A 72089-nucleotide genomic window follows, 5' to 3' on the forward strand; every position below is an offset into this window, starting at 1 on the left:
TGAATCCTTAACGAATTGGACACGGAGGATTTCCAATTCGCTAAGGTTAACGAATGGCCAGTAAAGGCTTACTCTTTGACTGTCATGGTCAAAGTCAAAATTAACAAGAACACAGTCGGTCAAAGTTGCAAATCGGAGATTAATTACTCCATAATAGACGATGAGTAGTCGAACAAATGACTTTACTCATTGTGAAGCCAATAATAACGTTTATGAGGTTCTAAACCAACAGATAAGTTAGGTTATGAAGGGTGTGTACAGTGTATAAACACCTGAAACAACAATCAAATAATAAAACCCGGCATTCAATAATCAAAATCTGATTAAGGATCACCAAGGGTGTAGGAACTTCATTCCGATCAAAATGATATCAAACTTAAGTATATTAACAGAGTATTAATCCAAGTAAATAAGGTTTCAATAACCTTAAAAACCCTGATATCAAAAGCATATAATTACCCCATTAAAACTATACCATTTTTGATGAAAATCACAAAGAAATGATCATCTATACCTTACGAACACAATGGTATACTCAAAAGTCCGAATTTCGAAGGTCGGAAAAATTGGAAAAAAATTTGAACAGGGTAACTTTAGGTGTAAGGAAGATGAAGGAATAGTGTAGGACGAATCGTTTCACGCCGTCCTATATACACTGTCCTAACACGCTTCCTAATGTACGAATCAAACTAATTCGTTTGAAATTTGAAATAATGAATCAGCTGATTCGTTATTCGAACTGAACACGTGGTATAACGAATTAGGTTTGATTCGTGTCTTGATTCGTTAAATATGCATAACGAACTAGGTGTGTTTCGTTTCAGATAACGGAAGCGAATTAGGGAACGAACTAGGATGTAATTCGTTAAGACAACCTAATTCGTTATCCATAGATAACAAATTATGCTTAATTAAATGTTAACTTTAATTAAAATAAATAAATCAAATAAATAAATGAATTAAATAAATAATAAATTAAATTGATTATTTAAATAACTTAAATGAATTACCGAGAACCTTAATCTTGATAATCGAATAACTTAACACATTTCACATTTTTGAAACATAATTTAAAGTACAATTTAAATAATATGTAAAATAAAAAGATAAATTATTTTTGGTATTTTGTAAAAATTAAAGAATGTATTTACACAAATATCTGAACTAAGAAATAGCAATTCTTTTGTGTTTTTCTATGATTTTCAAAAGCAGTACATATTTTAGTGTTTTTGTTGAGTTTGAGCAGAGAATCATATTGACCAAAATGCCCTTCCATCACAGTTTTGTATTTCAGCGATATTATGACTGGCGTTAAGTCAGTCATTGATATTGTTGTCCACTTAAATCTTATAACAAGCTGTCAAGAATTTTTGTGATATGATTTAGGGTTCAATTAGCACACAGAATATCAGAGACTATCAGCCCCTAATCTCGGTTCAAGCTTATTTTGATTTCTGCCAAATCACCCCAACTTGACTTAAACCATTATAGTGTTGATCAAACTTTTGAAGATTTAAGAATATTTGAGCAATGCATCAAGTTTCCTTTACTGTGAGTGAGTACGCACGAGTCCATCTGTCGGCTTACATACATTGTATCCCCTGGGGTCCGTTTCTTATTGGTATTGAGACGCACACAAGGGAGGAACAATTGTATGACTAGCAGCGGATTTTGATCAAGTCAGTAATTTGGATTGTACGAAGTACAACAGTGATCAAGTTTAGTGACTTTGGGTTTGCTCTAAAAGCGAATGAAATATTCATGTTTATGAATACCCAGATGATTAAGCTGCATAAAGACTCACAGAGTCCAGAATCCTAACGCTTTTTATTTGCTTTATTATATTTTTGGGAGATCAACAACTATAAGGCTTGAGTATGACTGGTTATTACATTTCTGTCATCCTCACCGAGACTTTTGCTAGAGACTAACACCTCTTTCAATTTGGCTTTTCTTTAGTTTTATATCACATACTTTACTCTAACAGCTTGTTTAAGACCTATCAATGCACCAATGATTAAGCACTCAGTCTTTTAAGCTTATTTCTTTCTGGATTTGGGGTCAAATAATCAATGTACTATCATTTTCTCTTTTTGCTTCAAAAAACTCAAAATTTTGAGAAGCATAAACAAAATAAATTTAATCGCCCCAGTTAATTTAAGTTCATAAATTAATGGCTATCATATCCATCTACAAGTAGATAACTGGACCAATACATGCAAGCATGCTTCACAAATTTAAATAACTGACATAATTTTCAGCTAAAAATAAAGTAAAAAACTTAACGAACACCCCAAATATTTTCCATTATCAGGTAAATAGCTATCCCGAATATTTACAAGAAATTATCAGGGCCAAACATATACAAGTATATGTCTTTCAAATAGAAGTAAATGACATAATTTTCAGCGAACGTAAGCAACAATCTTTTTGGTTTTTCTCTTTACATACTAAAAACACAATCTTTTTGTCTTTCGGATTTTTCTTTATAAACAGGAAATTCACAATCTTTTTGACTTTTTCACAATTTCCTGTATAAAAACTGAAAACACAATCTTTTTTATTTTTAAAATTTTCTAATGCTTTTGGGTTTTATCTATACAAACGAAACGCACAATATTTTGTATTTTCTAAGTTTCACCCCCTAAAACCTAAAAACAAAATAAAATGTTAAACCAAAATTAACAGAAAAGACAAATAATCATCCTTGTTTCAGGATATCAGCGAGGGTCTTCAATCCATTTAAACCACGCAAAAATTGAAAACGCGTTTTATCAAAGGCTTTGGTAAATAGATCGGCTTTCTAAAAATCAGTATGTACTTTCTCAAGGTCAATTAAATTCTTTTCATAACAATCCCGTTTTATCAAAGGCTTTGGTAAATAGATCTCCTTACATGTCACACCCCCGTCTAGGGCCTAGGAGCGTGACCCAATATTCGGTATCGTATTTGTAAATAAATCAGAGTTGCGTTAATTTGCGGAAGAATTATAAAACTTTAAGGAACGAAAGTGTAATTTATATATATATTCAAAAGACGGGAATATAAAATACCCGCTTAAGTTGTTAACAAAAGATGTTACTTGTTTATGTTTTACAAACCACCATATATATTAAGTTTACAAATTAAATCCGAGCTATCGGATATCATAGTACTTCGTCATTCCAAGCTCTAACTTTGTTCACCTGCAAAATGTAAGAAAAAACGTCAGCAACGAATGTTGGTGAACACGCTGACGCAAAATAACTTTTTTTACTCTATTACCTCTCGGGACTACGCCTGCCTCGGCCCAACGTGGCTTAGGAATAACAAAGTCAAATAACACATTATAAACTAGAGCCTCTACACTAGGTCACCTCAGCAAACACCGCAGCGTTCGAATTAGTTAAGTACCCGTAAATATACACATAAGGTCGTACTCCCTGCAGGAGAGCGTCCTACGACCAAGGGTGGTGAGATCATGCCCATACATCGCATAGTACCACCAATGTAAGGATCCATACATACGTATACCACAGCCTGAGGGCTAGGTTTATACTCATAGTTATAACGGTTTTAGGAACACATAGTTCCTTGTAAACAATTTCACTTAACAAGTTTGACTCATTTTGAAAACAAGTTTAAAAGTTTGGGGGCGTATTCACCTTATCTCTTTAGGATCGGCTTCACTCACCGTCTAAGGGTCTTTCCCTTTCTTTATCTCGAACCTATAGTTACGAGTATAAATATTTGTTAGTCGGATACACGATCCGGCTTAAGACCTTTAGTCTTATATCTCAATCCTCGATTGAAAATTTAGTTCAATTCTTATTTACTTGAAAACCACTTGTTTAAAAGTAAATTATAAACCTTTAGTTTATATGAAAACCTGACGTTTCTTCTTCTCCAAGAAACGTAATCATTTTCTATTATTATTTAAAAATACTCATTATTCATTAAATAACATTTTCATAACAAAGAATATATACATATATATACTTACACACATATATGTGTAATCACAATACTCAATATCAAACTTTCATTCGTTTCTTTGTTATGATTTCTTTTCTTTTTTTTTATCGAGGTATCGAGTACATCCTCGACTTAAGGCTTAAGCCTTGAATATAATATTAAATTATAATGAATTCGATATTACGCCTAACCTTAGTTGCGTACCGAAATCCTAGGGACTTGAGCAGCACTCCGACGCCGCTTTACTTCTCGATCGTCAAACGATTACACCAAACTTCAATACTCGTTGACATGCTTATCGAGATTCATTGCCATTTCAACAACACCTTCTTGGTATGTTGATGGAGGGTGGCACAATTTCTTAAGGAAACGTTGGTACACAATTGAAGGTTCGGGACACGTTTTACAAGGAAACAAGGCACGTTTATCTCCAGTTTCAGACCAACACACAGGCGTTCTACACTTACGACCATTTAACGCCTCAAATGGTGCGGATTTAATACTTGTGTGATAACTATTATTGTACGAGAATTCCATTAGGGGTAAGTGGTCATCCCAACTTCCACCTAAATCGATCACACAAGCTCGGAGAATATCTTCCAACATTTGAATCGTTCTTTCACTTTGCCCATTGGTTTGTGGATGATAGGCAGTGCTTAGGTTTAACTTTGTACTAAGAGCTTGTTGGAAGCTTTTACAGAAATGAGACGTAAAACGACTGTCTCGATCAGATATTATAGACAGCGGTACTCTATGCAAAGCAACGATGTTGTTTACATAAATATATGCTAATCTATCCATTGAATACGACTCGTTGATGGGTATGAAGTGTGCAGACTTCGTTAAACGATCCACAATTACCCATATTGCATTGTGTTGCCAAGTCGTTTTCGGGAGAGAGGTAATAAAATCCATAGTGATTAACTCCCACTTCCAAACGGGAAGTTCGGGTTGCTAAAGCAATCCCGAAGGCTTTTGGTGTTCATCCTTGACTTGCAAGCAAGTTAAACATTTCGCAACATGCGAAGCGACATCCCTTTTCATCCCGTTCCACCAATAATTCGCCTTTAGATTGTGGTACATCTTATCACTTCCGGGATGCATCATGTATTTTAATTTATGAGCTTCGTTCAAAATTTTCTCACGGAATCCTCCAATGATTGGTACCCAAATCCGGTTTCCCATTCTAAGGATACCATCATTACCTTTGACTAATGAGTCAATGGTGCCATTACGTTTTTCGTCGGAGATTTGGTTTTCTTTGATTGCTTGAGTTTGAGTGGATTTGATTTGCTCAATGACATCTATTTGGAGTTCTAGGCGCAACGCTCGGACTCTTTTGGGTTTCTCGTGTTCTTTACGGCTTAAGGCATCAGCCACGACGTTGGCTTTGCCTTCATGATAAACAATCTCACAATCGTAGTCATTGAGCATTTCCATCCATCACCATTGGCGCATATTGAGCTCTTTTTGATCAAAGATGTGTTTCAAGCTCTTATGATCAGTGTACACGATGAATCTTACTCCATAGAGATAGTGCCTCCATATCTTAAGTGCAAAGATTATGGCGCCTAACTTTAGATCGTGAGTCGTGTAATTCTTTTCGTGTACTTTGAGTTGACGAGAGGCGTAAGCGATTACTTTCTTGCGTTGCATTAGTACGCATCCCAAACCCGAGTGAGACGCGTCACTAAATACCACAAAATCCACAGTACCATCTGGCAAAGCCAAAATAGGTGCTTGGGTGAGTTTTTGTTTAAGTATATCAAACGCCTCTTGTTGCTTCGTTCCCCATTCATACTTGATATTCTTACGAGTCAAGGAAGTTAAGGGAACGGCAATTCGAGAAAAGTTCTCGATGAATCTACGGTAATAGCCAGCCAAACCTAAAAATCTTCAGATCTCGGTTGGCGACTTCGGGACCTACCACTTAGAGATAGCTTCAATATTAGCAGGGTCCACTTAAATACCGTTAACGTTAATGACGTGACCAAGAAATTGCACCTCGTGCAACCAGAACTCGCATTTTGAGAACTTAGCGTACAACTTCTCGGTTCTAAGAATTTCAAGTAACGTTTGAAGCTTAATTTCATGATCAGCCTTAGACTTAGAATAAATAAGTATGTCGTCAATGAATACGATAACAAATTTATCCAAGTACGGCTTGCAAATACGGTTCATCATATCCATGAACGCAGCTGGGGCATTAGTGAGTCCAAATGGCATAACCGTGATCTCATAATGTCCATACCTTGTTCGAAACGCGGTTTTCAGAATATCTTCGGATTGGACTTTGAGTTGGGGATATCCGGAACGAAGATCGATTTTAGAAAAATAGCTAGCACCTTGAAGTTGTTCAAAAAGGTCATCGATACGAGGGAGTGGATATCGGTTTTTAATTGTGACTTTGTTCATGCACGATAGTCGATACACATCCTCATGGAACCATCCTTCTTCTTGACGAATATAATTGGCGCTCCCCAAGGCGACGAACTCGGTCGAATGAAACCTTTCTCCAATAATTCATCGAGTTGTTTCTTTAGCTCCTTCGTTTCGATCGGCGCTAAACGATACGGAGCTTTGGCGATCGGAGCAGTACCAGGAATAAGATCAATCCTAAACTCTACTTCACGATCAGGAGGGATTCCAGGAAGTTCATCAGGAAAGACGTCAGAAAAGTTAGAAACGATCGGAACGTCTTTGATTTCTTTTGGCTTAGATTCTTCAGTGACGTAGGCCATCAATGCGAGGCATCCTTGATTTAAACATTTGTTAGCCCTAATCATGGAGATTATGCTAACTTGGCCAGCGTCTTTGTCCCCTTCAATTCGAATCGTTCGTTTATCAGGGGCTTGAAGTTCAACAGTTTTGCTATTGCAGATGATACGAGCATGGTTATCGGATAACCAATCCATACCAAGTACAATATCAAAACCAGCCAGACTCATAGGCAACAAACATATAGGCAGAATATAACTAGCTAAGAGAATTTTTCCGTTTTCAAGGGCTTCGGAGATCTTAACGATTTCGCCACTAGCAGTCTCGACACTTAGAGTTTTATCTAATTTTGTTAATGGTTCGTTTAATAGACTACAGAAACTATAATCTATAAAACTTAAATTGGCACCCGAATCAAATAAAACTCTAGCATAGGTGTCGCTGACTAGAAACGTACCGGTTATGATTTCTGGCATGTCAGCGGCCTTTTTTGTGTTGAGTACGAAGACTCGAGCGTTTCCTTTCTTGTTTTGGCCACTTCCACCCGCACCACCAGCAGCAGGTTTGTTCTTTGGGCACTCAAAACTCAGATGGCCCATCTCCTTGCAATTAAAGCAAGTCATCTTTTTCTTCCAACAGTTGGCAGCATCATGTCCCGTACGATTACAGGACTCACAGACTTTAGGAAACGGGGCGAAATTGCATCGGCCCTTATGGTATCTCCTACAAGTATTGCATGGCGTTGAGTTGTTTCAGATTACGCTCTTGCCTCTAAAGTTGGAACTTCCTCCAGTCTTTCCTTGAGCAACCATTGGTGTCACCTTCTTGTCCTCTTCCCTATTGCGGACCATGCCGCCCATCAAATAACCAGCTAACTCCATAGCAGAGTCAGCGGTTTGAGGTAGGTGAAACCTCACCCTGTCGCGGATTTCCCGCGGTAGTCCCCAAATATATCTAGTTACTTTGCTGGACTCAGGGTTAACCAGCTGGGGAACAAGACGACAGTACTCAAGAAACTTGGTATTGTACTCTCGAAGGTTTGTCCCTACGACCTTATGGTTAAGGAACTTTGTTTGGATCTGATCAGTCTTATGCATGGGACAAAACTTCCCCATCACCATGGCTTTAAACTCATCCCTTGTCAAACTATACATCTTGTCTCTTCCCTTACTCATCAACAGCGCACTCCACCACTCGTGCGCTTCACCTTTGAACATGAGAGCGGAGTACTGAATTTTCTCCTCCTCAGAACACTTGCTTGTGATAACAAGAGTTTCCATCTCCTCGAGCCACCTCACAGTTGTGATGGCTCCCTTGTCACCATGGAACTCTTTCGGTTCATAGTACTTAAAATCTTTGAATCTACAACAACTCATTTTTAACTTCTTAAACTTTTGCCTAACGCCTTCTTCGGCATTAGACCCATGATCGCTTTCTTCATCACGGAAAGGTTTAGGACGAGATTTAACGGATTTTGATGGATTAACAGAAGGGCTAACAGTTCGGGAATGTCTAGATTGTCGAGATTGAGATCTAAACACAGATTCTTCCCTAACAGCATCGTTAATAATCTTTTGAATTTTATTCATATATTTCTCGGGAATTTCTTCTCGCTCGTTCTCGGGGCCTTTCCCTTTATCTCTCATTTCTTTTTCTTTTCGAGCGTTATCATTGTTGTTACTTTGTTCAGACATATTTTTCTTTTTCTTTTCAATTTAAGACTGAAATTTTAACAACATTTCTTTATTAAACACACGTTTATTTATTATACATCGATATATATATCCCAAGGATATATATATTTTACAATACATACATATATATATATATATATATATATATATCGTTTCTACGATATATATATATATATATATAGTTGGTCCTATCATTACATAAGAACGTTTTCAGACGTTCTTTAATTCATACGCATATCATACAAGACTATTTTACACACATAGCTTTCCATCATCTTCAGTTCTTCAAAAACTTCTTCACAACCTTCGATATTTTGTTGCACTTTCGAAGGAGTGTTTCCCCAACTTTCTTCTTTTTCTTCTCTTCCTCGTCTACCTTCTTCCTCCAATCGTCGGTTTCGTGCAATGCACGATCCAGATGTTCTTCGTATGATTGTGGAACTATATTGGGGTATCCATACTACGGAGGTGGGTCACGGTAACCCAGAGTCACCATCTCGTAATGATTCCTCGGCTCTGGATACGGAACATAGTCCATGTCGGATGACAGGTAGAGGTAGGTCTTGGCAGCTTGATTCTGCTCTCGGATCTCGCCGGCTTGCTCTTGAATTGAGGGAATTTCCCCTTGAAATGTTAGGAAGCTTGATGAAGTCCCAATCCTAAGTTTCTCAAGGTATTGGACATAGGGATCCACAGAACCATAGCTTGGGTTTTGGAAAGTGAGTAATCCATTCATTGAGCTTGGCATCTCATTTGGATTCTCAGGATGCTCTTCTTCCGGTTCCTCTTCAGACTCTTCCTCGGGTTCCTCTTCTTCTTCAGGATCTTCCTCCTCTTCTGGTTCTTCTTCTTTTTTCGGTTCCTCCTCTTCTGGTTCATCTTCCTCCATAGGTTGTGTGGTTTCATTGTTTATTGGGATCATCTGGAAAGTCTCAGAAGGCATCATAACTCTCATCTTGGGTCTACGAGACGGTCCTTCTCCGTTGTTTGGTTGGGAACTAACTTCCTTGAAGGTGGGGCTTCCGGCATGCCACCCTTGTTGTTCTGTGAGATATTTCATCCATTCGGAGGATGGTTGAGAGTTTGGTAGGTATCCGGCTGGATAGTATTGTGGTATCTCCGAGGGTTGGTAAGTTGGGATTTTTGTTGGATGGTACATCGGTATTTCGGAGGGATTATACATCGGTATTGCTGATGGATGATAGCTTGAGTGTCTTGGTGGCTCAATTCCTTATTTTGGTGGACTATCGGGAACATCTATTGGGTAGTGTCGACTTCCAGGATAGTACACGGGTTTGGACAAGTCATGTTCCACGTCTTGGTTGAAATATGCTTCATAGTATCCGGCGCTCATGTTGTCTTCAGGGTAGGGTTCGGCTATTCCGGCCTCCTTTTCCTTGCGTACAAATTCTTCGATATGAGGTTTGAACGACATCTAATATTATAGGTTTTTTAGAATGTAGAGTGGGAAATAAAGGTTACTAGCCTATCTTATCCCTAAAACACAAAAACAATTATTTCCTATACTTGGATCGAAGCTTGGGTATTGTTTTATGATACCCAATTCGCTAAGATTGATGGCTCTGATACCAACCTGTCACACCCCCGTCTAGGGCCTAGGAGCGTGACCCAATAGTTGGTATCGTATTTGTAAATAAATCAGAGTTGCGTTAATTTGAGGAAGACTTATAAAACTTTAAGGATCGAAAGTGTAATTTATATATATATTCAAAAGACGGGAATATAAAATACCCGCTTAAGTTGTTAACAAAAGATGTTACTTGTTTATGTTTTACAAACCACCATATATATTAAATCCGAGCCATTGGATATCATATTACTTCTTCATTCCAAGCTCTAACTTTGTTCACCTGCAAAATGTAAGAAAATACGTCAGCAACGAATGTTGGTGAATACGCTGACGCAAAATAACTTCTTTCACTCTATTACCTCTCGAGACTACGCCTGCCTCGGCCCAACGTGACTTAGGAATAACAAAGTCAAATAACACATTATAAACTAGAGCCTCTACACTAGGTCACCTCAGCAAACACCGCAGCGTTCGACTTAGTTAAGTATCCGTAAATATACACATAAGGTCGTACTCCCTGCAGGAGAGCGTCCTACGACCAAGGGTGGTGCGATCATGCCCATACATCGCATAGTACCACCTATGTAAGGATCCAGACATACGTATACCACAGCCTGAGGGTTAGGTTTATACCCATAGTTATAACGGTTTTAGGAACACATAGTTCCTTTTAAACAATTTCACATAACAAGTTTGACTCATTTTGAAAACAAGTTTAAAAGTTTGGGGGCGTATTCACCTTATCTCTTTAGGATCGGCTTCACTCACCGTCCAAGGGTCTTTCCTTTTCTTTATCTCGAACCTATAGTTACGAGTATAAATATTTGTTAGTCGGATACACGATCCGGCTTAAGACCTTTAGTCTTATATCTCAATCCTCGATTGAAACTTTAGTTCAATTCTTATTTACTTGAAAACCTCTTGTTTAAAAGTAAATTATAAACCTTTAGTTTATATAAAAACCCGACGTTTCTTCTTCTCCAAGTAACGTAATCATTTTCTTTTATTATTTAAGAATACTCATTATTCATTAAATAACATTTTCATAACAAAGAATATATACATATATACTTACACACATATATATGTAATCACAATACTCAATATCAAACTTTCATTCGTTTCTTTGCTATGTTTTCTTTTCTTTTCTTTTTTCGAGGTATCGAGTACATCCTCGACTTAAGGCTTAAGCCTTGAATATAATATTAAATTATATTGAATTCGATATTACGCCTAACCTTAGTGGCGTACCGAAATCCTAGGGACTTGAGCAGCACTCCGACGCCGCTTTATTTCTCGATCGTCAAACGATTACACCAAACTTCAATACTCGTTGACATGCTTATTGAGATTCATTGCCATTTCAACAACACCTTCTTGGTATGTGGATGGAGGGTGGCACAATTTCTTAAGGAAACGTTGGAACACAATTGAAGGTTCAGGACACGTTTTATGAGGAAACAAGGCACGTTTATAGAGGCAAATCGAGTATACGATTGTGGTATTTTAGAGAGATGTTAGAGAGAGAAAGGAGAGCAGGTTTTGGTGTGCTAAGAGTGAGATCCCGACCTTGCTATTTATAGGCAAAATCTGGTGTCCCATCGCGGTACGCGATGGGCTCCTGGGCACCCGTCGCGTACCGCGACGTAGCCCAGGTGAGTCACAACGTATGTGTGCTATGTGTCGCCACGTGGCAGACGTTGTGCCACGTGTTAACATGTGGAGGACGTTGTGCCACATGTCGAGGCACGTGGCGACCGATGTGCCACGTGTGGACACGTGGCATACCACGTGTCTCGTTGTCAGACGCCCCATCGCGGTACGCGATGTGTCTCTCTGATGACCTATTGCGTAGCACGATGGGTAGGAAAATCAGAATTTTCATTTTTAACCCTCAAGTTTAGAATTTGGCAATTTTAGTCCCTTCGCTTTGGAAAGTTGATACTTTTGAACTCGAAATTTTCACGTTGTTACATTACACAACGTGTCGTTTGTTGACCCAAAGATTATGTCATCGACATAAATCTGGACGAGGAGAAGATCATCACCGATATTATTATAAAACAAAGTGCAGTCAACAGTTCCACATTTGAAACCACTATCCATCAGATGGTCGGCGAGCGTGCCATACCAAGCTCTCGGGGCTTGATGTAGACCATACAATGCCTTGTTTAAACGGTAAATACGGTCAGGATAATCAGGATCTTCAAAACCTGGAGGCTGTAAAACAAACACTTCCTCATGAAGTTCACCATTGAGAAAAGCACTTTTGACATCCATTTGGTATACTTTAATGTTCTTATAAGCAGCATACGCCAGAAAGATTCGAATCGACTCTAATCTTGCAACTGGAGCATATACTTCAGTGTAATCAATACCCTCTTACTGATGAAAACCTTGCACCACTAAACGTGCCTTGTTTCTCAAAATTACCACACGATCGTATTTCTTACACTTATATACCCACTTAGTCGGAATTGCCTTCTTGACTCTAGCAGGTTTGTCGATAAAATCCCAAACACCCAAACGTGCAAATTGTTGTAATTCTTCTTGCATGGCTTCTACCCAAGAAGGATCTTGAAGTGCCATACGAGGAGTCATTGGCTCAACTTGAGATAGAAAGCAAGTAAATTTAGAAAGATTTACAATCCCAGACGAGTGTAAGTTAGCATAAGCACACAATACATTATTCTCACTTGATGAAGCAACTTGATGTCGTGTTTGAACTCCCACATCAAGTTCTCCAATAATGTTTTCTTTCGGATGATAATTATGAATCCTAAGAGTAGGTTCTCAGGAACATCAACAATTTCAAATAAATTAGTGTAGTGTTCACCCAGATCGTGAGATGTAACATCACTATCAAGTTCAATAACTTGATCAACAACTTGAGTGTCATCAGATGAAGTAGATGCGTTGTCGAAGAGAACTTGAAACTCATTATCAGGTTCATCTGTTAGAGCTACGATTGGAACTTCAACATCATTAGAACTTGCAAATCTTGGAATTACCAATTTTTCTTCAAAATAAGCACGGACTAAATCTTCATCTGGTTGATCAGTTGTTGGAGTAAACGAATTAAATAAACCATTATAGTCAAACATCCAGTCGGGACCTTTCCCTTGAGAAGGAGTAGTGTACTTTTGACAGACCACATGGTACCATTCTTCAACACAACCAGACGTGAAATTAAATACCCGTTTCTTAGGAGAAGCATAACCCAAGAAATATCCTTCAATGGCTTTTTCATCGAACTTTCCTACATCCTTTTTCAACATTGTACAAGGACACCCAAATGGTTCCAAGTACTTTAAATTAGGTTTACGATTATTCAACAGCTCATAGCTTGTCTTTTGGAGTCATTTAACAGTTAGAACTCGATAGAGTGTATAACAAGCAGTATTCACCGCCTCATTCCAAAACTGGATAGGAAGCTTTGAATCAGCAAGCATAGTTCTAGCAGTTTCAATCAACGTTCTATTCTTTCTTTCAGCGACACCGTTCTGTTGTGGTACATATGGAGCACTGTATTCTCGATGAATTCCCTTTTGTAAACAAAATAAATCCAATACAGTATTTTTAAATTCGGTACCATTGTCACTTCGAATTCTCCTCACTTTCTGTCTGTATAGTGATTCGATCTTAGTGATTAAATTTTGAACAAGAACCGGTGTTTGATCTTTAGAACTCATGAACAAGACCCATGAGTATCATGAATAATCATCAATAACTACCAGGCAATACCAATCTCCAGAAATACTTGCACGATTCACTGGACCGAATAAATCCATATGAAATCGCTCAAGTGGAGTATCAATAGAATTTAATAACTTAGAGGGATGTGACTTTTTCTTCTGTTTGCCCTTTTTGCAAGCAACACAGTGATCGGATAACTTAAAATTCTTCAAAGACACACCTTCAACTAGGTCATTTGCCATGAGATAGTTCATCTTACGAACATGAATGTGACCCATTCTACGATGCCATATAATAGAATCTTTCTCGGTTGCTTTCGAGATAAAACATGTTTCGATCGATGTTGATACTTTAGAACTCATATTCAAGACATAAATATCATTTGAACGAGGTGATCGCATAACAACCATGTCCTCGGGAATCACATAACCCGGTTTTAAATTAGACACTCTTTATCTTTAAATACTGTAGTGTATTGCTTGTCACAGATTTACGACACACTTAATAAATTATGGTCCACTTTATCACAATAGTTAACCTTCTCAAAAGTAATATGCCCATTCGAAACATCACCTTCTTGTGTAATCATACCCCCTGAATTCCCAGCAAACGCCACATAACCCCCTTGAATATTTCTTACATTTGTTAAGAGGTCGAGATTTCCAGTAATATGACGAGAACATCCACAATCCATGATCCAGTTTTCACCAGAAATGGTCTTGGATGTACCCTACACACAAACAAAAATGATTAGTTCAAAAAGGCAGCCCAGGCCTCAGTCTTGGGCACCTTTTGGTTTTCTTGAGAAATGGTAAACTTAGTTGCATTAAATTGTTGTTCAGCAACTTGAGAATAAGTTACAGGTTTCTTGGACTTTTGTCTTAGATACGCAGCTTGAACTACATTTGAATTAACATTTTTGCATAGTGGTTAGGTTGGAATAAACTTTGGTTTAACAGAACCATGAGTTTCATTCACATGAACAACTTTTCGAGGATTCACGTTAGAGAACATAATATGAGTATCATCAGCATACGACACAGGTCGTTTCAGAATCTCCTTTACCAAAGGAATCGGTTTGGAATGGTCCTTGATAAAAGGATGAAGATTCTGATAGCACTTCTGGCCACAATTTCTTACTACATGACCTTGTTGACCGCAAAGGAAACAGCTTCGCGTGTCAACATGATGATGTTGAGAAAGGGTCTGAACATATGACCCAGAAGATAAATGATGACTCACATTTTTGGTCATGCTCTTAGCAAAATCATCAGATAACTCAGATTTCTTTTTCAAGTAGAAATCTAAATTAGAACAGTTTGAAAAAATTTTCAACGTATCTGTTCTAGTTGACTTCACAAATTGAACTTTGTTAGCTTGTTTTAAAACTTGCTTTGCTTTAGTCAATGGATCAGATGGAGCCAATGTTTTAGCTTGAGCATACCGACGTTCAATATCTTGAATCTTGGAAGTTTCATTGTGAAATACACTCTCAATAAGTTCGGGTTTAATGATACTTATTGGAATGTCTTTCTCAGTGAACATCGTGTCTATCCCCTTTAACTTAAATACTCTACCAGTAGATGGCTTGGAAACAGTTGGATTTATAAAACGCAACAAATCCTCATCAGAAATTTTGGGTTTTTCTGGTTTCTTGGCCCTTACTGGTTTGACATTAACATGAGAATCTCGTTTCACCATGGTTGTGTGCGAACCATACACAGCTTCCTCAAATTCATGAGGTTCACAAAGCATGTGATTAGAACTTGGAATGTTCTTGTTCTTGTGTTTGTTTTCAGGTTCGAACACATCCTCAATGATAACTTTGTCAACATTTTCAACAAAGACTTTGTTGCTTTGAACATGAGGTTTCTGAGTTGAAGGTTGGGCTTTAACACTTTCAGGTTTAACTGGTTTTGTCTTTTCAGGAATCACAGATTCTTTAACAATCACATCCTCTTCTTGTCTAGTAAATGGATTTGGTTTGTAATCATTATGAAAAGGTGGTGGAATCTCAACAAAACCTATTCCTTTCTTTGAATCTTTATGCTTACCAGATACTTCAATTATTTCATTTAGCAAAAAGGAAGAGTTTTTGAATTTGCCCAATTTGTTCTTTAGATCAAGAACCTCATTTTCAAGCTCGGTTATCTTTGATCTATGTTTCAAGATTTCTTGAAATTTTTTCATTAATGTTCATTTTCACCGACACTCAGCCTCAAGATCATGATTACTTATAGTTAAAGCCTCAATTTTCTCTCTTGAACTCATTTGAGAGGTCAAGGATTTCCTATAAGTATCTTTTAACGACACAATCTCTTTTAACAAAATATCATTTTGACGTTTCAATGCATCTATCACAATCAACACATGATAAGTTAGAAGTAGAATTACTAACCTCATTTTTCTTAGCCATGCAAGCAGACGTGGTTGAATCACTGATCTTTGCCATGCAAGCGAAAGTAGTTGGAAGCTTTTCACTTGAATCATCAGACTCAGACTCAGTATCAGCATCAGAAGAAATTTCACTTCCACTTACATCTTGAAAGTATTCTAGAAATCCGAACATTGCATGATTTGCTTGATTGTTACCACATAATAACCTTTGTGACCAATCATCTCCATCTACGTTAGATAACATTACTTGAGATCCAGAAGACGAAGGTTTACTTCCAGAAGACTTTCCAGCATCATTACCACTCTTTCCCGATGAGTTTTAATCTTGTTTTCTGGGACCGGTATACTCCATTTTAGCTTATCACATTCTTTGGCAAAGTGACCAAACTCTTGACAGTTGTAACACTTGACCTTTAATTTATCAAACCCCAATTTCTTATTTAAAGACGGAAGATCTTTACCCGTTCTTTGCATGAACTTTTTCACTTTCCTGACTATCATAGCCATGTTCCACTTTAAATCCATTAGTTCTAAATCATCAGGATCAATCTGATCGTAATCTTCATCGGTCAAATCACTTGTGGCAATTTTACTACTAACCAAATTCTCATATGAAGTCATGAAAGCAGATAAGAAAGCAAAATTTTGTTTAGCTTCTCCCATGTTTATATTTGGTTGTGATGAAAATTGATTTGATGATGAAGAACTCCCAGATCCTCCAGATGAATTAGTATTTCCAGCTGTGTAGAAACAAGCACGTGGATCACTATAAATAGTTGTTGCATTTTCACTTGCAGTTTTTGTAAGAAAAGCAGTGATAGGTGAAATGGTTGAACTTAATGGCATGCTACCACCATAAAATGCAGGATCTTGATTATCTTTTGAAGACTTTTGACATTTAAGATCATATTCTCGAGCCTTGATCTTTTGCAGAAATCCAGATGCAGTCAAATCCTCATTACTAAAATAGTTATTCTCCTTCAACACCATAAGGAAAGTTGAATAAGAACTGGTAAAGCACTTTTAATAGTATCAATCTTGTCAAATTCAGATATATCCAATTTCATCTTGTCCATTTCGGCTATCAAATGATTAAAACGTGTTGTCATCTCTTCAACAGTTTTACCCTTCAGTAGGTTAAAGTTTCTATATTGAAACTTGAGCATAACCTTTTTGCTTTCAGCGGTGTTTCCCTTACTTCTCATACGAATATGTTGAAATAAAGAAGCACAAATCTTTATACTTCCTACTTGGTGAAAGATGTTTTCAGGTAAAGCCATAGTAAGAGTAGAATAAGCTTTTGTCTCAATTTCTAATGCTTTCTTCTCTTCAACCGAGTATTGAGAGATAGCTTTAGTTGTAAAACCAATAGTCTCATCCAATCATTGGAATGGTGTAGACCTCATCCAAATAATATGAACAAACAGGGTGAACTGACCCTAGATAAGCACGGAAACGGGGTTCCCATTTAGCAAAATCGCTAAATTTAATCAAACGTGGACACTTTAAATGTGAACCGATCTCGGTATCCAGTTGTAACATTGTTGCATCAACATGTTTTGAGAAGCTAATGCATACATACCAGCCATCTTTGACAAGTTTTGAACTTTAAGGGTTAATTTTTGTGACAATCGTCAATTCCAGGTTAACTCCGTTAACTCAACTCCGTCAATTCAAACTTAAGATCACTGAATCTATAACGCACACCTCATTACATTTAAACTAGGGTTTAAATGACGCTTAACACTTACTACATGTGTAGTCTTTCGGGAGTTGCACCGAAACGCAAACGAGTTGACGCAAACGATTGATGAATAAACGAAAAACGTCAAAACAGTAATTATGTGATAATTATATGTTAGACTTATGTGTTATGTGATAACATGGTTATAAACGTTAACTCAAGATGTAAACAAGTTAGTTAAGCTAGGAAAAATAATACTTAGAAGTGGAGGGGCTAAAGTGTAACATAGTATTCTATAAATACTATGTTATAATAAACCCTAACTCTTATTTTCTTTCTTCAATAATCCCGATCGGAACCCCCCTTGGTCTCTCCTTGGCTGCCGTCGACTATACACACACATACAACCATCAAATCAAGCCCTTGATTGAAGAATTAGGTGCTAGGAAGGTATAATTGATTATCCTATACATCCTTATTACTTGATTTTGATGTTTAATGGGTTAATTGAAAACCCTAATGAGCCGATTTTGTGTGTGTATAGTTAATATGATTGTTGTTGATTGGGTAATGATTTGATAACTAGTCTTGATATTGTTACACGTTAATTGTTGTGTCTTTGATTTGAGTTCAAACAAAAACCCTAATCATGTATGTAATGTGTAATTGATGTGCATGGATGGTGTTTATGGAGTCTAGAGTGTTATATGAATGCATGATAGTTCATAGATTGTTAATATGTTGAGTTTGGATGCAAACAGTTTCTGGACAGAATGTGTATTTGATGTTTAAGTGACTGTAACAAAGTGTAAATGTGAAAATTGTTTGAGATTATTGATACTACAGTAAACTAGGTTGAGTCTAGTTTCTAAAGAATATAAATTTGCAATTTTTGGACGTGTAGAAGTTAACTTTTATGATTTTACAAAAACGTTGTGCAAAGCTGAGCTGTTAGACCTGCTGTTAGGTTGTTTTGTAAATGTTATATCTCATGAACTACGAGACCAATTGGGTTGGTTCCACTTCTGGAAGTTGACTTATTAAGTTAGGAACCTAACCCAAGTGATCTTGCATTTATTGGATTTTTCGTTTAACGGTAATTGCAAATAACATTCTGTTGCGCATGAATTTGATTGTTATGAGTTTGCTGTAATGATTTGATGATTGTGAGAAAACTATGAGGAATAAAAATATAATAAAATATGTTCTGGAAACCTAAGATATATATTCTTCTGTGATGATTTTTGGTAAATTAATTGAGATGCTATGATCGGTGAAATAGTACAATCTTTCAAGTAGAATTTCTGTCTCGGTGAAACTAGCTGCTGAGTTTTTGTGAAAATGCATGAAACATGATACTTGCTAATTTATTATCGTGTTTTGACCAAATTGCCCTTGAGGGGAATGATTGCAAGTTAATTATCGTGTTTTGACCAAATTGCCCTTGAGGGGAATGATTGCAAGTTAATTGTCGTGTTTTGACAAAAATGCCCTTGCGGGGAATAATAGCTAATTGATTGTAATGATTTGACCAAATTGCCCTCGTGGGGAATAGTTGCTAGTTAATTGTTATGTGTTGACCAGATTGCCCTTACGGGGAGTAATTGCTAGTGATGTACTTTATGAATACGTGAGACGTAAATAATTGCTTACACATGTAACGTATCAGAAATACACTTGTTAAAAGACAGGCCTAGCGAATTAGATAACGAACAAGCTACAGTTGATAGCGAATCAACTTATAGCGAATCAGGTTGTTACAACGGTTTGTAACAAACTCTGACAACAAATGCCACGTGGCAAAAGTTGTTATAAAGCAGTTTCCGAGGTATGACATGTGTCAAACGAATGATTTATCCACTAGGTCAGTCTGGTTGGTTCTTTGCGCCTAGTTTTGGTGTAGCAGCTATATTTCTAGTTGGCACGAATCAGAGAGTATAACGAGTTGGTTAACGAATCAACCAAAACTCATAGCGAATTAGCTTAAAACTTTTAACGAATCAGGTAACGAATTTGATGAACAGTGTTAACGAATTAACCAAAAGATCAACGAATCTTCAAATTTGTTTGAAGATCTTCAAATCTTCAAACATGATTTCCAGAAATCTGGAAATCATATGAACACAAAACCCAGAACCAAATCCGTAATACAACCTTAATTTTCACCCAAATCGCACAAATAAACTACCAAAATACTCGTAAACCACACAGTAAACCAATCGTGTCAATCTCGTACCACAATTACTCATAAAACATACTCAATCTGACCAACAACCAATCCCATGTTTCACGGCCAAACTAAAAAAATACAAATTACCTCAAACTCAATCCAAAACTCAATTCCTTCTGACCGAACCTCACCAATACCTTAACAACCTCAGATTCAATCCACTTAATCCATAACCAATCCAAATCAATCTCAAATTGAATCAAATTCAAACCGTAATCAAACTTATACCAAATTTAATACTAAAACAGTTCCAATTACAATTAAATACACAAATTAAGAGCAATCGAACGACCGAAAGCTTTGATACCACTTGTGAACGCCAAAATCGACCTCGGATCTAAGATAACCTTAATCGATTATACGGATCTAGTTCATGATGCTATTGATTATGTGTTGTATATTAGTATAAGTGTTAGTTGTATATATGTGTATGTATAATATTAAGATTGAATACGTTAATGAAGATTGACAATAGATCTGGACAGAGGTTCGATAATATAATTCTCAAAACTTAACTTAATTGTGAACAGTGTTCACATATAAATAGAAGATGGACCTAGTTCATTAACATCCCCTAACGAACTAGAGTCCATTTCGTTACTTACATTAAAACGAAATAACACTTAACGAATCACCCCCTGATTCGTTAAACATCCTTAACGAATCAGGAGGGATAATAACTTAGGTCTTAGTTCGCTAAACATCCTTAGCGAACTAGACATTACATTTGACGACCTACTTAAAGTCTTAATTTATTACATAAATTAAACGACAAATACATTAACGTTAAATACAAAGACTCGAGACGCAAAACCATGTACTAACAAAATTTCCTTTATTAACGTTACATAAATAAGGATGTTACACATTACCATTAAGAAATGGACCACAAGGGACACGCAACATGTAAAACCTACAGATGAATTCGTGCATACTCACCTATGTTGAAGGGTTCAGGGTATTGCTTGATAACTAAGGTATGTCATGTTGTGGGGAACACTTGCTAATTAATTAACTATTCATTAATCATATCTAATAGCTGCTTTGGAAAACTTTTATGCTTAAATTTAGGTGGATGAACAATACACTTGATCATCTTAACTATTCATGCAATAGCAACAAAATTTTAAATCTGCTAATTTTGAGGTTTAAGTCAAGTTGGGATGGTCTGTTCCGGTAAACTCTGAAAATAACTGTGGAAACCACTGAGTTATATAAATAAATAAATTGTTAGATCTTACTTGTTCTGGTAAATATCAAGGCATGGGTTTAAGTGGAAAACAATATCGGGTTAAATAATCTATATGTTTTTAAGACTATATTTTCCGATTTTGATTCCATTGTATTAGACTTTTTCAGTGACGAAAAAAGAGTAAGTGTGGTGATATTTGATATTTTGATATTTATTTATATTTCCCTTGTATATTTTATATAATATTTTATTAGTTCTTGCTCGTTTTAAGTTAAAATTTGTATACTACTAATATATTTGTGTTTTTTAGGTTCCGGATTTGAACGGAGTTTAAAAGGGCGAAAAACAAGTCAAAATAAGCTTAAACGAGAAGTCAGAACGAATCAGGAAGGAACCAGAAGGATATCCGGTTGAACCGGCCGAAGCCGGCCTAGTGAGACACGCCGCGCCGAGCGGCCCACTCTTGCCTTCAGGTCGCGTGGCGCCTAGACCTCCGATTTCCCAAATTTTCCACGTTTTATCAGGTTTTGGGCCCAGTTTTACTATATAAACACCCTTAACTTGAAACATACCCTACTAATACCAGCCGAATTTGGAGTTTCTTGGATCTTAGAATTGAGTTATTTGGCGGTTTTGAAGGCAAGGAATCATTTGGTGAAGAGCTTTACGATCGAGATTGAAGACTACGGGTTTTATCACCTTTAATATTTCGTTTACATTACTTTCACCATGTTTACTTTCAGTAATATTTTGTTTGAATTTACGATGCTAGGCTAAATATTATAGACTGCCTAGGCTATCGATGAACCTTCGTTGATGTTTGATTTTAGTTGGATTATTATTTTTCGTTATGGTTTTATGAATCAGTAAATTATTTGGTTTATTTAATTGATGTATATGTGTACTTGGTTTTGATTGATCTAATTTTTTTATTCCACATTATCCTTGTTGATTGTTTCATATGATAGGATTTTTTTACATTATCTACTATGTGTTTTTTACTAGTTTTTTATTGAATTCGAATAAGATCATATGAATATTATTATTAGTCAAACAAATAAAAGTGTGATGCTAACCTAAATACTTGTAAGGTGATAGGTTATTTGTTAGATCTTTTTTTATTAAGATTGCTAGATTTAGTTCTTCGTAAGGAGTTCGTCTAGATTTAATTGGTTAACATTGTCTAACGAGTCAATTGACTTTATTAAATTACCTTTGATTTCAGCGATGTAAAGTAGGATTTCATTATAAAGGTACTCGTTCATAATTATTTAAAAAACCATAAGGGGGTTTAATTTATAAAACGGGTGTGTCTTAAAACTTATTAGAAACCCATAGGTGTCTTCTTGAGAATGGCCAGGGGTCCTGTTCGGGTTTTCTTTTAAGTGTCTTCTTTATGATCTCAGCTCCATAACAAGTATTTTCCAACTATTTGATAACTGAAACTTTGGGGATTCCAGCCTAGGTGGTGTTTTCATCATCATCTGAGTCAGTCAAATTAAGTTGTCTTGTGCTTTATTTACTTGTCTTTCTTAATTAGTTATTTTATTAGTTTAATATTAATTAATTTAAAACTCCCCCTTTTTAATCATTATAAAATAAATATTAGTGTCAGTTTGTCGAGTCTAATTAGTTAATTTACGTAATTAAAATAGTCTCATGGGTTCAACATCCAGACTTACTTAGCTTTACTAGAGTCGGTCGGTTCACTTGTCGGTCATTAGTTTAGTCGAGTTATAAAGAGTCTAGAGTATTACTTAGTTTCTAGTTTAGCATAGTTTAGTTAATTATTTGACTACTTTAGCACATCAATACTTCAACATATGAAATCAACATTTAGATTTGAAATAATAACTTTCAGTCAAAAGAAAACGTTATTATATGTTAAATGTATGCAATTCAAATTAACTATATAAAATTCTTTATTATAATTTGTTAAAAGTTTTGCTCAGCGGTTTCAAGATTAGTATAATACTCTATATTAGCTCGTTGTCTCAAGTTTAGTAAAAGTACACAATTTTAACTAATTATCTCTTAGAACCTTAAAAAACCACATATGAGCCAACTAAGAATAATATTTATTAAAAATATAGCTCAAAATATTTAAAAGCGTATGAAATATTCATATAGATAATGTATAATTTAGACCACATCATTGATATCAATACACCCCATGTTAGAAGTACAAATGGAAAAGACAAAATAGAATATTATGAAGCTCAACATGACCCATGTTGTAACATTTCGTTTCCCAGTTTCGGTTAATAAAATGATATTTATTATTATGAGTTGGGCTTATGTTGGGTTAAGTAATTAAATGAAAAAGAAAGACGGGCTTGGATGAATAAGGAAGAAAGAAAGACTATGGGCTTAGACCCATGACCCATGATTTAATATATAAACCATAATTCCCCATTTATCTCATTCATTCACTCATTTTACACCACTAATCACACACTTAAGCTCTCTCTCTCTCTCTCTCTCCCTCTCTCTCTCTTTCTCTAGCCGAACCCAAGAAGGAAACTGAGCATTGATCCAAGGTAATGATAGTATGATCTTATATGGATCCAAACACGCTAGATCTAGTCACGAAACGATGAACCGACACCCTCAACCGTTAAAGTCACGAGGTCCGAATGGAATCGGGTATAAACCGATAGAAAAACGAGCTTAGGGGTCACCCTAGCTCGGATCTGGATCATACGGGACGAAAAAGGTGAAGAAAGGTGGAAAAACACGTCAGATCTCGCTTTTCCAGCGAGATCCCGGTTTTCTGATGATGACGCCGCCGGCGAAAGGGGAATGTCAGGGAATGTTCTTCCATTCTCTGACCTAACCCTAGGCGCGTGTAACGAATGAAATGACATTGGCTATGCCCATTCTCTAAGGAAGAATAACGAACGAATTACATTCGTCAAGCCATTCGCTATGCCCATTCATTAAGGAAGAACAACGAATGAACTGCCATTCGTTGTGTAGAACTAACGAATGAACCCCCATTCGTTGGAACGTCCATTCGTTAGCCAGATCAAACGAACTAGTCCATTCGTTATGAAAGACCTATTTGTTATAAAGTAACGGATGAGTAGCCCATTCGCTATAGAACCCTCATTCGTCCAGAGGTCATTCATTAGACCTGACTAACGAATGAGCTCACATTCGTTAGATGCTCATCCGTTAGTCCAGCCAACGAATGAGCCCCCATTCGTTAAGGGTTAAAAGACGAATGAAGTTTGATAAAATGACAAAAAGATACCTGGACTTTGAATAAAATGGCTTAGTTACCTAGAAGCCAGTTCAAGATAGCCACGTGTCACTCAAGCAAGCTCAGTAATGGTAAAATGTATGATTAATTTCATGTATAATGTTAGAAAGTGTAAGGAAGCTAGCTTAGTTGCTAGGGATAGGGTGTGTGATTATATGAACTGTTTGATTATCTAACTGTTAAAAGTAGAACCAACACAAATAGGCACATAAGAGGAAGTGTATAGGACACGGAAAGTAACGTGATCGGCTAATCACAGTTGGTCACTATTATTAACTGTTTGCATTACTATCCTTGTACTAAATAGTTCCTTGAGTGATGAGAAGTTCCTATCGAAATTCACTATGAATCTTTGGGGACCTATTATGAGATTTATGGACACTAGTAGTCAAGTCGAGAAAGAGATGGTTGAATCAAAATAATTTTGTTTAAAGACGTTTGTGTATCCTTATTTGAATAAGAATGGCGGGAGATAGGAAAGTTGTTGGACAAGGAGGTCGCATTTGACGTCGTGGTAGGCCACATATTGTTCAGGAACCTTCTGTAGATCCAGTTACTAACACCAGAGAGGAAGTGAGCGCAGCTGGGCGAAATCCAAGAAATGAGGGGTATCAACTTGATCTTGTGGTTCAGGCCGCCATTGCTCAAGCTGTAGTTGTTGCTGTGAAGAACCTGCAACCTGAAAAGTCTGCTAGAAGCAATGTGAGGACTGCTCAGGGCAGGAGATGATGGTAAGAAAGAGGATGATGGGGAAGGTGATTCGAGTGAGGTTCGATTTGTGTAAGTCGTTTAGAGAAAGAGAGGCGATTGGGTGTAACTATAACTCGGTCAAAGGTTGCGACCCGCCGAAGCTGACTGGTTGGGGGACGTAATCGCTATTATCCAATGGATAACAGCCATGGACAAGGTTATTCGAATTAGTGAGTGTCGTCCTGACCAAGCGGTGGGTTAAGCCACTCAGTCATTTGGAGATGAAGCTATGTACTGGTGGGAAGACGTGGAGCAAAGAAAGACTCGAGAAGAGATTAAGGCTATGAGATGTGATGATTTTATGGAAATGGTTATGAAGCAATATTATGCTGATGCGGAGGTTGAGAGGGTTGAGATGAAGTTTTTTAATTTGAAGGCGGGGAAAATGACAGACCGCGAGTACACTACTGATTTCAACCGCAAGTCAAGGTTGGTGCCTGACATGGTGCATACTGAAGCTAAACAAATCAAGTGCTACATAAGAGGGCTGCCACAGAACGTCTGCACCTTAGTCAGGGCAAGTAAACCTGCCATTTTTGACTCTGTTGTCGAGCTCGAAGAGATGGTTTATGATGACCTGGCGGAGGACGAAGTGGCGATAGAAGAGAAGAAATGCGTTGTTCATGCTAAACGACCCGATACTTAGTTATGGAACCCTAACGATAAGAAGCAGAGAGTGTGGGAGAAGAGGTCGTATAAGACTTGTTGAGACCCGTATCAATAACAATCAACAGATCTTAGATCCGAATCTATACTATCAATACGTTTATAGATCTAGCTCATAATTAACCTTGATTTAATGTTATGTATGTGTAATAACGTTAATGTGAAGCTTGAGAGAGAGAGTAAAATACTTTAAAACTTTTCTGAATAATGTTATATCTCTCTCAAAACTCCTCATTTTACAAGTGAACAGTTGTTCACTATATATAGAAGGCGACCTGGTTCGCTAACATCCCCTAGCGAACCAGCTTCCACTTCGTTACATAATTTAACATAACGAACCGCCCCCTGATTCGTTAACATTCCCTAACGAATCAGGAAGGAATACATTATACTGTCTTAGTTCGCTAACATTCCTATCGAACTAGACTTAACTTAACGAACTAGTCTTAGTTCGCTAACATCCCTAGCGAACTAGACTTAAACTTAACAAACTAGTTCAAAATAAACATTAAATATTACATTAATCATCAAAGAAACATTAACGATAAATACAAAGACTCTAGACGCAAAACCGTGCACTAACAGACACCCCCTCGTCTTGAGCTCTTTGTCTTTAACTTATTTGAAGCGCTTGGACTGCCAGTCTCTGCAACTATGAATTCCATGTTCGTGACACACACGAACGACTCGTTGGAATTGCATAGCCAGGTCGTAATCTTCTTGGCGTTCAAACAAAATCTGCTTCCTGTATAGCACGTCGTTGTCTGTCTCTGATAAATTAACCAACCACATCGGGTCGATTATCTTGATGAGCTCGGTCTGCAGTCCTCGACCACGAACAATAACGGCCTCGCCAGTACGATTGTCATAGTACCAACGGTTGAAAGACAGATAAATATCTTGAGGCATTGTCTTCACAGGAACCTTTTTCATTGTCTTTGGCGGCTTCACTTTCAAGACAAGTTTCTTCCAGCCGGTCCTTGGATCAATCTCGTCAATGCGCTTACGTCTTGGGACCTGGGGCTTGAAGAATTTGAAGCCATGATTGACCTCGAACAGTAAGTGTTGATGAAACCACTCAGCCGTTCGGTGATTCCCACGATTGATATATGGACGTCTCGCGAGGGTACGTACATCCCAACGCGGTAGAGTTAAAACATCCATTATCCTCTCGTAATACTGGACACCCTTTTCCCACTTGACTATACATACCTTAAGGTCTGAATCATAGAGCCAGGAGACAATATCACCATGCACCTTAGAAACAGTCTTGAAGGTAGTCACCTGATTCGCATCAATCCAAGCAGCAGCGGTATCTTTTCTTTCTTGATCTACATATCGATAAGCACTTATAATCTTACCCACTTTCTGACGTTTGAACCATCTTTCAATGTCATTATCAGTAACTTCTTTGAGTGAAGGAACTGTTCGTTGTACAACCTTCTCTAGTTCTTCCACAGTCTCTTTAATTTCATCTTTATGAAATACTGGAGCACCTTGATCAACGTTTGCGTGTTGATACAAGTCCGGGTACTCTTCAGCTGTCACATCCTCCATCTCAATCTCCTCATTCTCATAAATAAAATTCGTATCCATAAATACCGGATCAACTTCCATTTCTTCTTCATTGATCACTTCGACATCGGGCTCAGTCTCTAAAGCAGTCAGCTGATCATCATTCAGCCCAAGCAGAATTGAAATCTGCTCCCGTGTCAAAGATCTAACCACAAACTCACCGACCTCTATCTCATCTCTGTTCACCACACTTCTAACCACCCCTGATCCATCAATAAATATCACCGTGTTAGCCTCAATCATTTCAATTGGCTTGGCAGCTGTTGGATCTTGATAAATAATTATCTGCTTGTTCGAATCATCAGCGCCACTAACACCTGCACCAGAGGATGAACCATGCGATTGTTTAGGCTCACCTCCTGCATCAGATTCGTCAGGATCATCATCGTCATTTTTGAGTTTCTTGAGGGCATCTTCTTTACAAGTTAATTGTAAAATTAACTCTTCTTGTTCTTTTAATTTCACCCCCTGAGACTCAACAATCGTACGCAACGATTTAGTCTCCTTCTGACAGAAAGAAATATAACTCATCATTTTTCGTTGATTCTCCATAAATCGTTCTTGAGTTTGGCGATCAGCTGCCATTTGATTTTCATATAAATGTAACAGATTTAGCAGCATTTCAGTTTGACGACCTGGTGGCAAGTTGTATACGGATGGATGAACAGGTTGAACAGGTCCTTGAGGTCAAGTAATCCTCATAAAAGATACATCACTAGGCGGAGGTGGAGGAAGAGTAGTTGTTAGCAGATGAGGAGGTCTCATTGATGTGGTGGAAGATACTGTAGAGAGCACAGCAGGAGGCCTCGGTATCTCGGTCAACGCCATTTGAGGAATAAGACCAAGCCTCTCATGTGACACCATCGTCGTTGTCAAGGTGAGCATCGGAGTGCTAGTAGTTAGCGGCACCGCCGAGCTTTGAGTAGTTGATTGACGTGGTGGTGGAGTTCCAATAATTACCCCAGCCCCAGCAGACACACGGGGCTTCTTTGATGGTTCACCAGTAGCTACAGCTTTCCCCTTTCATTTTATTTCTAGCTGAGCTTTCATGGTGGCAGCTAGAGCAGCATCGACTGCATCTTGTTGATCTTTAAGAGCTCGTTCACCAGCTCCACCATCACCATCATTATCATCATTGTCACCATCATCATCCCCACCATCATTTTTCCCACCTTCTCCCCCTTCACGCTCGGAGTCCGAATCATCATGGATCCAGCGCTCATTAGGAGGACATACATAATCTGGATTGATTATATGACCAATCATCCGTTTATCCTGTGGCTTGTCTTTTCGATAGATTAACATACGATGCACTGTTTCAGCTTTCATATGTTCCATATCAATCACTAAATTAGGAATCAAATCCTGAATAATTAGCTGTAAAAAGCGAGGATACATCAAGAACTTCTTCGACGGTAGAGTTTGCTGAACTTGCTCTTTCAGATGATCAAAGATAAGTTCTGAGTAGTTGAATGGCTTGCTCAGGATTAGTGCAACAAACGCCGATTGTAAACTTAGTCTACATTAATCAAAACCACCGCGACGTCTACTCATACAATGTAGTAAAACATGTAGCAGATACTTGTACGGTGGACACAACCCATTCTTGTTCAACATAGACCTACGAATATCACCCCCATAATTTAATCGTGTGAATAAACCCCGAACCAATGTCCTGTCAAATTCACTCGGGTAATCATCATTATCGTTAAATTGAAGTACCCGACGAATGACCTCAACATCAATTGTAATAGGGAGCTGATTAATTGTAGCTCGAACCCAATTATTTTCTTCAACAAATGCTGTCGTGTTCCAAAACTGTCTGATTATACTAAGATACACTTTAGCTTTAGCAGTGATTGCATAGTGTATCTTTGAACGGCGTAAGAAAGTCAACATAGCTCCGAACATTCTCAAATCAGTCACGTCTTGATCAACATAAGCACAGATGTTGTGCTTCTTATCAAACAGTAATAAAATCATTTCAGCTTGTTGATCTTGTTGTTGTGGTTGTCCTTGAGGAGGTTGTTCCTGTGGCGGTTGAGTTTGTTGTTCTTGATCAGCCATGTTTTACTGTATAAATAAAACCGAATATGAGAATAGATATTAGGATATATATAATCAAAAATATATGGAATTAAGTTATTTACATAAAATAGACGATTTAAATCCTATATATATATTATAAAAAAATTATTTTTAAATTATTTTTTTTTAAATGTCATTCGTTAAGAATCACACTGATTCGTTATACCAAGATAACGAATCAGGCGATTCGTTATCAAGTAAATATCTTAACGAACTAAACCTACCGAATCACTAATTAATTTTAACGAACTAAACTCTAGTTCGTTATATTTTAAGCGAATCAAACTCTGATTCATGTAACATCTTATTCGCTTAGCTAGTTCGTGTAAAATCTTAACGAATTGGATACGAAACAGTTCCGATTCGCTAAGACTAACGAATGGTCATAAATAAGACTTATTCTTTGACTTCACAAGGTCAAAGTAAAAATTAGAATGAACAACAATAGTTAACATGGTAAACCCAGATACAATTGGACCATAACTATCATTGAAACATCAGGATAATCAGCTCGTTGAGCTCGGAATCACACTAGTAAGCTTAGGTGGATGAGATTGAGACTCAATACCTAGATGTACGAAGGATTAAACGAACCAACAGTAAACACCAATAACACGAAACAATAATTAACCCGGCAAACATCAAATTAAGATTTAAGTCCACCAAGGGTATCGGGAAGTGATTCCGATCATAATGACATCAAAATCATACAATTATGAACATAAATTATACACAAATGAGTTTCAAAAGTTCAAAACCCTTAAACCCCTAAAATTTCATAATTCAGCAGTCAACACATGGCCAAATGATATCGCCAAGAACAGTTATACCTTAGAAACTCAAATAGATCTTTGAAGTATCCAAACGAAAAGGTTGAAATTTCAGAGAGAATTTGAATCGGTTTCTTAAAGATGAAGAAAGAAGGCGAACAGTGGAATACTATTTTTTTTCTTGTCTTATATATCAGTGCACAAAACCCTAGGTACACTTGTACGAATCAGACGATTCGTGTAATTTAAAGTTAACGAATTAGCCCATTCGCTAACTCATTCGTTACCTTATGTTGGCGAATCGCTACGTGATTCGTTAGATTAAAGGTAGCGAATCAAGACATGATTCGTGTCATGATTCGTTAAATATGTATAACGAAGGGATGATTCGTTACAGAGTGCGGAAGCGAATTAGGTTAGCGAACCAGAAGCAAGTTCGCTATGAATCACCTAGTTCGTTATCCATACATAACGAATGGGATTTTAGCGAATTAAACTCTTTTATTTTAATTTTAAACTCTTTTATTTAATTTTAAATTAAATAATAAATCGAATAACTTAATGAATTAAATAAAGAAATAAATAAATTAAATTATCGAGAAATCCTTTTTTTTTCGACAACCACATACATTAAAAAAAATGTTTCAGATTTCCGAAACATAACTTAAAAATTTATTTCAGTATTTTGTATAAAGAAGACGAAAATATTTTTGGTATTTTATAAAAATTTAAAGAATTAAAGAATGTATTTACAGAAGAATATCCAAACTTTTAAAATAGACTATTTTTTTTCAATGATTTTATCAAAAGCAGTACATATTTTTGTATTTTTGTTGAGTTTGAGCAGAGAATCATATTGACCAAATTGTCCTTCCATCACAGTTTTATATTTCAGCGATATTATGACTGGCGATAAGTCGGTCATTGGTATTGTTGTCCACATAAATCTAATAACACACATTCAAGTATTTTTGTGATATGATTAAAATTGTTCAATTAAAGCACAGAATATCAGAAACTATCAGCCTCTAATCACGGTTCAAGCTTAATTTGATTTTTGCCAAATCACCCCAACTTGACTTAAACCATTATATTGTTGATCAAAATTTTGATACCAATTGTAGAAATTTTGAGCAATGCATCAAGTTTCCTTTACTGTGAGTGAGTATGCACGAGTCCATCTGTCGGCTTACATACATTGTATCCCCTGGGGTCCGTTTCTTAATGGTATTAAGACGCACGCAAGGGAGGAACAATTGTATGACTAACAGCGGATTTTGATCAAGTCAGTAATTTAAATTGTACGAAGTACAGCGGTGATCAAGTTTAATGACTTTGGGTTTGCTCTAGAAGGCGAGTGAAATATTCATGCTTATGAATACCCGGATGGTTAAGCCGCATAAAGACTCACAGTGTCCAGAATCTTAACGCTTGTTATTTGCTTTATTTTGTTTTTGGGTGATCAACAAATATAAGGCTTGAGTATGACTGGTAATTACATTTCTGCCATCCTCACCAAGACTTTTGCTAGAGACTAACACCCCTTTCAATTTGGCGTTTCTTTATATTTATATCACATATTTTCCTCTACTGGGTTGTTTTAACACCTACCAATGCACCAATGCAATTAAACACACAGTCTTTTAAGCTTACTTTTTGCTGAATTTGGGATCAAGATAATCAATGTACTATCATGGTTCTCTTTTTGCTTCAAAAACTCAAAATTTTGAGGAGCAAAAAATAAAGAAAAGATAAATTTAATTGCCCCAGTTAACTTAAGTTAATAAATAAATGGCTAACCATCAATTCACGAGTGAATCATAGGACCAAGACATGCAAGCATGCTTCACAAACTTAAATAACCGACGTAAATTTTCAGTAAGAAAATAATCTAAAAACGTCTGCAAAAATCCTTCTGGTTTTTCTCTGTACAAACTTTAAAAACACAATATTTTTGTCTTTTTCAATTTTCTTATAAACAAAATAAACTTTACAATCTTTTTGGATTTTCGGATTTTCTGTACAAAACATAAATCACATTCTTTTTGGTTTTTCAAAAAAAAAAATTTTAAATGTTTTTGGGTTTTTTTTTTAAATATTTAAAGGAAAAACATTAAAGAACAGAAATCACAATATTTTTGAATTTTGAAATTTTTAATGTTTTTGGATTTTATCTATACAAACGAAAACACACTCTTTTTGTATTTTCTAGATTTTCACCCCCTAAAACCAAAATAAGTTTTAAAAGAAAGATATGACAGAAAATAAAGATAGTCATCCTTGTTTAAGGATATCAGCGAGAGTCTTCAATCCATTTAAACCAAGAAAAAAATTAAAACGTGTTTTATCAAACGCTTTGGTAAATAGATCGGCTTTTTGAAAATCAGTATGTACTTTCTCAAGATTGATTAATTTCTTTTCATAGCAATCCCGTATAAAATGATATCGTATTTCGATATGTTTTGTTTTAGAATGTTGTACGGGATTCTTGGTGATACTAATAGCAGCAGAATTATCAATCAAAATAGGAGTAGTAAGAAATTTCAAACCATAGTCGCGAAGATGTTGTTGTATCCACAAAACCTGGGAACAGCAACTCGAGGCTGCTACATATTTAGCTTCGGCGGTTGAAGTGGAGACCGTTGTCTGCTTCTTACACTGCCAGGAAACAAGCCGGTTTCCTAAAAATTGACATCCTGCAGTCGTTGATTTGAAATTGATCTTGCATCCTCCATAGTCTGAGTCTGAGTAGGCAGTAAGAACGAAAGTATTATCCTTGGGGTACCACAACCCGATGTCTGGATTTCCCCTTAAATACTGAAGAATTCTCTTGACTGCAGCTAGGTGAGTCACTCGTGGACTTGCTTGATACCTAGCACAAAGACAAACAGCAAACATAATATCAGGGCGAGAAGCCGTTAAATACATTAAAGAACAGATCATGGCAGGAAATAGGGTAGGATCAACGGAATTCTCCAATTCATCCGGTGATAAATTGTGCCCTACTGGAAGAGGAGTAGAAGGGATTTTTCCGGCAGAAATCTTGAATCGGCTCAAGACGTCATTCACATACTTAGTCTGGCGAATAAAAATTCCGTGAGCAGACTGGTGAACCTGCAACCCTAAAAAGAAATTCATCTCTCCCATCGAGCTCATCTCGAACTTTGTTTGCATGGACTTCTCGAACTCCTTACACAATGTGTCGTTTGTAGACCCAAAAATAATATCGTCAACATAAATCTGGACTAGAAGAAGATCGTCACCAACAGTTTTATGAAATAAAGTGCAGTCAACAGTTCCTCGTTTGAAGCCATTATCAGTCAGATGGTCGGCGAGCGTTCCATACCAAGCTCTCGGGGCTTGATGTAGACCATACAGGGGATTTGTTTAATCGGTAAACACGGTCTGGATAATCAGGATCTTCAAAACTAGGTGGTTGTTGGACAAACACTTCCTCGTGTAATTCACCATTGAGAAAAGCACTTTTAACATCCATTTGATAGACCTTGATATTCTTATAAGGTGCATAAGCCAGGAAGATTCGAATCGATTCTAATCTTGCAACTGGAGCATATACCTCTGTGTAATCAATACCCTCTTCCTGATGAAAACCCTGCACCACTAGACGTGCTTTGTTTCTGACAATCACCCCTCGATCGTCCTTCTTACACTTAAATACCCACTTAGTCAGAATAGCTTTCTTGACTCTAGCAGGTTTGTCTACTAAATCCCAAACACCCAAACGTACGAATTGCTGTAATTCCTCTTGCATAGCTTCTACCCAAGAAGGATCTTCAAGTGCCTTACGAGCTGTAGTTGGCTCAACTTGAGATAGAAAGCAATTCAATTTAGCAACATGCACGATTCCCGAAGAATGTAAATTAGTGTAAGCACATAATATGTTATTGTCATTTGACTAAGCAACTTGATGACGTGTACGAACGCCCACATCAAGTTCTCCAATGATATTTTCCTGTGGATGATATCCATGAATCCGAAGAGTGGGATTCTCAGGAACAACAACAGTATCAAATAAGTTAGTGTAATGTTCAACCAACTCGGGAGATGAAACATTATCACTGTCAAGATCAATAACTTGAGTTTCAACTTAATCATCATCAGAAAAAGTAGAAACATTATCAATAGCAACTGGAGAAATAACTTGAGATTCTTCAGTTGGAGCATCTGGTTGAGCTTCAACTTCATTAGAACTTGAAAATCTTGGAATTGCCAAATGATCTTCAAAGTATGCTCGAACCAGATCTTCATCGATGTGTTCAGTCGAAGGAGTAAAAGAATTAAATAAACTATCATAGTCAAACATCCAGTCTGGACCTTTCCCTTGAAGAGGAGTTGTGTACTTTTGACAGTCCACATGGTACCATTCTTCAACGCAACCAGATGTGAAGTTAAAAACCCTTTTCTTTGGAGATGCATATCCCAAGAAATACCCTTCGATAGCTTTTTCTTCAAATTTACCCGAATCCTTCTTCAACATTGTACACGGACACCCAAATGGTTCCAGGTACTTTAAATTAGGTTTTCTATTATTTAAGATCTCGTAGCTTGTCTTCTTGAGTTGTTTCACTGTTAGAACTCGATTAAGCGTATAACAAGCTGTATTCACTGCCTCATTCCAAAATTGAACAGGAAGCTTTGAATCAGCGAGCATTGTACGTGCAGCTTCAATCAAGTTCTATTTTTCCTTTCAGCAACACCATTTTGTTGAGGTACATAAGGTGCACTATATTCTCGGTGAATTCCCTTTTGAATACACAAGAAATCCAATATAGTGTTTTTGAATTCAGTACCATTATCACTTCGGATTCTCCTCACCTTTTGTTTGTACAGTGATTCGATCTTAGTAATAAGGTTTTGTACCAAAACTGGTGTTTGATCTTTTGAACTCATAAATAACACCCATGAATATCTTGAATAATCATTTGTCACTACAAGACAATACAAGTCTCCAGAAATACTCGCACGATTCACTGGACCAAACAAATCCATATGAAGTCGTTCAAGAGGAGTATCAATGGAATTCAATAACTTAGAGGGAAGTGTCTTCTTCTTCTGCTTGCCCTTTTTGCATACAACGCAGTGATCAGATAACTTAAAATTCTTTAACGAGACACCCTTAACTAAGTCATTTGCCATTAAATAATTCATCTTTCTAACATGTATGTGACCCATTCTACGATGCCATAGAATCGAGTCTTTCTCGGTTGCTTTAGAGACAAAACATGTTTCGATCGATGTTGATATCTTAGAATTCATATTTAAGACATAAATATCATTTGATCGTGGTGATCGCATGACAACCATGTCCTCGGGAATAACATAACCTGGTTTCAAGATAAGACACTCTTTGTCAGTAAATATCGTAGTGTACTTTTTATCACAAATCTGCGATACACTTAATAAGATATGATCAACCTTGTCGCAATAATTCACTTTCTCAATCGTAATATGACCATTTGAAACTTCACCCTCGTGTGTGATCATGCCCCCAGAATTCCCAGCAAACGCTACATAACCCCCTTGAATATTTCTTACGTTGGTTAATAGGTTGAGATTTCCAGTGATATGACGAGAACATCCGCTATCCATGATCCAGTTTTCACCAGAAATGGTCTTGGATGAACCCTACACACAAACAAAAGTGATTAGTTCAAAAAGGCAGCCCAGGCCTCAGTCTTGGGCACCTTTTGGTTTTCTCTTTGATCATTAATTTTAATAGATTTCAATTGTTGTTCAGCCACTTGTGAATAAGTTACCGGCTTCCTAGACTTTCGTCTTAAGTAAGCTGCCTGAACAATGTTTGAATTCTTGTTTTGACATATAGGTTCAGTTGGAATGAATTTTGATTTCACTTGACCGTGTGTCTCATTGATATGAAGAACCTTCCGAGGATTCACATCAGAGAAAAAAATATGAGTATCATCAGCATACGACGCAGGTCGTTTCAGAATCTCCTTGACCAATGGAATTGTCTTAGATTTGTCCTTGATAAAAGGATGAAGATTCTGATAGTGTGTTGACTACAATTCCTCACAACATGACCTTGTTGACCGCATAAAAAACAAGTTCGCATGTCTACACGATGATGTTAGAAGTAATTGGAATAAATGATGCCGATAATTGATGATGACTCACATTTTTAGTCATGCTCTTAGAAAACTCATCAGATAAGTCAGATTTCTTCTTTAAATAAAAATCTAAATTAGAACAGTTCGAAAAGCTTTTTAGTGTATCTGTTCCAGTTGACTTCACAAAATTAATCTTCTTAGCTTGTTTTAAAAATTGTTTTGCCTTAGTCAATGGATCAGATTGAACTGAAGTTTTTGTTTGAGCATACACACGTTCAAGTTCTTGAATTTTTGAAGTTTCATTGACAAAAACTCTCTCAATTAGTTCAGGTTTAATGATACTGATTGGAATGTCTTTTTCAGTGAAAATTGTGTCCATTCTTTTTAACTTAAAAACTCTAGCCGAAGAAGACTTAGAACTCGGAGGATTAATGAAACGCATTAAGTCCTCGTCAGAAATCTTTGGTTTAACTGACTTCTTTGTCCTCACTGGTTTAGTTTTCACAGTTTCTTCCTTGTTCATTTGAGGCTTGAATGAACCATACACAGCTTCCTCAAACTCTTGAGGTTCGCAAAGAATATGATTAGAACTAGGAATGTTCTTATTCTTATGTATTATCTCAGGTTCAAACACATCTTCAATAATCACTTTATCAACGTTTTCAACAAAGACCTTTTTACTTTCCACATGAGGTTTTTGAGGAACAACTTGGGATTTGACAATTTCAGGTTTAACCAATTTAGGTTTTTCAGAAATCACCGATTCTTTTTGAATCAAATCCTCTTCTTTTCTTGCAAAAGGATTAATTTTATAATCATTATGAAAAGGTGGTGGAATTTCAACAAAACCAATACCTTTCTTAGAATCTTTTTGTTTTCCAGATACTTCAATAATTTCATTCAACAGAAAAGATGAATTTCTAAATTTCCCCAATTTGTTTTTCAATTCAAGAACCTCATTTTCAAGCTCAGCTATCTTAGAACGATGTTTCAAAATTTTTTGAAACTTTTGTTCATTAATGGTCATTTCCACAGATAACTCGGCTTTGAGATCATGGTTACTTGTCGACAACGTTTCAATCTTTTCTCGAGATCTCCTTTGAGATTCAAGAGATTGTCGATAAGTATCCTTAAGAGAAGCAATTTCTCTTATAAGATTATCATTTTGATTTTTCAATGCTTCTAACTTAGATTTGTTAGATTCACATTCAACACATGATACTTTAACACATGAAGTAGTAGAAATAGAATTACTAACCTCATTGATCTTGGCCATGCAAGCAAACATTGATTCAGAAGGCTTGTCGCAAGAGTAGTCAGAATCAGATCCAGTATCATTATCGGAAGACATCTCACTACCTGTAGCATCTTGACAATCTTCATGTAACCCAAACATAGCCAAATTTGCTTGAACATCATTGCATAGTAGCCGTTGTGACCAATCAGTTCCGTCTGCTAACATTGCTTGTGTTGTAGAAGAAGATGGTTTCTTTTCAGCATCACTTCCTCGTGGTGAAGAAGCATTTTTAACTTTGACCACGAGGTCCAGTGTATTCTTTCCTTGGTTTGTCACATTCCTTCGCGAAATGCCCAAATTCTTGACAATTATAACACTTTACTTTTAATTTGTCAAAACCCAACTTCTTGTTTAAAGCTGGAAGATCTTTTCCAGTTCTCTGCATGAATCTTTTAACTTTACGAACGATCATAGCCATATTCCATTTCAAATCCATGATTTCTAGATCATCTGGATCTATCTGATCATAGTCCTCATCTGTTAAATCACTTGTGGCAATTTTACTACTCACTAAGTTTTCATATGAAGACATAAAAGCCGTCAGAAAAGCAAAGTTTTACTCAGCTTCCTTCATATTAACACTAGGTGGTGTAGCAAATGGATTTGTATTAGTTGAACTTCCAGAACCATCCGAATTACCAGCAGAGTAGAAAAACAAACTTTTGGATCATTAAACATTGTTGATTCTTTTTCACTTGCTGCATGAGTAAGAAAAGCGGTGATTGGAGATATTGTTGAACTAAGAGGCATACTTCCACCATAGAAAGCAGGATCCTGATTTTCTTTGGAGGATTTTTGACACTTAAGATCATATTCTCTAGCATCGATCTTTTGTAGGAATTCAAGTGCTGTCAAGTCTTCATTCAGAAAATAATCATTCTCTTTCAAAACCATTAGAAATGTTGAGTACGAACTTGGAAGCACACTTTTAATAGTGTCAATTTTATCTCTTTCAGAAATTTCCATTTTCATCTTGTCCATTTCAGCAATTAAATGACTAAATCTTGTAGTCATCTCTTCAACTGTTTCTCCTTTTAATAAATTAAAGTTTCGAAATTGAAACTTGAGCATCACTTTCTTACTTTCAGCAGTGTTTCCCATGCTTCTCATACGCAGATGTTGAAATAAAGATGCACATCTCTTGATACTACCAACTTGATGAAAGATATTTTCTGGTAATGCCATAGTCAAAGTAGAATATGCTTTTATCTCGATTTCTAAAGCTTTCTTCTCTTCTTGTGAGTATTGAGAAACAGCTTTAGGAGTATATCCAATAGTATCATCACCAATCATTGGTGCAACATAAACTTCATCAAGACAATATGAGCAGTCAGGATGAACAGATCCCAAATGTGCACGAAACCGAGGTTCCCACTTGGCAAAGTCACTGAACTTCATCAATCTTGGACATTTAGAATGTGAACCTATCTCGGTATCAAGTTGCAACATCTGTTGCATCAACATGTTTTGAGACGCTAATGCATACATACCAGCCATCTTTGAAAATTGAATCAAATAATGAAATATCTTAACGAATTAGTGAACAGCTATAGCGAACTGTGAACCGTTGTAGCGAACTGTGAACAGTTGTAGCGAATCAATCCTTAATAAAATTAAGACTGATCAGTAACGAAGTATCTTAACGAATCAAAAGTCAACCGAACGAGTCAACTTAACGAATTACAAATAAGGTTAACGAATCACTCAAATGGCGAAACAGATAACGAATGAGATGAAGGTTTAACGAATCACAAGTCAACTTAGGGAATTGACCAAACGAATTGACCAAGTCAACTTAACGAAATGACCAAACGAATTGACCAAGACAACTTAACGAATTGACCAAAAGAATTGACCAAGTCAACTTAACGAATTGACCAAAATTAGTTTAGCGAATCAGATGATAATCAATAACGAATCGCCAACATAAACTTAGCGAATCACTAAGAAATGCTTAACGAATCAGCTACAGTGGATTAACGAATCACACTATAGCGAATCAGGTTGTTACAACCGCTTGTAACAAACTCTGACACCTTATGCCACGTGGCAAAGGTTGTTATGACACAAATCCCAAGAAGAACACGTGTCACACGAATCGGTTAATCTAGTTAACGAACTAGATAACACGAATCAATAACTCACACGAATTGGCTAACGAATAAGATAACGAATTAGCACTGTTGATAACGAATCACAGTGAAACATATAGCGAATCACCATAAAGAAGATAACGAATCACATTCATCTTCAAATCTTCAAATCTTCAAACTCATTTCCAGAAATTATGAAGATTAAACCCAGAAATCCAACAATACCAAATCTATAATACTACTTCGTTTCTCAACCAAATTGCACAAATAAACTACCAAAATACTTGTAAACCAAATCCGAATCCAATACACATTACCTCGTAATCGATTAACACCAATAACCAAACCAATTTGATCAAAAACAAATCCCTGTTTTTGGAATTAAACCAAAACCAAAACCAAAACACACAAATCCAATACAAATCTCAATTCGTCCAATCCAAACCTCGACAATACCTTAATCAACACGAATTCAATCTAATTCGTCCATAATTCATCCAAATCAAATACAAATTGATTCAAAAACCAAACAAAACCGAAAACTAACAAAACGAAATAATTAACACACCAAATCAAGTGTACTGAGCACCAACAGCTCTGATACCACTTGTTGAGACCCGTATCAATAACAACCAACAGATCTTAGATCTGAATCTATACTATCAATACGTTTATAGATCTAGCTCATAATTAACCTTGATTTAATGTTATGTATGTGAAATAATGTTAATGTGAAGCTTGAGAGAGAGAGTAAAATACTTTAAAACTTTTCTGAATAATGTTATATCTCTCTCAAAACTCCTCATTTTACAAGTGAACAGTTGTTCACTATATATAGAAGGCGACCTGGTTCGATAACATCCCCTAGCGAACCAGCTTCCCCTTCATTACATAATTTAACATAACGAACCGCCCCCTGATTCGTTAAAATCCCCTAACGAATCAGGAGGGAATACATTATACTGTCTTAGTTCGCTAACATTCCTAGCGAACTAGACTTAACTTAACGAACTAGTCTTAGTTCGCTAACATCCCTAGCGAACTAGACTTAAACTTAACGAACTAGTTCAAAATAAACATTAAATATTACATTAATCATCAAATAAACATTAACGATAAATACAAAGACTCCAGACGCAAAACCGTGCACTAACAAGACTTGTGGAAAGATGCATGGTGGTGAGTCTAAATGGAGTAAGGGTGCAGATTTATGTCACAAGTGTGGTAAAGCTCATGGTGGAGAGTGCAGGCTTGGGTCTAATGCCTGTTACGAGTGTGGGAAGGTGGGGCATTATGCTCCAGATTGCACTGCCAAGCCCGCATGTTACAAGTGTGGTAAGATGGGTCAATATGGCTAGGGAGTGCACTGATGAAGCGGGAGGAAGTGGAAGGAAAGATGTTGAGCAAGCTAGGCCAAGGACTAGGGCCTACATGCTGACTCAGGAGCAGGCCAAGCAAATCCCAGATGTCGTGACAGGTACGTTTCTAGTAAAGGTATTTCTGCTTCAGTATTGTTTGATTCGGGTGCGAACAGAAGTTTCGTAGCTACACCATTTAGTAAGTTAGCAAAAATGAAATGTTGTCGTGTGCCTGAAACCTTTACAGTAGAAACCGCTAGTGAAACTTCGGTTAGGATAATGAGAATAGTTAAGGATTGTAACATAGAGTTAGAGGAACGTGAGTTCCCTGTTACCTTGTATCTCATGACCTTAGGAGGATTCGATGTGGTTTTGGGAATGGATTGGATATCTGAGTTTGAGGCTCAGATACTGTGTAAGAGTAGATTAATATGGTTAAAATACTCAGATGGTGGTACCAGGACGGTTTATGGTGACATAGAAAGTTCAGGGCTTAATGTCATGACGATGATAAAAGCCAAAGGTTTGTTAATGCGAGGGTGCGGTGCCTACCTGGCGTATGTTGTTGAATCTACGGCCGAGACGAAATAAGTAAAAGATGTTCATGTTGTGAGCGACTACCTAGAAGTGTTCCCTGAAGACCTTCTAGGGTTGCCATCGCAGCGAGAGATAAAATTTCAAATAGACTTAATACCAAGAGCACAACCCGTCGCTAAAGCACCTTACCACCTAGCGCCATCTGAGATGAAAGAATTGATGTCCCAACTACAAGAACTCCTCGGTAAAGATTTTATAAGACCGAGTGTTTCCCCGTGGGGCGCACCGGTGCTGTTTGTCAAGAAGAAGGATGGAAGTAAGAGAATGTGTATAGACTATCGTGAGTTGAACAAGCTTATGGTGAAGAACAGATATCTGTTGCCATGGATTTATGATTTGTTTGATCAACTACAAGGTTCAAGTTGGTTCTCACGAATAGAACTTAGATCACGCTATCAGCAGCTAAAGGTGAAAGAGGCAGACATCCGAAGACAGCATTTCAGACGCGGTATGGACACTACGAGTTCCTCGTGATGTCATTCGGTCTAATGAATGCTCCCGCAACATATATGGATATGATGAATAGGGTATGCTGGCCAATGTTAGATAAGTCGGTCATCGACGATATATTGATTTATTCTAAGAGCGAGTCTAATCATGTTGAGCATCTAAGAGAATTACTAGAGAAGCTGAAGAAAGAAAAACTTTACGCTAAGTTCTCAAAGTGCGCATTCTGGTTGTGTGAGGTACAGTTCCTAGGTCACGTAATCAATCCCTGAAGGGATGACTGTGGACCCAGCCAAGATTGAGGCGATAATGAATTAGAATGCTCCGCAGAACCCGACTGATATATGAAGCTTCTTAGTTTCGCTGGCTATTATAGGGGATTCATCGAAGGCTTCTCCTAGATAGCCGCACCATTGACCGGTATGACTCGAAAGTCTGTAGTATTCAGTTGGGGTAAGTTTCAGGATGAAGCTTCTAAATAATTGAAGAAAAGACTAACACAAGCTCCAATCATTGCTCTACCCGATGGTGACAAGGATTTGGTTGTTTGTACTGATGCTCGCATCGGGGGTTAGATTGTGTGTTAATGCTGTCACACCCCAACCTACGGTGGAAATGTCGGGGCATGAACTGATTGTCACAGCTCTCAAGGTTACTATCATGCACAATATAAGTCTCAATATCTATTTAATAATTTCAAATAAAACAAATACTCATTACAATATCCCAAAAACAAATAAGACATCAAATAAATATATAATTTTAATTAATATTATCTCGTTAATATTTTTCTTCTAGCATACATCCTTAAGTGATCTTCTAATTACTTCACATCACATGATTACCTGCATATGCATTGAAAATAAAATAGTTTTGTCAACACAAGGTTGAGTGACCAACACACCAGTTTAAATGTACATATAGTATATATAAAAATAAGTAATTGAAACAAGACATATGAGAATAACAAATTAACCAAATGAGCAAGTATAACTGAGATGTCGAGAAGCACAAAGGCTATAACGACTAGCGTGTGATCATACTATTCTGCAATTATGTTGGACCTCTCCGAATGCGGAAGCATATAAAGCAAATAAACACATAAACAAGTAAGGTATAAGTTGTTAACACATAAGACATTAGTTGCAGTTTTGAGTATAAGTATACATGAGATATATAATTTACGTGTATGTCCCCAAAACGTGGAAAACAAGTAAAATAGGGGAATGTGGTACTCACCTGATCGAATAAGCAAACAAGATTAAGTACAGTAAGACGGTGAGGATAACGTCACGCTCAGGGTGTATCAATGAACGAATCCTAAGTAACAATAATTACGAAAACAAACATAAGGATTTGACGAGAACAATAGAGCTTGAGAGTTTGAGGATCGATTATAATTTTGTTAAATATACATTTAAACTTATTGTTTTATAAATCTTTTAATAAACCTTTGAATATATTATAAATATACAAAATATTATAAATTATTATATATAAGAAAATAAGCGCTTATAATATATGTATAAAAGTTAATTAAATCAAATAAGATATACGACATACTTATAATGATAATACTTAAATGAATATTTATAAAACTTTGGGTTGGTTATATAAAGAGATCGACTTAAAATATTTAATTTAAACTAAAATACCTTTAATGTGTTTATATATATTTTCACTATTTAGTAAAGATTTTTTTATAAATAATTATCGTAAATAGTAAAGGATAAGTAATAAATAACAACATTTATATAAAATATGATCTTTTATAAAATTCTTAAACTAGTTTTTAATACATTAATTAACAAGATTAAAATCAACTTTATTCATAATACATAATCATATATATATATACAAATACATACATTTATATATGGTTTTTAACAAGGATTGGGAAAAGATGATTGATTAATGTGTCGGTTAAATAAAATAGTATTTATTATATATTTAATATTAATTATGATGGTTTCTAATTGTTTAAACCTTTAAAACAATAATAACAAAAAAAAAAGAAAAAGAAGCAAAACTGGGTTGCCGAGGTTCGAACCTGCGACGACAGCCGGTTCACAAATATACATGTGCCCACAACCAACCTATTGAACTGGGCGTTCAGATGGTTATAACCCGAATCCGAAATAATAAAAACAAACAGCTTGTGAACCATCCTAGAACATAAACCCTAAATGGTTAAATCGATTAAACTGTTATGCTTTGGATTAATTAGCGTTAGAGCTTTAGAACTAGGATCAGAGACGACCAGAATGGGCATAATAATTACCTCCATGAAGATCCGATGATGGTTTAAATAGACTGAGATAGCGGCGGCTAGAACAGGGATCAAAATCCGATTCGCAAACAAGGATAATAAAATTCAATATGTGGGAATCATTAAAAATGATTATGAGGTAGTGCAGTCCAATTTAATTGAAATATAGAGATCGATTTGGTGTGTAATCAAGAAAGAGTTAAAATGGGTTCGTTAAATAGTAAATACTTATCACAAAGATTGTTAATTCCCAATTAAAAGTGTCGACAGATCGATTAAGGAAGGTGTAACATATCTATTGATTTAATTTCTATATTGGTGGCGAGAGTTTAGGTCCAAGCTAGAAGATTGGGTATACGGGTTTGCTAAATGGGTCATGGGCATGGGTTTTGGATACGGGTTAAAGGGTTAAATGGTTATAAAGACTCAGGTTTTGGAAATTGATCCTTGATGTTTAGAGATGGAAACATTTTAAGGCAATAGTTTTAGTTTGGGTTAAAAATGCTATATTGTGAAAGTTATAAATATATAATATATAAATAATTAAACAAAAAAATAAAATTTTATTTAATCAATACTTTTATTTGCTAAAATAGCCCGAACGTAAAAGTGGGTCGGGTAACGGTTATGAAACATTAGTTCGAAAACCCGAGTTGTTACAAATTCAATGAGGAAAAGTGATAGCTTATGTGTCTAGACAGTTAAAGGTTCATGAGAGTATCTACCCAATGCATGATTTAGAGCTAGCAGCAGTAGTGCATGCTCTCAAGATACGGAGACATTATATGTATGGTACAAAGTGTACCATTTATACGGATCATAAGAGTTTAAAGTATTTCTTCGAGCAGAAGAGTTGAGCATGATACAGAGAAGATGGCTAGATTTGATAAAGGACTACGACTGTGATATCAAATACTAACCCGGTAAGGCTAATGGGGTTGCTGACGAGCTAAGCCGTAAGAATGAGGAAGTTATCGCAACAGTAAAGTCCTATAAGTTAATTATCAACTCAGATCTTTTTGGAGAAATCATCAAGGTGCAGTCTGAGGTACTTGTAAATGAAGGGCTAATAAAGAAAGAAAGAATTTCCAAATAGCAATATGAGCTAATAGATAACACTCATAGTGTAAAGACTAGGTTTGACCAAATGTGGATTCCGCGCCATGGAAATCTTAGAGGTCAAATCCTAGATGAAGCTCACAAGTCAAGATACTCGATTCATCCGGGATCCAGCAAGATGTATCAGGATCTTAAGAGACTACTGGTGGACGGGTATGAAGAATGATGTAGTAGATTATGTCAGTAAGTGCTTAACTTGCTTCCAAGTCAAAGTAGAGCACGAGAAACCCTATGGGAAGATACGGCCATTAGAGATACCTTAATGGAAATGGGAACACATCACCATGGATTTCATTACTAAGATACCCTGTACAACTAAACATCATGATACCATTTGGGTGATAGCGGACCGTTTAACGAAGAGTGCTCACTTTATGCCTATACGTGAGGCCATATCATCCGAAACGTTAGCAAATGTGTTCATAAAAGAGGTTGTAGCTAAACACGGAGTGCCGTTATCGATTATGTCTGATAGAGATACTCGCTTTACCTCAAGATTCTGGAAGAAGTTCCATGAAGCCATGGGGACAAGATTGAACATCAATACGGTGTATCATACTCAAACAGATAGGAAGTCTGAAAGGACTATCCAAACCCTTGAGGATATGCTACGTGCTTGTGTTTTAGACTTTGGAGGAAGTTGGAGTGATCATCTGCACCTGGCAGAGTTCTCTTATAACAACAGCTACCACTCAAGTATTGGTATGCCACCGTTTGAGATGCTTTATGGTAGACGTTGTAGAACCCATGTATGTTGGGGAGAGATTGGTCAGAAAGAGATTGAAAGTTTGGAACTTGTGCAAGAAACCTTGTCAAGGTTCGATCAGATCAAGGCAAGAATGAAAGCTGCTCAAGACCGACAGAAGTCATATGCTGATAAGCGCGACGACCGATCAAGTTTAACGTTGTTGACAATGTGATGCTCAAGGTCTCGCCTTGGAAAGGAGTTATTCGTTTTAGGAAAAGAGGAGATTTAAGTCCTAGGTACATTGGACCATTTAAGATCGTAGATCATGTGGGTGAAGTGGCTTACAACCTAGATTTACCCGAGAAGTTATAAGGAATTCACTCTACCTTTCATGTTTCTCATCTGGGAAGATGTCTAGCTGATGACACGTCACATGTGCCATTAGTAGACATTAAGGTTGATGAAAAGTTAAACTACATTGAACAGCCTGTAGAGATCGTTGACCACAAGGAAAAGCAGCTTCTTTATAAAGTTATCCCTTTGGTGAAAGTGATATGGGATGCCATTGGGAAGCTGAGGAAGAGATGCGCAGTTTTTATCCAAATTTGTTTACGTAATAGTTAGGTTTTGGGGACGAAACCTCTTATAAGGAGGGTAGACTTGAAACATTTTGTTTTCCAGTTTCGGTTAATAAAATGATATTTATTATTATGAGTTGGGCTTATGTTGGGTTAAGTAATTAAATGAATAAGAAAGATGGGCTTGGATGAATAAGGAAGAAAGAAAGACTATGGGCTTAGACCCATGACCCATGATTTAATATATAAACCATAATTCCCCATTTATCTCATTCATTCACTCATTTTACACCACCAAAACACGCACTTAAGCTCTCTCTCTCTTTCTCTAGCCGAACCCAAGAAGGAAACCGAGCATTGATCTGAGGGATGATAGTATGATCTTATGTGGATCCAAACCCGCTAGATCTAGTCGCGAAACGATGAACCGACAACCTCAACCTTTAAAGTCACGTCCGGATGGAATATGGTATAAACCGACAGAATAACAAGCTTAGGGGTCACCCTAGCTCGGATCTGGATCAAACGGGACGAAAACGGTGAAGAATGGTGGAAAAACACATCATATCTCACTTTTTTGGCGAGATCCCGGTTTTTCGGTGATGACGGCGCCGGCGATAGGGGAATGTTTAGGGAATGTCAGGGAATGTCCTGACCTTATCTCACCTAACCTTAGGTGCGTGTAACGAATGAAATGCCATTCGCTATGCCCATTCGCTAAGGAAGAATAACGAATGAGTTACATTCGTCAAGCCATTTGTTATGCCCATTCGTTGTGGAGAACTAACGAATGAACCCCCATTCGTTGGAAGGTCCATTCGTTAGCCAGATCAAACGAACGAGTCCATTCGTTATGAAAGACCTATTCGCTATGAAGTAACGGATGAGTAGCCCATTTGTTATAGAACCCTCATTCGTTGAGAGGTCATTCGTTAGACCAAACTAACGAATGAGCTCACATTCGTTAGATGTTCATCTGTTAGTCCAGTCAACGAATGAGCCCCCATTCGTTAAGGGTCAAAGGACGAATGAAGTTTGATAAAATGACATAAAGGTCCCTGGACTTAGAATAAAATGGCTTAATTACCTAGAAGCCCTTGGACTTTGTTAATTAATGAAAAATACCTTAAAGGGTCATTGATAATGAATGAGTTAGTAAATAAAATATTATTAAAGAATCCTTGGACCCTACTAGGGACTGCCGCCCCTAGAACCCCGCTGCCAGGGGCGTTACGCCCGGACCTCGTTCGTTGAGGGTTATATAAAACTAGAAACACGATATGGGTAGAGATAGTTAATTAATACGTGTAATTATTATACAGTTAGTCGTGCCCAGTTAAAGAATGGAGTTACCATTAAATCTGTGTGGAACCGAGTTCAGGTGAGTTTCTAGCCCCAATTCCTTGTTATGTTTTCGGGGTTGTGTGCATACACAATGTGAATCGTTAATACACTTACCCTAACTGGTAAGTGTATGCTTTATATGAGTTATATGATAGTGATTGAGAATGTGAATGAATGTTTGTCGATACGTGAACAATCTTCGGATATTGCACGTATCGCCAGGGACGGTAAGCTTTATATATGATGCATGAAAGATACATGAATGATTAAGAGTATGTATGGAAGTATGTAGTTAAATGTATGTGAGAAGAAGTGAATGTATGGTTGTACGGAATAAAGGGACCAGACCCTACGAATATATGAGATAGAAGGGAAAGAAAGATTAAAGAATCAAACAAGAACTTTAAAAGATGGAAGATTAAGTTCTTGGTTTACCTTGATCAGGATTTGATTAACACTTGGCATGCATGATTGCTTAAAGAACACCTGAAATCGGTTTGGGAGACCATCAGGATATCGAGCAGGGGCTGGAGCAAAGATATTAAAGCTGGAAGTTACTGATAATTGATGAGGGGAGAAAGTTCAGATGAAATCTTCAACTGGGATTTTGGGGTTGATGTATGAACTGTATTTATGGAGAGAAAGGGGGATCGATGTAGTCTGCAATTTTTGATCTCCAAAATCTTTTCATGGAAACAATAAAGATTGCCCTTAGATTTTGGAAAGATATGGGTTTGAAATATTATGGATTTGGTTGGGATTTGCAAGCAAGAGATTAACTAGATATTCATAGATATGGTTGTTTAGAATAAAAATAATTGGTAGAGGAGGAGAGGGTGGACGACACCAAGAGAGAGGGTAGGAGATATTTGCAAATCTTTCAAGTTTTTATAAAATTATAATTTTTAAGAAGTGATTGAATTAATTATATTCATAGGTAAAGGATGTATTAAAAATATACCATTACCAGGTGTGTGTATATGCATATTATACCAAAACATCTTATGATAATATGTAAATATGTTTTCTTATGCTAAATGATAAGTTTGCATGTATACGGATTATTATTATTATTATTATTATTATTATTATTATTATTATTATTATTATTGCCATTTAACTAATTTGTAAGACTAGGTTATGTTTCATATCATATTATGTGTATTTTATTTAAAATGAGGGGCTTCGTAAAAGCAAAAGGAAGGAAAAGAAACATAAGATCTTTATTATCTATTACTATTTCCTCCATTATGATTTTCATAAATTTAATTGGTAACTTATCCTTGGATTTTGTTGTGATTTCTAAAAGTAATCAGCTATGTATGATATACAAGTTTATACACCTTTAAGTTATGTAATAATGTGTTAGTTGAAATTATTATGTATAGAAGATTGACGGATCAAGGTTAAATAATTTACGTTTGAACACATTGGGTCTAATTCTTTAGTTAAAGTGTGAAAACGTATTTGAATTTGAAGTTTGGGTCGGTCAATAGTAACAAAAGTAATTAAAAAAAATTATTAGGCCCTAAAATATGGGTTGTTATGTCACACCCGGCCCTGAGCGGCGGAAACAGCCGGGCGCGCACGAGTGGGGATTGATAATTAAGCACGGGCCATTGCAAAACATTCAAAGATTTTTATTGCGCATGAGAAGTTTATTACAAACACATTACATTGTTCAAAGATTACAAAAAGAAACATCCAAGTATAAAACTGAAGATTTCCTCGCCATATCCCCTTGCGCGGCGGGTAACCGTGCGCATCGAGGGGATAAAACCAAAATCTTCCAAAAAGCTTGTTTTAGATGTTTAGCGTGTGGTGCTCTAAGTGTGACTCCATGCGCTACTTAGTTATCTCCTGAAAGACACGTAAAAACATTTGAATCAGTATAAACTGAGTGAGTTCACAAGTTTTAGTAACTTGATAAATCGTATTGCATCATAATCATTCTGAAACATAATTCTGTTAGCATCATTAAAACACATGCTTGGTAAAACATAGTTCTATTAACATATTCTGATAAAATCGTTCCGCGGGTTACGCGCGAACATTCCTGGGAACTATGCTCGTCTGTGTAAGTGGCGCTGCCACTACGAGCTAAAATAACGTAATACCGTTCCGCGGGTTACGCGCGGACACTTCTGGAAAACTGTGCTCGTCTGTGTAAGTGGCGCTGCCACTACGAGCTAATATATGCTGTAATACCGTCCCGCGGGTTACGCGCGGACGTTGTGCCGGAAAACAAGGCGCTCGTCTGCGTAAGAGGAGCGACCTCTACGAGCGGGCTCAAACCCATAGTACTGCCCCATGACCGTACTAGGCACTCGTCTGTGTAAGAGGTGCGACCCCTACGAGTGGGCGGATCAAACCAGCAGTCCCTACCCTTGGAGTTCCAATGGTAAAGTGATCACTTACTCGAATCTGGTGCACTATCATCGAAAAACCATAGATAACTGTTCGCATTGCTCATCATGAAACATAACTTAAACACGTAATCGTTTGCTTAGCTTGTAAGTATACCATGATAAAACATTATTTAAGTACGTGTCCCTCGCCCCGAAAACAGTTTAAAAGTAGTGAAAACAGTGAAAATAGGGGCTGTGAGACTCACCTGTGGTTCTTGTTAAGGGATTAATCGAGATTCGGGTTTTCTTGGTGTTGGCCTCGGAATCGAAGGTCTAGAATACGATTAAATAACAAATATATATATTAAGATCAAGATATAAGGGTTGGAAGGTAGATCTCAAGGTTATAATCTCGGCTTACCTAGTAACAGGATCGGAGCTGGAAACAACGGATGCTTGGGAAAGGATTAGTGCAAGTTTGTAGTTCTTTGAAGTGTGTTTTGGGTGATAGTTTAGGCTACAAATTTATAGGCAAACTCAAGGGAACATAATCCCTTGCTTTAGGGAATTGAAATCTTTTGAAATGATGATAAAGTATGGAAATTATTATTATTTATTAAAAAGAGTAGAAAAGTAGATTAAAGATTCTGATTTGATATGGACAGGACATGCAGGGCTGTGGCTGGTGAGAGTGGGTGGCTGGCAGTTGACTTTTACAGTTTGCTTTTTCAGTGCTTTAGACAGTGTACAGTAAAAAGTAGAAGTTTTCTGAAACACGCTACCGCCCTCTTTTGGGCGGGGACAATTTCCTTAAATCTGAACATTTTGACTAAGTGTTGTTCTGCGCGTATAACTTGGTGCGCATAGCTTTCTGCGTGTAGGACATTTCTTTGCTGCGGGTAGGTGCGTAACCTTCTCGCAGTTAAGGACATTTGAGTTTCATTTGTAGATTCTCCAGGTGGTTTTGGTATTTCAACATAGTGATCAGTCATGTTGAAGTCAATTCCATCCTGGAGCTTCAGACAAACTAGCTCTCAACGTTCCCGCCATGCGGGTAGGTTAGTTCCCTTCCGCACGCGCATAAACGATGTAGGATGCACCCGCCTTAGCATCATGCGGGATGGTCAACCCATAGACAACATAACGTTTAAGTTACATGAAAACATAAAGCCAAATCATTCACGCATGGCGCATATAATATATGCTCACGCAGGTTCTTAATATGGTGCGCTCGCGCAGGGCGCACATAACACATGCACGCGCTGACTAACATGGCGCGCTCGCGCAGGGCGCACATAACAAATGCACGCGCTGACTAACATGGCGCGCATAATATTTACAATCACCTAATTATTAGGTTGATTACTTAGTTTAAGGGGTTGGGAATTTACCGGGTGTCACATGTTACATTCTCCCTATGTTAAAGAAATTTCGTCCTCGAAATTTAATTTTTGTTATCTAAAATGAAAGAGAAAATAAAATTAGTTCGTAAGTTATATGGAAGAATGGTGATAGAAGTTAGCCAACGAAGGAATCGAAAGTTACCAACTAGGAACATGGAGAAAAGTTACAAGCAGGACTTGAGAATTAGTTAATAGAGAGCAAGAAGTAATTCAGGTTTTTTTTGTTTTTTTTTTTTGGAATGAATGACTCGATGAATATATAGTTTACAGGAACTAACGTCTAGTTGCAACATACATGTGTAAAATAGTTTCATTGATTAGACATGTTCACAAAGAATATTAGGCCAGTATACTTAAAAGGATCTAAATTTGGAATGAGGACTGTACAAGAATTTATGAATCAAATACTCCTCCTATTTAGGGGAGGGAAAAAGGTTTGACCTACTGGGTAAGCAAGAATAAGCTCACATAGTACACGATGTTATTATGGTTATGGGTTAGGAATGATTTGAACTTAGAATAATTAATGTGGGTTTCAAACTTACAAGGTTCAAGATGGGTGCATGTGATAACCGATCAAAGATGGCTTTCAGGTATCCTTTTTGGGTTCGATCACAATAACAAAACAGAAACGTCAAGAGGTTCCTAGGATAGATTCAGGCTGATTTAGTGTGAGTAAAGTTTTGACAGTTGAAATCAGGTTTAACATGGATGAATTGACATGAATAACTACCATTCTAGGTTTGCTTAAACGTAGAGGATTGATGACAAGCACGAATTGATATTTTACAAATTGTGACATGCGTTATCATTTAGGTTGTAATAAAAATAGAAGAAGGAAGTTTTCAACGGGCTATTTTTCCTATGGATTTGATATACTGAATAAGGGCTTTACTAAGTCTTTCATCGGGTAATTGTACAAATGCCTAATGAAGTGATAATTGATCTTGAATTGGCAATACAATGTAGAGTCTGATTTGTAATTCCAATGCAGGGAAGGAATAAGTACCAACTTACATTGTAGCCAGATTACATCATGGAAAGAAAAATGATGCCACTGACGAGGGTAGTATTAGAATTTGTGATCCCAAAATCAAGTCTATGAGGTAGAGGTCTTAGAGAGTTCCAAATCCATCATAAGGGTCGCCACAAAGGCTTTAAAGATTGGAGCTTTAGGAAACACCCGTATTTGGTGTAGAAGGGCACTAGTTGTCGGTTTCAAGTTTATGTAAGAAAATATTTCTTGAACTAAGTATGTTGGTCTCGAATATGTTGGAAAGGGATGTACGACCATATATTTATTTTGTTATCAAAAACAAATTATGATTTTCTAGGTCCTATGAGTTCCAATCTAGCTTATTGGTTAGATGATTTTTTTTTTTTTTTGGTATACGTATAGAAAATTCATAATACTAATACAAATACTAGAAACTGAAAATATAATTTTGTTAATTAAAGCGAAAAAAAAAATCATTGTCATTATATAAGGATAGTATGACCATTAATGCTTATTAAAAAAAATCATAGTTATAACTTGGTTTAAAACTAAGTTGATTAGAAGAATAGTATTAATCTTAGTAGTTCTTTTATAAATTTTTTTTTGTAAAAGATGATACAAAAAATTCAAATCGATTTTAATAGAAATAATGATACTAATATAGTTTTTTTTTTTCAAGTACTAATGTTAAGTAATAAAAACAATGGTAATACTACTAACAACATTTTTATTTTTATTTTTTTAATATCAATAATAATAAGGTTGATAATAATATCCCAAAAAAATATATGTAGTTATAGTAAAAATATTAGTAATAATCATAGTAATGATAATAACAATAATGATTTATTGGTTTTCAAAATATTAATTTGATCGTGTATTTATAAGTAACTATACATTCTTTCTTGCCTTTTCTTTTCCTCTTCTTTTTTTTACATTATTTTGTGCAACGTGCATGAATTATCAAAAAAGCCTTTGATGGTGTGTTGGGAACTCTATAGTAGATGTAGAGAAAATTGGCAAGATTCATGAGGGAAATCAAAGGACGATTTTATTAACGTAGGTGAATTAGAGTTGGCGTAAGTCAACTATCAAATTACGAGCTTGTGTCAAAATCTATGACGTCAATATAAAATAAGGAATTGATTGTTAATGGAAAGGTAGCACTAGGGGTCAACTTCTGGAAACGTGGTCTAATAGATATGACAGACGAGATAAGTCTTCGGTGCTCAACTCATGCTTCTACCGGGCGTAATCCAAATCCCTTCCATTTCTTCGAGTCGGTAGGAGATAAGAAATTTAATTAGAGGGGTAGATCTTGAATAATTTTGTGCTTGACATTGGCCAACACACATATTTTAAAATAACTAAGCTATATCTATATAAAGACTAATACTATAAATGCAACAATGCTTGGGAAGTTCCTAAAATACTTTAAATATGAATATCGAAGAAGTTAAAAGAAATAATAATTATTTCAAAACGAAGACGAAGTAATTCTCTCAAATGAAAAATAAAAGGATGAGAGTGCTCAATCCAAGATGGTATAAACGACGAATCAAGCTGGTCAAGGATAACCATTCGGATTTTTTTTTATATAAACATTTTTTTTGTTTTTTTTTTGTTATTTTTTTTTTGTCTTTAGATTATTGTTGATATGTGTTAAACATATGACGACCCAATAGGATTTCCCATAATGCTCATGCGCCTGTAAATTCACAATTACGTTCCGGACCGTAATTGCTAGTTCACCTCACAGAACATTCTAGTATTATCCTATTGTAGTCATATTATGTGTGTTCTTTGTATTTCTAGTTTATTTGTTATGTCATAGAACTATGTGTGTGTGCAACAAGTTATGGAAGTGATCATCCTAGGTATACACATACTCTTATCAACTAATGTTTGTAAATTATCCGTAAAAATCCTAGATATAGGCTTAGGAATCTAAGGTTTTCTTAAGGTACAAAAAGAAAGTTAAAACCTAACTAATGTCGGTATCTTAATAATTTGGGTCCCTAAGGTGTCGTCGATTAAAGCCTAGGAATTACTAAGGAAACCTAATTCGCTAAAACCGCTTGCTCTGATACCAACTGTCACACCCCGACTAGGGGGCTGGACGTGACGATTGAATACCAACCAAAACACAACGGAAATAAGGTAACAAATTTATATTAAGACACTAATTCAAAGTTACAATCAAATGTCTAATACAATTACAAATCTAGAAATTCAACTACCATCTAATTAGGTGAAACTTTTCTACTATCCATCATGGCTTCTTTGGGTTAAGCTCTACGGTTCGACATAATTCTTCTAAAAGGATCTTCTATCTCCAAGCGAGCTCTTGTCTAAGACTCTAAATGTCCATATCCAAATAAGAAGTACCTGAACACATGCTTAAAATAATTGGGTCAACTAAAAAGTTGGTGAGTTCATGAGTTTAAGTTATGAAAACATTTAAATAAAAATGATCTAAATAGTATGGTGCACATTAAGCAAGTTCACAATCAAACCTGTGTCCACGACCTGTGAACATCTAAAATATATATACCCCTTACCCATACCCCTTATTGTTATGGGTCAAATTTACCTATGTCTGCCAACATAAGATACAAAAATACGCAGATATATGTCACAAGATAACCATTTATCATTCAGTGGGAGGTCGTCCATGATATAGGCCCACTGTATGCGGGGGTCTCCCAAATAGTACTACCCATATATCCCGTGGCTCCTTTCGGAGTTAATGATTGTGCTACAAAGTCGGGGATTGTTTTTGGCAGCTAAAATGGTCTTGATTAACAATACACCACCAGTTCAAAAACATATATTGAAGCATGTATCCACCCAAAAATTTAAGAAAAAAGGTAGTGCATGAACTCACCTGGGTCTATGCGTGAAAACACTAACAAATCTTGTACGCTATTTCTAAACAACTCCAAATGATAGACATCCTAAATCCATATAACGTGTCATAAAAGGTGATATGTGTTATATAAAACGTGCATGTGACCTATGTAAGTTAAGGTTATGTATACTTTGGTTCCTTGATGTTCTTGTTGCATATTGTGACCTTAAGCGTAGCAAAGTTTCCTTAATTAGAAAGTTATAATATTTGGTGTTTTATGATATTATTAGTCATGTAAAAAGACTATTAAATAGTTAAATACATATTGTCTTATCGATTTAAAGTTTCTAAAATCAGAATGGTTTGAGTTTTCTACTTGGTATAGTTAGCATATTTATTTAAAATAGTATTTAAGGTTTAGTTATAGTTATAATAATTATAAACTCATAATTAATCAGTTAGTTTAAGTTCAAATAATGGATCACTTTGTTTAGTTAGTTTCGTTAGCACCATAACTGTTGTCGGTTCGGTTTTGCCCCAAAACATGTGTCCGTAGGCCTTAATATATCTATGCTTATGAATACCCATTGAAAGGTATTTAAATGTTTAAATAAATGGTTTGTGTCAGATCGGTTCTACGGTATCACTTTAAGATTTTAGCCCCTTAGTTACAAGGCTATGTTCAAATTTCGAAAATAAGTGTATAGCCTTTGGTATAAAAATAACTAGTAATAATAATAGTTGTAAGTTTTCTCAGGTTATATAAGCTTAAAATACTTATATGAGATTTGCGTCTTTTATAGAAAATATGTGGCTCGAAAATACGCAATGCTGGTTTAGGAAGAAATCGCGTTTTTAAAAGCCTAATCGTGTAATTAGGATATAGTTTATAAATTTAAAACTTAAGAAAACCCCTTTATAACAATTTTTATGTAAGCGTATTTTACTGGAAAGATACCTTGTTTGTGTAAAAAGTTCTAGAAACGCATTTTAATCGTAAATGGTTTAGTGTGCAGTTTTAGGGACAAAGGTTTGGAAAATATTTATCTATAATTTTCAGTTTTATAAAATTGTTAAATTTGTAATTTGTATAAAAGCAACCTTCAATAGTTTTAGTTTCGGCATTGACTACTTTTGCTAGTTCACGTATTCGTACGGTTATATAATTGGTAAAAATCATGATAACTTTTATACAAATAGTTTGAAGACTTATAAACCCGTTTTAATGATATTTACAGTTGATATGAGTTTAGGAAAACTCCAGGTCCGATGATATTAATGTTTGCTGTGGTTTAGCGTTTTTAACGTGTTTGCTCGGCTTTTACCACGTGGTTGACTTTTAAATTGTATGCAGTTAATTCTTTTACCTAAGCTCATTATCTTTATTAATCTCTCAAAAAAATAGTATTCTTAATATCTTTCATAATTTTATGGGGTTTTTGATTTTATGGACCGACTACAAAAAGGCATTGGTTTTAACGTACGTGTCACGCGTGGGCGGGTTTCTAGTGAAGGAAGCATTTTGTTCAGATTTTACTAGTCATAGCATGTGAAAATAATCATTTTTATAGTATTATATATGTATGGTATCAATGGTGCCTAATTTGTGTAAAACAAGTCATGATATTAAACGCAAGAAAGGAGCAAAAGAGTTTGGGGTCGTTACCAGGTGTCGGGACTGAATTACACGAGTTTCAAGATGTTTCAGGAGGTCCAGGTATTCTGTGAAAAATAAGAGAATCAGAGGAGAAAACGTTTAGAGCATGGCCTCCTTGAAAACTGCATGATCGAAGAAAGAATATGCATATTTTTAACAAAGGAAACCCGGTTCTGTTTTAAGACTTCCTTGGGGTCTATCGAGGCTGTTGCGACTCGAGTATGGAAGCATAAGGGGCTGTGGTATTATGCGAAATAAGTTAGAAATGATTAGAGCTTAGATTAACGCACATGTATATTAAACTTACAAAGTTTTAAAGGTGTATGTTATAACCGATTTCAAGAACGCTTTGGGAACTCCTCCGTTTGATTACAGCAACTCATACGAAGGAATCTGAGGGTATTGTGTTGTGAGTAGGGCTGGAAATACAACAGGATTCGTAAGATTAAAGAATCAAACAAGAACTTTAAAAGATGGAAGATTAAGTTCTTGATTAACACTTGGCATGCATGATTGCTTAAAGAACACCTGAAATCGGTTTGGGAGACCATCAGGATATCGAGCAAAGATATTAAAGCTGGAAGTTACTGATAATTGATGAGGGGAGAAAGTTCAGATGAAATCTTCAACTGGGATTTTTGGGTTGATGTATGAACTGTATTTATGGAGAGAAAGGGGGATCGATGTAGTCTGCAATTTTTGATCTCCAAAATCTTTTCATGGAAACAATAAAGATTGCCCTTAGATTTTGGAAAGATATGGGTTTGAAATATTATGGATTTGGTTGTGATTTGCAAGCAAGAGATTAACTAGATATTCATAGATATGGTTGTTTAGAATAGAAATAATTAGTAGAGGAGGAGAGGGTGGACGACACCAAGAGAGAGGGTAGGAGATATTTGCAAATCTTTCAAGTTTTTATAAAATTATAATTTTTAAGAAGTGATTGAATTAATTATATTCATAGGTAAAGGATGTATTAAAAATATACCATTACCAGGTGTGTGTATATGCATATTATACCAAAACATCTTATGATAATATGTAAATATGTTTTCTTATGCTAAATGATAAGTTTGCATATATACGGATTATTATTATTATTATAATTATTATTATTATTATTGCCATTTAACTAATTTGTAAGACTAGGTTATGTTTCATATCATATTATGTGTATTTTATTTAAAATGAGGGGCTTCGTAAAAGCAAAAGGAAGGAAAAGAAACATAAGATCTCTATTATCTATTACTATTTCCTCCGTTATGATTTTCATAAATTTAATTGGTAACTTATCCTTGGATTTTGTTGTGATTTCTAAAAGTAATCAGCTATGTATGATATACAAGTTTATACACCTTTAAGTTATGTAATAATGTGTTAGTTGAAATTATTATGTATAGAAGATTGATGGATCAAGGTTAAATAATTTACGTTTGAACGCATTGGGTCTAATTCTTTAGTTAAAGTGTGAAAACATATTTGAATTTAAAGTTTGGGTCGGTCAATAGTAACAAAAGTAATTAAAAAAAATTATTAGGCCCTAAAATATGGGTTGTTACACTAATAATATATGAGACAGAAGGGACCAGACCTTACGAATATCTGAGATAGAAGGGACCAGACCCTAATAATATTTGAGACGGTAAAGAAAGTTATGAAGCTAGTATGAAAGTATGAAAGAATGTACGTATGAATAAATGTATGTACAAAAGGAAGGTAAAAAGATAAAGTATATAATATGCATATTCGGATGCGTGTATTAAAGTAAGTGTATGTATTGTATGTTACTAGATTAATTAGAACTCACTTGGCATAGCTGACTTTTAGTATGCACACAGGTAAATATACTGAAGCAGCTAGCTTGAGGAAGGCACATGGCAGGATCTGAAAGGACTAGCATCCAATGAAGATTGTCATGATGTTTTGATAAACTATGTTATGTTTTTTAAAAAACAAGTGAATGTTTGCAATGAATGGTTGACTTTTATTATTCCGTGAATGTTTTAATTAACTATGATATTTAGAACTATGTTTATGAGTAAATCCAACAACAATGTAGGGCACCGGGACCGGGGCCTTACACATGTTTAACCTAAACACGCCCATGTTGAAAGTACAAAAGAAAAGACAAATTCGAACTCTTCTGGACTCACCACAGCTGGGTTCTAAGGTCAACACGGCCATGTTCTCTCTTCTGTTGTACCATCTGTCAATGTGCATTAAATATAATAGGACAAGATGATCAACACGACCTTTGCCAACTCAACACGTGCCGTGTTGAATCCCCGGATTAGCCTTTAAATTAAATGCTCAGCTGCCACATTCAATACACCTTCAACAACATGAAATCCACTTCACCAACCTTTTTTCTCCACCAATAATAAGGGAATTGTCTCATTCATCTAACTTTTGAAGATTAAGAATATTAAGCTCTTGAAAGAAGTCATTAACATCAAAGATTAGTTATTCAAATTGATTAGATTGTTCTAATTTGATTATATTTGTATCTATTACTTTGATGTATAACATTATATTTACTATTGGCTAAAATTTCATAGTATTGGGTTTGACTTTTGAGATCAAATAAAAACAGTTTTCAACTACAAATTCAACAAGGGTCCATAAAGTCGTTTTTTGTTACTATATTAAAATTAATAATACATTGAGAACGTGTATAATATGTTCAATGCCTTCATTATGTGGCATACATGCCACTTTACACACTACTTCATCATGATCTTCAGATGATCACAACATCAAATCATCACACAAAATTGATTATAATTAAACATTACATATTTAAAATATAATCTAGAATACCTTACTAAGTTTGCCTCTGAATAATGTGATATATGGCTTCTTATCATCAACCTCATTTGTATATTTGTAAAGATTACCCATAATGAACTGTATTGTTGAATAATTTCCAGTTTTTTCACAAACAACAATTAAATTGTTATTGACATAATTAATTATATAATCAAATTTAAATAAACATAATTGTAATACCTCAATTCATGCAAGGTGCACAACTTTATCCTTTCCTTTGAACTGCCAAGAAGCAGCAATAGCAAGTAAAGCCATATCTTGAAAGAACAATCACCTGCAAAAATAAAAAATAAACAATCTAAACCAAAATGTAAAAGCTAGGTTTGAAACCCGGTTGCAAACAGCTTAACAGTTGGTTTATTACCTAATATGTTGTTGCTACCACAGACTTAATATTTGTCGAGTCTGAGATTATACTGAAATCCACCACTAGTCTAACCAAATCAAGAATTAATCGTAGTTAAGTCATCAAAAAATAAAATATCAAAGAACCCACCCTAATACATACCCCAAATTCGAAACCCTAAAATAAAATTAGAAGATGATGATTTGAATACGATACTTGCTTGTTGTTGTGCTCATCCACAACATGGTACCAACTATGAAGACGGTGACAAAAATAGTAATGGAACCCGGTCTTAGATTCGTAATCAATGATGAAATTGAGTTCATCAGATGACTTTCTTTCTAGCTATAATAGGTAAGAATTCATTGACTGTTCTATGCACAGTGAAGATGTAGAGAAAAAATATGAAATAAACCAAATTATGGTTTGAAAGTTTACCTAAACTGACTATGGTCGTGGTATGGACGGAGAGATTAGTTGTTTACAGGACGATGTTAATGAAGATGACGAAAAAGAACCCGTTGGCTTCCGGTTGTGGAATAACCACTACCATGGTCTGATCAGCGAGATATGAAAGCATTTAGGTTTTCGTGATATTTTGCATATTGGAGGAATTCAAAATTTAAAACACATCGGGAGGATAAGGAATTTGGGTGGGATCTTGAAAACTTTTGATGGTAAGATTTTATGCAATATACACTTGTACACTAAGCTTAAACAAATTGTACCTCTTAATTTTAACAGTTTTTTGTGAAATTACTTTCTTGCTCTTTCTATATGTATTTTAATATAGTGTGTGTGTGTGTGTATAGGATGGGGTTATTCAAAAAAAGTGCAGTGTGTCTAAAAAGTGTAAGAAGAAATCTAATGTATTGAATTGGATGATCTAAGGGTGGATATGGAAAGTAGGTTTTTTTGAAGGTGTGTTTTATTTTAGTGGTTTAAATAAAGGGAGCTGGGGTAAAAAAAAGTCAACATTGTGATAAACACATGCAATCAATCTAACTGTTTCTATATGGCAAGTTCGAGTATTCACCTATATTTATGAGTATAATTGTCTCTCCACCCATTTATTTGGGTTTCCAAACTTCGGTTCTAGAAGGATAAAAAGGAATAACAAGGTGTCTTCATCAGCGTAAGATAAAATTTGTTAAGCTTTTTGAAATTAAGGTGAGTTTTTGGAAGCGAAGGTACACTGTCAGTTTCTACGTCGGAGTGTTTTTATTGACAAGTCCATCGACTATGTTTTTTTGTGAATAAAAATTTACTTTCGTTATTTGAAATTAATGGAAACTAAATCCCCGATGAATTCGGTAAGCTTGTTGATGAAGAATGAATGTGTGATTAAAAAAAGACAATTTTAATTGTTAATCTCAAAACCCCCAAAATTCTAGGGTTTAGTGTGTTCATCGGTTTATGTGTTCTGTCCTTGTTGGTCGTGACCCTTGGTTAGGTGTGTTTTTTTGTTGGTGGTGGGAACGGTAGTGGGTTTTATGTGGATGGTAGTTTTTTTATGATTTAGTGATAGTGTGTTGTTGGTTTAGTGTGTTCTGGTTTTATGTTGCTTCTTCATGTTTGGTTGTAGTTGTAGTATGATGACGGTTATTGCTTTGCTGAATGTGTAGTATTATATGTTTGGTATTGTGCTTTATGCGATGTGATGAAACAAGAAGATGAATAACAATTAAGACACACCTTTGTTTACAAAAACACCCTTAATTCCAAACGAAGCGACAAGATGAACACCAGTCAAAAACACACCATTGTTACAGAAACACACTAATCTTCGTACGTTGAATATCCTAAAACCTATGTCAAAAAAGTTTAAAGAAAATTCCTAGTTCATCGTCTTCCTTATAGTTAGTCATGTTGAATCTTTTTTCTTGGGTATTGAATGAAGAACATAACAATTATTGGTTTGATTGTTGAAGAATATATTGTTTGATTATGATTAGAATTTCCCGTATACCTAATTGTTGATGAATATCTTGATTAAAAGTGGTAATCGTTTCAAAAAATTAAAATCGTCTATCATGTCCAAAATATTAGCAAAAAAATAGGGATCACATCAACAGTTTTGATTTAATCCATAACTAAAAAGATTTGGTTGATTACCATCCTGCCCATATGTGTTATATTCCATCTAACGGTCCAGATTCCTTCTTACACTTTTTAAGAAAGTGTTTTTATATTTTAGCATTTCTCTCTCTCTGTCTATATATATATATATACATATATATATATATATATGGTAAGGATCCTAAGAGATCCCTTTGAAAATTGATAACTTTGAGAACCGTTTTGGGCCACTAAAAAAACCTCTAAGATAAACATTTAAAAAAATTATAAAACAAATTTTTTTAAAAGTAAACATATCAAAATTCTTATATTTCAGTCCGGTTCCATAAAAAACTTCTTATTATAAACATGTGCATAATTTCATTTAATCTCTAGTTACCTAATGTATACATATGTACATTATCATTTAACTTAAATTGTACATATGTGTATAAAATACATGCATGTACATATTATACATATATGTATAATTTAGCAGAACCGAGATGTTTTTTTTTATTTATTTTTTTATGAAACCGGGATGATAAATAAGAATTTTGGTTTTTTGACTTTTTTATTTTTGCATTTTTTTTATGGTTTTTTTTTATTTTTGGGTTTTTTTTTGTCCAAAATGGTTCTCAAAGTTTTCAATTTCAAAATAGTTCTCACACGATCCCAATATATATATAAAATGTGTCACTTACAAATGAATATACTCACCAATATTTCTTGCTGATCAAATATTTTAAATATGTTTCAAGTGACTTGTTAGAGACAAAGGAATGATGCCTGCGGGCTTCCAGCTTAAATAAGTGGCTTGTCACCAGAATAAAGAAACGTGTTTTGTAAATTATGGTTTATCTCTATAAAAATTATGTTTGTATCAAAAAGGGTTAAATTACCAGTTTATAATAATAAGAATCATGTTGTTTTTAAACTCTGATCATTTTTCCTAACTACGGTTCTGTTAAAATATCCCACTGCAAAATAATTTAATAAACACTGATACCACCAATCAATGTTCACGGCTTCCCTCCCAGGGTATAGGGGTCGGGGGCTGTGACAGCTGAAGTGGTATCAAAGCCACTTGTTTAACCAATATGGGTATTTTAATAATACATAATCTTAAAATTAAGAGTTAGGAAATACATGCATTAACCTATGTGTTAACCATACAGATAAGATTCTAACCACACGTGAAAATAAATACTATTTTCTTTCGGAGTTCGTTGTTTTATTGTATTTGATTAACAGCATGAGTGAGCTCGTAGAAGCTTTCACAAACATATCCGTTAACACTATGAATATGGAAGAAGGAGAATCTAGTTAACAACACCCAGAACCTATGATTTTTCAAGCACAACCTTTGGAACAACCTGTAGAAAAACCAAAGCCCAAAAGAAGAAGAAGACTCAAGGATTGGCAAAGAAGATTGAGAAGAGGTAAGAAAGGAAGAACCATAGTCACACAACCACCAACTGAACCACAACCAACTCAACCGTAACCCCCTTCAACAATACCAATGCAAGAGCGACTAGGCAGATGCCTAGGTGAGTGGGAAATATTTTAGCCAGTATCCAATGATATAGGTGCAACAAGCTCCAGAAACCTGAACATTCCATCCCATAACCCGAATAGTACACTCCCCTCTGATGATATTATCAGCCAAGCTCAGCTAGAGGAATGGTGGACGAATGACTGGAAGTATCAAACAATGATGACAAACCCGTATGCACCATTCCAGGCTGAAACTTCAAACTACCCCAGTATGACACCGGAAATGACGACACAGCTCCGTCATTACGGAGAGGAATTAATGGATACCGGCAATAGACTGAGAAACATTTGGGAGAACCTGACCTGGAAACACTATGACCGAGAACCCTATATATAAAAACCATATATATAATATCTATATGTTCATTATCGTAGTTTCTTTTGTGTAAAAAAAAGGTGTGTATGTATATTGAATAAATAAAGGATATGTAGATGTAAATTAAAGTGACGCATATATATAAAAAAAGTAATGTCGCAAATATCGACGATTTTGACATATTCTGTGCCTATGTGTTATTTATGCCTATGTGTTATTAATATCTTGCTTACCTTATTATTTAATTAAGATATTAATAATTCCTTTCTTGTATGTAATTCAGATGTCGAACGAAACTAATCCTAATCAAAACAATCACGAAAACGAGCATAATAAAGAAATTCCCAATCAAGAAAATTTTCTGAATATGAATGCTATTGAAAATATGATAGCTCAGAAAATCGCTAAAGCAATTCCTTTAATTGCTGATGCTATTAAACAACCCGTTTATGTAATTAGGCATGAGAGCGAGAGTAATAAACGAAAGTCTAACACTAAGGCTAGTAATAGTATGAATGGACGAAATAGAAACCCATTACCCAAAAAGTTAAAAGTTCACGGTTGTACTTACAAGGATTTCTTGGTCTGTAAGCCAACCGAATTCTCTGGAAATGAAGGATCTATTGCAGCACTACGTTGGTTAGAAAAGATAGAAGCTATCATAAGAATCAGTAAATGTGCTGAAGAAGATAAAATATTATATGTTTCTAATCTTTTCATTAATGAAGCAATAGAATGGTGGAACATAGTCCTTTAGTCAAAGGGAAGTAAGATAGTAGAAAGGAAATTTTGTCCTCCTCATGAAAGAGAAAAGATTGCTACTATGTTCTTAAACCACAAGATGGAAGGTGTGAAGTGTCATGAGTATACGACAAAATACTTCGAATATGAAAGAATGGTACCGGCTTTGGCTTCGCCATAATCAATACTAATTTCTCGTTATATTTGGGGATTAGTTAGTGAAATCCGCGATCTGGTAAAGTCAGCTAGACCTCAGACTATTGAAGAAACAGTTGAGCTAGCCAATATCATGACAGACGGATTAATCCGAACTCAGGAAGAAAACAAAAAGAAAGATCTAGCCCAAAAGATTACCCAAGAATTTCAGAAGAAACAAACATGGCAATCTTATGCTCATCCTTTCTGTCGAATTTGCAAAAAGAGGCATTCACGGAGATGCGCTTTTAAGAAAAATAAGTATTGCAATTATTGCAAAATGGCTGGACATATGGATGAAGAATGTAGAAGAAAAGAAACTCGTGTTTGCTACAACTGCGGAGAACCTGACAACATCCATCCAGAATGTCCAAAGTTGATAAACGTGCCTGAAAACAAAGCAAAGAACACAGATGGACCTAAGAAGAATGCACGAGCTTTTCAGCTTACTGCACAAGAAGCAGCAATTATTCCAGACGTCATTGCGGGTACGTTTCTTAATAATAACGTTTACGCTAAAGTATTGTTTGATTCCGGAGCAAATCAAAGTTTTATAAGCATGAAGTTTTGCCAAGCCCTAAATCAACCATTAATCAAACTTAATCAAGTCTGCATGGTAGAAATGGCCGATGGAAATTCCATTCATATTCATGAAGTACTTCAAGAAGAAAACATAAACTTACTAGACCACAAGTTTAAAGCAAATTTACTCCCAATGAATCTGGCTGGATTCGATGTCATATTAGGAATGCACTAGTTAGCATCCAATCAAGCTCGAATCCTATGTAATACAAATTCTGTTGAAATTCGCTCGCCAACAGAAAAAATTGTTACAATTCAAGGAGATAAAATATCCAAGCCTAGGAAGTTCATATCAGTAATGAAAGTGGCAAACTATCTAAGGAAACAAGGCGTAGTATATATGTTTTATGTAATCATTACCGCCAAAGGAAAAGAGCTAAAAGAAATTCCGGTAGCATCAGAATATTCTGATGTCTTTCCAGAATATTTACCTAGACAACCGCCTGATCGTGAAGTTGAATTTAGAATCCACATACTATCAGGAATAGCGCCAGTTGCTAAAGCGCCATATAGATTAGCGCCAACAGAGATGTTAGAATTAAAAAACAATTAGATGAATTGCTAGAAAAAGGTTTCATACGACCTAGCTCATCACCTTGGGGAGCACCTATATTATTTGTCAAAAAGAAATATGGGTCAATGTGTATGTGTATTGATTATTGATAATTGAATAAAGTCATAATTAAGAATCGGTATCCCTTACTGAGAGTTAATGATTTATTCGATCAACTCCAAGGAGCTCGATATTTTTCTAAAATCGATTTACGCTCAGGATACCATCAATTAAAAGTGCAAGAAGAAAATGTTCCTAAAACAACTTTTATAACAAGATATGGTCATTATGAGTTTACAGTCATGTCGTTTGGTTTAAACAACGCACCAGCTGCATTCATGGATATGATGAACCGAATATGTAAACCATATTTGGATAAATTATTTGTAATCGTTTATATAAACGATATACTCATTTATTCAAAAACCAGTGAAGAACATGTCAAATATCTTCTTACACTTTTGACACTATTGAGAAAAGAGAAGTTTTACGATAAATTCTCAAAGTGTGAATTTTGGTTACAAGAAGTACAGTTTCTAGGACATTTGATTAACCATGAAGGTATTCACGTGGACCCTGCCAAAATAGAAGCTATTTCTAATTGGGAAATTCCTGAAACTCCTACACAAATTCAAAGTTTCGTAGGATTAGCGGGATATTATAGACGCTTCATTCAAGATTTTTCCCGAATAGCAGTTCTGTTAACCAAGTTAACGTGTAAGTATATCAAGTTTGAATGGGGACCTAAGTAAGAAGAAGCTTTTGTTACTTTGAAGCAAAAGTTAACAAATGCCCCAATACTTGCACTACCAGAAGGAATTGAAGATTTCACAGTTTGTTGTGATGCTTCTAAATCAGGACTAAGATGTGTACTAATGCAACGTGAAAAGGCTATTGCTTAAGCATAGGGATGAGCAAAATCGGTACCGGTACCGAAATTGATCCCGATTTGGTACCGTCGGTATCGAATCGGTACCAAAGTTTTAAGTTTCGGTACCGATACGGGACCGGTATTTCCCGAATTTTTTCCTTCAATTCCGGTCCCGTACCCGTACCAATACCGAACCGATATTTCGGTACCGGTACCAAGAATTCGCAATTTTCGTGACCAGGACCGGTCGGTACCGGTACGGTCCCGGTCTCATCCTTACTTACACATCTAGACAACAAAAGAAGCATGCAGAGAATTACACAACACATGACTTAGAATTGGGAGCAATAATGTTTGCCCTAAAGATCTGGAGACATTATCTGTAACGATTCCGACGAAACCAGTTATACCCTAACCGGTAGACGTTAGTTACGTCATATGTAATGTCGGGTACAAGAGTTACCATGGTAATTATACGAGAATACATGGTTCATTGTATTGATTGTACGTGAATATATAATTCACCGTATTGAATATGCGATCAAACGATCGATAGTTATTGAAACCCGAATGAATCGAGGGTTCAATTATAGACGAGATAGATGATATTTAGTGATGTTACGAAGTATTAAAGCTTCGGGGTAAGTGGATTAAAGCACAGAAAAAGGATTTCGATTTAATAGTACGTCGGTACGTTAAACGAAACCTTTAATACCAAACCGAGCAAGAGACGATCTATCAAGCCGAAAAAGATGCGTAATAACTAATAATATGACGTTTTAAGTTAATAAATGTCATGGTTTAAGTTTTTAAATCGGTTTTATATAAATTTAAATTTTAAGCCGAAAAACGACCGTTTTGGCCTCGTTTTGAGCGGAATTAAACGTTTAACCGAAAAACGAACTAAACCAGATTATCCACAACATTATCCGGATTACACAATCCAAATGTGTGGCCAAGGTTGAAGATGTGGGCCCCCACCCCACACCCATTAGTTCCGATCGGATGAGGGTAACCCCCTCATCCCTTTCATTTTCTTTTTTTCTAAAACCCAATCTCCCAAATTCTCTCCATCCTTCCAACATTCATCCAACCTCTCTTCGATTAATACCAAGAAACCGAGGTAAAGACCGAATTATAGTCGTGTTCATCTTCTTTTCTCGAGTCATTTACAAGAAAATGAGGTTTCAAATGAAAAATGGGTGAAAACCCGAGATGAAACCGATTCTTGCATGATCAAGTGATGTATACAAGTTATACAAGGGATCTTGGTCCAAGAAAGGAGTTAAAAGAGTCAAAAACGAATTTTTACGGTTAAATCTTTGTTTTAATATCATAACCGTAACCATGAATGAAATGGCTTGATCGTGAGTGTAACTTGCTTGGTATTGTGGTATGTTGTTTGTAGGCTCTGTATTTAGTGGTATATAAGGCGGAAAGATGAGTTTGTAGCTTGTAGTGGCGGAAAACGAAAGGTATATTCGGTTTTTGTCGGTGTATGTGTTTTTGGACAGATTGTTGGTCGTTTAGAGTTAGATCACGAAATTTTACAGAGGTGTTAAACACATGGAAATATGAGTTCTGTGAATTTTTGGTAATTTTTGGATGAAGGATGAATATTTGGTGAATTTAATGCTCGGTTTTGGCCAAAAATGGTGAAAAATAGTTAAATATCATGAAAAATTCTGGAAAATTGTGGATAAGCTTTTCATATCATGTATAAGTCACACACAAAATTTGAGGTCCTTTGGAGAAGTCTAAGTAGGCTTTTCGGTTAAACGAGTTCTAGGGATTTCTAGTTCGGTTTTAGTAAAAATGGCATTTAAAAGAAGATTTTGGTTTTGGAAAAATTACAGGGGACTATGTGGATGGCAGGGGACATCCAGGAGAAATTTGGGATTTTAAATATAAGAATTAATTCTGGAAATATTTTTATAAAATTCCCCACTGTTAAAAAGTGATTTGTGCAAAATTTCAAGATCCGAGAGTAAACGGATAATTATTTGTGCTAATTATCAAACTTTTAAAGTAAAACGCGTAAACCGGTGAAGTTCGCTTAAGCGAGCTGACTGGTGTACAAAAACCCTAAAAATGAACTATTTTCATATAAATGAGCTAAACAAGTAAAAATAAATCATCCGAAAATAATTCGGATAATTTGAGTAATTTTAATCTATTTTAATAGTTTCCGGTACGCCAAAGACGGAAATGGGTCCCGCGGCCAATCGGGACGTCTAAACCGAGCTATAATTTCACATCTTTAATTAAATTATCCGTCAACCACTATTTTCGGGTCGTGTGTGACCAAACTCGTTTTTGAAACATAAAAACGGATAACAGTGCTAGGCACGCAAAACGAGAAAAACGACTAATAGTAGTTGTGACCTTGGAACTCTAAACGACATCACAATCTGAGTCCGGAGAAGTGTTTCTGGGTTAACCTTGCCCCCAGAACGGGTACAGTGCTGGGTTGACAGTGTCCCCAGGTGTACCGATTGATAAGATTAAAGATTATATAAACAATAATTGTATAATAATGATCGTAGGGATCATATTACAGACTGGACGAGTTAACTGACATTGATTGTTGTTACCTGCTTGCATGTGCTAAGGTGAGTTTCACGAGCCCCTTTTTACTGAAATGTTTTAAATATTTTCCCGGGGCGGAAAGCATGTTTCTATCAAAATGATTAAGTACGTGCTGAACGCATAGAAATGAATGTATTTATATAATGTTTAATGTACGGGAATCGTACGGTAATGTATTGAAATGGTAATTGTTTGAGTTGTTAATATTGTAAGGTCCCGCAACAGTTTCTGGGGTAACAAAGTTCCCAGAGGTTATTGGAAGTATGTTTCTGGGGTAACAGAGTTCCCAGAGGTTATTAAAGGTGTTTCTGGGGTAACAGAGTTCCCAGAGGTTATTGGAAGTATGTTTCTGGGGTAACAGAGTTCCCAGAGGTTATTAAATGTGTTTCTGGGGTAACAGAGTTCCCAGAGGTTATTGGAAGTATGTTTCTGGGGTAACAGAGTTCCCAGAGGTTATTAAATGTATTTATGGGTTGACAGTGTCCCCAGATAATATTATATTATGATATGGATTTATCATGGTTTACTAAAATTGTGAAACTCACCAACTATTCGTAGTTGACCCGTTTTCTCACATGCTTTTCAGGTACAACTAAGATAAAGTGATTGATTACGTGCTAAGTGCTTGATGTGTGTAAGGTTTGCGTGCTGGACGTTAGGATACATTATAGCAGATAGAATTATGAACCGTATTGTATGATGTGTGTATCACCTAGACGGTAATGAAAGATGAGATAATGTAATTTTGAAGTATATTAATGCATTCGGTTTTCTTTATAAACAATGTGGTTGATATCAGAGGTGTCTGTCGCATCCCGTTTAAGTTTCCGCTGCGGTTACGGGGTGTTACAGAACTTGGTATCAGAGCCATTGGTTATAAAGAATTAGGATGTCTTTAAAAGATACCTAAAATATAACCAGTAGCTCAAGTGTTATAGGATCTGAATATCAACTAATAATTTATTGTGACGAGGTCTGGATGAACTTGGATGGACAAGTGAGTTATTATGGTCCGGAACATAATAACAGACTTGTCCGCACGAGGGAATTCAGGGGAAGTCACGGGGAACATTAATAGGTAAAAATGGCAACATATGTGTAAAGTATATAGTATTATTTATACGTGCTAATGTGTATATATATATATGTACATATCTTGTGGGTACAAGTATTGAGAAATGGGACCCGCATAAGGAACCGGGGAAGGAAATAATAAAAAGTACCGAGGATGCCGAAATTTCTAGAGCATCGGTTGATGATAAGTCTGACTTATCGGGCCATAGTTATGATAGTACCAAGTTAGATCTCCCGTTTGACATTAACCAGAAATATCTAGTAACCGTCACTCCCAACCAAAATTGATGAATCCCTTACCCTACCAACACCGGTACCGTATATCCTAATAACCCCAGATGCTCACCCGAACCGTCGACCCTCACGTACGAACGGATCCGTACCTGAACCCATTCTTATTCCATTAAAGTAAAGGAGTAAATAAATAAAATAAAATAAAATAATATATTGAAATATATATATATGTATTGCTCACTCACAAACATATGAGACGGACCAACTTCAGATCGAGAATTACCGATTTTAGCAAACCTAGAACGCCTGAGGACATTGACTGAGCGAGTGTAGAGTTTCCCATAATAGTAATTAATAATATTTGAAGGCAACCCATGTTGCGCAATTACCTTGAACCTTGCAACTCCCTATGTTATCCTTACATCCGTTAGATGTTTACACCCATGTATGCTCAAATAGAATGATTACCTATACACAAAGAAGTGTTGGAATCATTATAGCATAGTTGGTTGTTCGTTCGTAGGTGGTATACCGTGTATGCCGGATATACAAATGGACACGGATATTATAACTCCGTGGTACGTAATCGTTTGGTGCTCACGGTGATCATGTATCGGTTATGCCGACATGCAGAAGGATATTGAAATCAAGTATATTAAACATTGATTTTTGTTGAGAAAGATCTATATGTCAGATGGTGACAAGGGTTATGAACCATAATTAGACGTTAACCGAC

The sequence above is a fragment of the Bidens hawaiensis genome, unplaced genomic scaffold (genome assembly GCF_021521415.1).
Source record: "Bidens hawaiensis isolate Kalapana, Puna unplaced genomic scaffold, B.hawaiensis_p1.1 tig00019348_1, whole genome shotgun sequence".
NCBI classification, from domain to species: Eukaryota; Viridiplantae; Streptophyta; class Magnoliopsida; order Asterales; family Asteraceae; genus Bidens; species Bidens hawaiensis.